We start from the raw sequence: 72,089 nt of genomic DNA on the forward strand, positions 1-72,089 counted from the left end.
TATTGAGTCATTAGCGAAGTAAATTTTTTTTTATTAAGCATGATAGCAATTCTTTAGTATTTGCAATAAGAATATTGCATTTAAAAATATTAATTATAAAATAGAAGACGAGCTACAAGAATAAAAAAAAAGCGTTAGTTAGGAGTTATTGCGAGAAACAATAAAAAAAAATCACTAAAGTCATTTCCGACAAAGCACATTATTATCTTCAGTAACTACAGGATAATCAGAAAAATTGTTAAGGCAAGTAATAAAGTAGCCAAATTTTTTATTTAAAATGAGATATCGTTTATAATTGAAAACTTTTATAAAGAATTTATGTTGGCGGTAATGAAAAACTTTTGTTTATTTCTTCAATGACAACATGAAGTCGTGTTTAGGAAATGCATTAAGGTTATAAAGTCGCATAAATCAAATTAGGACTTTAATCAAACTGTTAACATGAGAGCAGTGATAGGAAAACTATTGCTCATCTGAGAATTTTTATTAGAGATGTTTTTACTAATTTTGACATTTTAGTAGAATTTCTTGGTTTAGTTCCAACGCAAAGCACAACAATCGGTGAAATTTTTTAAGTAAAGGTGCATTGTACCAATACAGAGTTTTTGGAAGTACGATTCCTTCTTTTATTTTTAGTATACAGTTTAATTAAAGTTTAAGAAAATGTCTCAAAACATTTATCAATATTAAAAAATACTGTTAAGCTACTACAGTATATTTTTTAATAAAAAAACATTTTTTGGTAATTTTTTTTTGAGTCAAATCGAAATTTGATTACTTTAAATGTAAAAATTGTTTGAATATACAGGTTTTTTCAAAAACTTTCAAATTCAAGTTTTTTTCTAGAATTTTTAATCGCAAATTCACAAATTAAAAGCTTTACCGGGATTCAACTTTTTTGGCAACACTGATTTTTCATTGTTTAATGTACACGATAATATAAATAATATTTTGAATTATATCAGCTGCAAGACTAAAAATTTTACATATATTAAAACTCAAACTAGCACTGTGGATTGAGCAAAACATATATCATAAGTTTAATTTGCCACTCTTTTAAGCAAAAAAGCCAGCCTGAGTCAACAAAAACATTCCTGATATTTTTGTATACAAAAAGAAATTCTAGCCAAAAACTTAAAAAATGGCTTAGTTGGTCTGAGATTTGAAGTCTTCAAATAGTGATAGTCAGAGTGTGTGGCAATGTTTAGTTGTTTATTTGCTTGAATTTGAACTATTTTGATTAACAATGTACAAACTTTATAAATTTACCATACCTATATCTAGTTTATATTAAATAGGTAGCTCCAAAAAACAGCAATTGTGTGTATTGATATACAAGGCATAAAATTAACTTAGCTTGAAAAAATGAATGTTTGAAAAATGGAATGTATAACTAACAAAAACTATATTAACTTATGTCTATATTAACTTATATATTGTTTTAAATGTGTCTGTACAAATTTAGATATGACATGTATAAATAACAATGTTAGAAAAGTATGCATAAACTAAACTTAAACAAACTAAAGTATTAAATAAAAAGTGGTTTAAAATATGAGCATTTTTTTAAGTTGGTATGCATAGAATACTTATAAAAAATTAAAATGTTTCGAAACAAAAATCAAATGAACCTTATTTCTTATTATTATGTTATTTTAAATGTTTTCAAACTAAAATATAACATTTACAAAAAAAATTATAAAAGAAACTGAGGTATAAAAAATATTGAAAAAGAATATCTAAGCTATATAAAGAAATGACACTTTAGTTAATTACTGTGCATTACTTTTGTACAAAATGAAAAATATTTGCATTTAGTTTATTTAATAAATAGGTTCTATATAACCAACTTATTAAATCCAAGCACTCTTGACACTCTTTTTTCAGATAATTACTTACTGTTGTAAATAAGAAGTAATTATGAAACTGAGAAACATATCCTGTAAGAACGCTAATCTGTCTTTTTCACATTTTTAAACTAAAGCAGTAATTTCTTGAAATTATTTTAAAATGTTATAGAGAGACTTAAAATCAAACTAATCAAACTAAGTCGAATTACCGAAAAAATTTAACTAGAAATATAATTTTGCTCAGCGGGCCACATTTACATGCTCGCGGGCCACAAAATTTTCTTTCGCGGGCCGCATTCCATTCAAAAAAATAACGTGCTCGCGGGCCGCAGATTTACCCTTTGCGGGCCGCAATTGGCCCGCGGGCCGCAGTTTGCCGACCCCTGATTTAGAAAATAACATTTAAAGTCAGATTTTTTTTTTCGAAAAGTTAGTTATGTTAACTCCATAAAAACATTTTTGTAAAACTTTATAATCAATTTAAAGTTGAATCCAAGCTAATTAATAAATATTTTGATGTTTTAGTACACGATTGCATAAAAAATATGTGTGAATTTTTAATACTCGTACCAACTTGTTAGATGTTATTAACTAAAAAAATATTAAGCCGATCTAAATTTTTTAAGTACTAAAGTATTTGTACCTAAAATAATTAAATGAACTTTATTTATATAGTAACTTAACTTTTCAACTTTTAAAGTGTGTAATAAAAGAAAAATAACAATCAGTTTTGTAAAATGCTTACTGAAATATTTTTAATTCAAGTGTTGCTTGTTGTTTTAGTACTTTTAATAATATTTTTTTTTATTTAAAAAATGGTTAATTCTATGTGTTATATTTAAAGTTTTATAACGCTTTTTAAAAGTATCTATTTTCGCGCATAAAACTATGCAATTTTTATTTTTATAAATCTATCAATTTAATCATAAACTAATGTTACCAAAACTGTTTTTATACAGCCTTATACTTTACTTAAAAACAATTCTTAACTGATTCAATTTTAGAAATTATAGTCAAAATTTTTCTAGATTATCAAACTCAATAGTTTTTCAAAGCGTTATTATTTGTTATTCTTTATTTAGCGTGTTTATTTCTTTTTTTTGAGTTTTTTTACTTATTGACAATTTAGATTGTACGATTATTTGCAATTATTAAAGTTTCAATTACGATTTACCAGTTTAACTAAACTGTGTAGTTATTTTTTTGCAATGAATCATGAGTCACTACAATGTTTCAAAAGATTAAGTTTTTTTAGTCCTTTACAGAATATAAAAAGTTAACAAAGTAGTTAACCTGATTATTAAGAAAATATCTTTTCTAACTAGAAAATTAGTTACAAATGATAGTTGTTAGTTTTGTGAATTTTTTATAAGAAGAACTAACGATATGAATTAGATCAACACTTATTTTAATCCCACTGAACTTATTTTACAAAAACTACTTTTATTTTAAAGTTGTGCGAAAGATTGTCTAAAAAGTATACAAGTATTTTCAAATACTTGTAATTCTTTTTTGTTAAGTTAAATTTTGGTTTGAAAATACAACAGTTTTAAGTAAATTACAAGCAGTATACTTAGCTAAGTTGTAAATTTAGTTTTCTTTTTAATATAGTTCGTTGTTACTTAAGCTAGCCTTATTTAAGTAAGTTCTAAACACTTTTCTAGCCATATATCAAAATTTATTTTAAATTTAAGTAAAAATAAAAATTCTAATGCAAGTCTTAGTTTTAAGATCTAACGAAAGAATCATCATTTATAATAATAACAATCTAAAAAAGACAGTTATCAAGCTATACACCAACTCATTTATTCTAACTTTTTTAAGGTAGAGAAAGTTTATTTAAATTAAAAAAACTGCTTACATTAAAAGGAAAAAATATAAATCAAGAAAACGATATTAACTCATTAATAGTTTCTACATAAAAAGATGTATATAAAAATCTGCTTTAAGTTATAAATCAGGCGTGTTAACTTATAATAATCCAAAAAGCATAGCTAGAAAAGCTCAACTCAAACTACTTGCTTCGATTCTTTTAATCAGGTTTTACAACTGTTTATATTTCTAAACCTGATAATATTGCATTAACGAAATGAACATCAACAAAAAAAAAAACGCATAACCTCAATTAAGAAATTTCTTAACAAAGAAAAATAAACTAGCAATAGTTTCAAAAGTTTCATAGCTTCGTTAGTATTAACTTACGAAAAAACGTTGGCCTTCGAATCGAAGATTTTTATAACACTTCTTGATCGAAATAAACTTTTTCGTTTAGCGGTTACTTTTAAAAACTGCTGATTACTGCTACTATAGGATATTGGATAAACTATACGAAGTATAATTCATTTATAAGAAAACAGTTTGAATTTAAAAACACTAAAAAGCAGAACTATAATTTTTGTGGATATTTATAAAAAAGGGTAATTATTGTATTATAAGTACCTATTAATGTATATTTCTAAGTGGTAGTAGGTTAAATAGAGCATAGATTTTTTTCCAGTGACTTTTTTTTCAATATTGTGTGAACTTTTTTTTATTAAACTTAAGTGCTTAATTTCGGTCTTTTGCTTTCATTACTGGCTTTTTGCGAAAAAAACTTCAATGGGTGCCAAAATGGAGTTTTCATCGAGACTTAAGCTAATGCCAGCATTTAAACTATTACTTGGTGCAGCAAACTCATGGTAGTAGTCTGCACTAAGCCTGCGCAATGTTAACCTTTTATTATTGTGTAAGGTCTCTCATAATTTAGATATTTTTTTTAATTAAGGAAATGTTTAACCTGATGACTACTTTGAAAACTCTCTTATTTGAACATTGCAAGATCAAAACCCATGTCTGATACATTTACAAAAAGAAATGAACGGTTATGTGGTGATTATATATTTGCTTAATTCTGTTCAAGAGCTTATAAACTATAATTTAAGATAAATCATTAAAAAATAATTAATTAATTGTTTTTTAAGCATTGTACCAACGTTAATAAACTAATTAGATTTTATGGATTGTGTTTTGACCCTCTGAAAATGATTCTTTAGTAATTTTCACATAATAGAAGTTAAATTAAACTATATTTCTTAGGTTCTTCTGTTTAGCCATTTGTTATTAAATGGTTATAAGTACAACATTAAAACTAATAATTTTTGTACATCCTTTAAAAAATTAACGATTTAACAGTTTAATTAATAAGTAATTAACTAAACAAAACAAAATGAAATGATTTGGTTGTGTGTAGTTTGGTAAACACTAGAAATTTTAAATTCTCATGCTTAATATTGTTTATTAAACATAAAAAAAAGCGCTCAAAAAATTGGTACAAGTACCTGGTGTACACAAAAACCAGGATACTGTTTAATTTCATGCCTAGGACAAAATTATAAGCAAGTTTTTATAAAATTTGTATAAGCTTTTTCTTTGAGTTTACTGTTGTAAGATTAAAACCCAATGGTTGTCAAAATAAAACAAAAAAATGTTTAGTTCTTGGGTTTGATGGTCTAGGGTTTTTTTTTATATAATAATGGCTATGAAAACTTGCTGAATTAATTTTGCAACATTAAAACCCAGATGCCGACTCACATTAAAGAATTCTTCACATTTTTTACCACAATATCTAGTTTTTGAAGTTTCATTGTTATATGTCAATATAAGCTGGTCATGTCAATTAGCAACGTTTTAAACAATTTTATGCCTATAAACAATAAATAAATAAAATGTTTTATCAATTACAACATTACTAAAGTGATATACCATTTTATTAACTTGTCATTAAGCCAAAAATTTTATGTTTAAAAAATATTACAGCAACCCCAGCCAGTTTCTTTAAATTAAACAGGGTTGCCACTTTACCTGGAAACCTAGAATTTGACAATTTAGGCTAAAATAACCTGGAAAAACCTGGAGTTTGAGAAGTTTCAAAAAAAAAACTGGAAAAACCTGGAATTTTGATCAAAAAGTGGAAAAACCTGAAATTTTTGATAATTTTAACATTTTCAGTTGTAAAATTTTGATTTGACACAAAATATTTATCATATAACAAAGATTTTTTGTCATCATCAAAATTTTTTTTATTAAAAAACACATTTAAAGTAACTTTACAGTATCTTTTCAATATTTTTATGCTATTTAACACAGTTTCTTAAATAGAAATTAACTTAAAACTAAAAATAGACCTAAAAAAGTGTACTTTTAAAAACCTTGAAGAAATTTCGAACACCTGGAAAAAAATTTGAAAAAACGAGTGGCAACCCTGATTAAACCAACAATTTACACTAAACACAAATAGTTAAGTAAAATAATATAGTAAACTTAAGGCCAAATGGTTAAGGGTCCTACTTTTTTGTAATAAGTTGGTTTATTTTGGATACTTTTATCTCAGTTACTAAAATGTTTTACATTTACTAAAAATCTAAGAATAAGGTTAAGAAATCAAAACTGGAATTCAAATAAGTTACAGTTGAAGGTACAAGTTTCATTGAAAATCTAATTTGAAAAATACTACTGCACGTACATCTGGAGTATAAGCTGTTTCCTAACATAAAAGTATTTCTTAATTTTTCCTACATGTCACTGTGAGTACACAACTAGATACAACAATTTCATAAGTTTTATTCTAGAAATAGTATACATCTGTTAAATAAAATGCAGTAAAGTTTACTTTTTTGCTTGCTATACTTCAACTGTATAATCAGACTTATTTTTGTTCAAAAACTTGAATAAAATCAACTTGATTATTTAGAAGCGTTTTTACTGTTTCAACTTAGTTTTACTTTTTGACAAGTATTTCAGTGTAGTATTTTTATAAATAAAGTATCTCTAAATCACTCTGAAACAACTTTTTTTGCAGCATTATTTTAAAATTAAATGACTGGTTATAAAACACATTGTTTTTGATTTTTTTTAACCTGCAATTAGATAATTTTTTATAAACAAATGTTTTATAAATACATGTTTGACAAAAACTGCAAGTATGACAAAAAAAAACACAAATTAAGGTCAACTATTAAAAAAAAAAAAGTTTATCTCTCTTATCCCCTTATTAAGTCATAATTGGTTAAACAGATAATTCCAGAAGCATTGTTTTACATTTAAGCTGCCCTTTTTTCTTTGTGTAGCATCAAATTACACACTGATGAAATGTCGATACTTTTCACACTTGAACTAACAGCAACGATGCACTCAGTTCATTTTACTTGCCAGTTAGTTCATCACAACTTCTGTTGTGTGGCAAGGTAGGATTTTAATAAAAAAATATGGACATGGTTTGCTGCTTCTTTTATTACGAAAATATGTAAAGCATTGTGCTTTAAGTAGTATTTTTACTTCATTAAGTGTCTAATATAAAATTATATATGTCTAGTGTCTGTTTACACACTACAGTTTCATTATTTCAGGTGAAATAATTTTTGAAGCCTAGGGAGAGGGTATGGAATTTTTTTTTACCAAATTCAACATCAGTTTTTGTGTCAGGGCTGTGGCACACTTAGGCTACTAAGGATAACTTAATTTTTTTTATTTGCAGGTATCAGACTAACTAAGTATTTTACTTTGGCTAGTTTTTTAGTTTAAAACCTGTATTTTTTTTTCAAAAGTTGTGCTTTTATTGTATACAATAAAATAACTCTTTTTTTCAAATTTAGTCTATGTTTTTACAAAATTAGATAAGCTACTTGTTCCTTTTTACTGCTTTTTAAAGTTCAAAGTAACTTTTGAGATATAAACGATCAAAGTTAGAGCCTTTAAGGGCATAAGGGGGGGTAAACACCCTTTTTTGGTTTTTGATCTTATTTTATATAGTTTTTACTAAGCTACAAGATGCTTTTTACAGATTTAAAAAATTCAAAATAATTTTTGAGATATAGCCGGTAAAAGTCGGAGCCAACAATAGGTTCCTTATGGGAATTAATTTGCTTCCTACCAGTTGTTTGTAATATTAAAAAGTATTTTTCCTGAAAATTTTAATAAAATTTCTTATGAAAGAGGAGGAGATAGATTTTTAGTGAGTTTTTCAAAGTATTGAGAAAATTAGCCTAAAAAATTTTTGATTCTGTACGGTTGTATCAGAATCTTTTTACAAAACTTGTTATATCTCAAATGTTTCAGACAAAGGCTTATCTGTTTTCTTAATCTCAAATGTTATTTGATTATTTTTGTTGTATAAAAAGTATGTGATAGTTTATCAGGGTTGCCACTTTACTTGGAATTTGACAATTTAGGCAATAAAAACTGGAAAAACCTGAAGTTTGAGAATTTTTGAAACCTGGAATTTTGAACAAAAATTACTAAAAAACCTGGAATTTTATACAATTTTCTCATTTTAAGTAGAAAAATTTTGATCTGACACAAAAAATGTAGATAAAAAAATTGTCATTATCAAAAATTCTTTTATTAAAAAACACATTTAAAGTAGCTTTGCAGTATCTTTTCAATTTTTAATACTATTTAACACAGTTTTTTACCTTAAACTTTTAACTGAAAATAGACCAAAAATGTGTACTTTTAGAAACCTGGAAGAAATTTTGAAAACCTGGAGAAAATTTGCCAAAAACCAGTGGCAACCCTGGTATATACTATAATCTTTGAAATAAAAGCCAATGTTAATTTTTGTAAAAAAAAATGTCCTTTAAAATTGCCCTTTAAAAATGAAAGATAAGATAGGTTGTTAGTATAATGTTTTTTTTTTGCGTTTTTGGTTTGTACCTTCTATAAGTAACCTTTTAAAGTCATCAACTTAAATTGCACTTATCTTGAAAGTTACTTTGAAAATGTCTGATAGCTTAGTATAAACTTTAGAACAACTTGTAAAAATCTAAGTGGACGTCCCTATGCCTTTGACAAATAAAATCTATGTTAGTGTTATAGATAGGTTTGTCTTGAATTTATATTATATAAGTTAAAAATATTTATGGTTTAATAGATGGCCAACCTGATATACATAGTTTTAAAACTGTTAGTAGTTTTGACCTTTTGTGTTTCAGTTTCTATGTTAAAGTTTATAAATTGTTTAAAAATAATTATAACAACGACTTGAACTTGTTTAATTACTTTTAACTAAACTATATTTTTGCAATAATTAACCTTCCTCTTATTGTTGTATTTTACTAATTTTATACTCTCTCTAGTTAGTTTGTGTTTGCTGATGACTTGTCTCATGTATATTATATAATTAGTTTAAGTACACGCTGTATAAAGCTGAAGGTTTCTTAAATTTTAAATTTTTTTTATCTTAAAAGAAAGATGCAACCAATGTTATAATTATAGTCTACCAAATTTTTGTCTTGTATCTACGTATAAATAATTGACTAATTAACTTATAATTTTGTTGTTTCTTTTTTTGGTTTAATTATTAAACAAAATTTTTCTACTAGTGGTTAGCTTTACTTATATGCAACAAAAGTTTTTTCAGAACCTTTTGTAAATATAAAGTGTAAAATAATGTATTTACTGCACACTAAAATATGTTACATATACATTTGTTTAAATATAATTGCACCATAAAGAAAAAAAAGATATTTTTAAACTAACTCAGGCTAGTTTTTTGTCTCAAGCTAAGACAACCTTGTTTATAAATTCAATACTTTTTGTTAAAAAAATTTTACTAGCTATTTACAGGCTATTTACAGGGTTTCCTATAAAATAAAACCTGGAAAAATCTGGAATTTGACAATTTAGGAAAAAAAAACTGGAAAAATTTGGAACTTGAGAAATTAAAAAAAAAAAAAGCTGGAATTTTGAACAAAAATCACTTAAAAACCCCGAATTTTAACATTCTCATATTTAGTAGTAAAATTTCATTTTGACTCAAAAAATCTATCATATAAACATAAAAATTTTGTCATCATCAAAAAAATTTTTATCTAAAAACATATTCAAAGTAACTTAACATTATCTTTTTAATATTTTTATACTCTTTAACACAGTTTCTTACCTTAAACTTAACTTTAAACTAAGAATAGACACAAAAGTGTGTACTTTTAAAAAACCTGGAAGAAATTTGGAAAACCTTGAAAAAACTTTGAAAAAACGAGTGGCAACCCTGATATATTTATCAAAACATATTTACTGTATGTTGTTTTATTATTGTGCAAAAAATTTAAATATTTTAGTAAATAGATAAGTTGTACATTACTTCAAAAATTAAGTTTGATTTTTCATACAATATAAAATTATCCCTGTTTTATAAGTTTTGATGCACTGAAAAATTAATAAAACTTTTACAGTTTGAAATTGTGTCAAAAGTTATCTAACTGCTTCTTATCATATTTTGCTTAATTTTTTTAATTTTAATTTTAAGTTGATCTATATGTATAAATTAATCAAAGTACTGCCTATAACAACAAATCATAAATAAACATACAAGTCAAGTGTTTAGTAACACAATTTAAATTAAAATTATTTTAAGCAAAGTTTATTTGCTTCAGATGTTTTTCATGAAATAAGCTAATTTTTTATTACAGTTTTCCTATATTGGAACATTTTTGCCTGATTTTTTTCTTAATTTAATGTAATTTAAAGTACTTGTGTATTTAATAAAACATATAGTGAAACATGGCATTTAATCTAAAATAATTTTAAAAAGATAAACTTTGACAATAATAAATATTAAGTTTAAAAACGTTGTTTTTAAAACAGACTTTAATAAAAATAAATATGAAGTACATTCTCGTTTGTGGAGGAGTCATCAGTGGAATTGGAAAAGGTAAAAAATTGTTTGTTTATTAAAAAAGTATAAAACAAAAATAGTTATACACTATCATTTTGTTTTAATCATTAAGTTTTATTCATATAAAAGTATGGCAAAAGTCTTATAAAAATTACAAACAAATATTTTATTTTACTACTTTTTTTAAATGTTAAACTAAGTTATGTATAAGTAAAAATAAGTTGGCATTGTTTTAAAATTTATAATGAAAAAAAAAGGTGTTAATAAAAGCTGATTAAGTTTTTTTCACTAATTTCAAAATGCTTTGGTCCATTTTTTAATGCAAATTTATTAGCTATACATAAAAAAGATCACACACTAATTATGTGTTATTTATTTAATTAAAATGTGATTCATAAGTCATATACTTCTTGGGTTATTTTTATAATAATGAAATTCACGGTTTAGACAACCTTGGTTACTAAATTAAAACTAAATAAGTAAAACTTCAGTGTAATAGTTTAATTTTACCCACCAGAGTTACATTACCTTTACACATGATGAAATAAAATTTGGTGGGAATATTTCCATTTACATTTAAAATAGTGACCATTAATAGTGACCACTTAATGATTGTAAGTTTCAGACTGCATAGATGTTTAAAATGTTAGGTTTTCTTAATTTCCTTTTTAACTAAAAAAATTCAAAAAACTCTCATGTTTAGTTCCAAAAAAAGTTATTATTGAAAATAAATACATTAAAGTGGTGTTTAATTTTCCACATTAGTTTACAATTTGAATTTTCCTTAAAAACAATAAATTTGTTTTTTTGTTTTAAGCAGTATATTATGTTTAGATTAATTTAAAATACTATTAAATAAATTAAAATAAATAATGGAATAAACCAGACATACAATAAATCAAAAATTTGACACAAGAACTGAGTTTATAATTTTTAAAAATGTTAAAAAAATTTCCATTTAATTTATTTAAAGGCAGTGTTTTTATTTATACCATAGAAACTTAATAACAATGGCCCCCATTTATTAGATATTGCCAATTTACTTATTAATTGTTGTTGATGGGTAAAACTCAATATTTATAATTATAATTAACTTCTTGACAGCCAAAATTGTCATTAATGGAGCGATATTGCCGTGTTTCTTAAAACCCTGATTTGAAGCATCAATCCCTCACTAGTTTTATTTGATTTCAAATAGTTACTTAAATATTCACAGGAGTAATATCCAGCAGCATCGGCACGCTTCTCAAATCTTACGGAGTCGAAGTTACAGCCATCAAAATTGACCCATACCTCAACATTGACGCTGGTACCTTCTCCCCATTCGAGCATGGTTTGTTTCTGATTTGTTATTGGAATGGTTTATTCTTGATTTAGTTATTAAACTAATTATTTTATGCTTTTTTTCCATACTTTAAAAAATGTATAAAACTGTTTTGTTTATTTGTTTTTATATTAGTTACTGTAAGCCTGCTATGATGTATTAGTATAGTATAAACCTGTATTTTGTACTGCCAAATAAAATCAATTTTACTTTAGTTGGTCTTAGAGTTTGAATTTTAGTATAACCAATTATACAGGTGAACTATTTTTGCTAGTTGTTACCAATTTTACAGGTATCTACTGTTACAAATTTTTTTTAATAATTTTCACCAATCAAAACAGGTGAGGTTTTTGTGTTGGACGATGGTGGTGAGGTTGACTTGGACTTGGGAAACTACGAGAGATTTCTGCAGGTCAGACTGCACAGAGACAACAACATCACCACCGGTTTGTTAAACTTATAATAAAATAAAAAGTTTGTGAATAAAATAAACATTTTTTCTTGCTGTCTGTAGAAATATTTTACTACTGGTTTGTTAATGCGAAATATAACATATTTTAAATGTCAACTTAACCTTTAGTTCTTTTAAAAGAAATCTTGTAAAAACAATTGTGTGTACTGTTTGACAAGTCTTTTTTTTTTTGCTTAACAAGCTCTAATCAAGAAAATTATAAATAAATCATTTAAATTTTGTTACAACTGGTTACTTTTTTATTTGCTAATAAAGTCAGGTAAACAAAATTATTTTTCCATATTTCTGTACTTAATAACAATATAAATTTATCTATTTTTTCTTCAAAAAATAAATATTTTTTTTGTTGCGTTTTAGTTTCTATTTATCTGAACTACATTTATTTATTCCAGGTAAAATCTACCAGCATGTTATTTCAAAGGAAAGAAAAGGTGACTACCTTGGAAAAACTGTGCAAGGTAATAAATATTTTTATTGACCACTAAAAAATTACATATGAAATAATAATAAGTATTAGTTCTGTATATTACTAAAGCATGTATAATAATAAAATATATTCATAACTAAAGTTGTTGAGCATGTAACCAAGCAGGAAAGCACTACTGGAGGGTTTACGAATAACACAGATTAGCTAAAAGTATAAATACTGTATAAAACCTAAATTAAATATTTTTTCACGTAAAATAAAGTAAGTTAAACTTCAGTTGTCCAACATATTACTAAAGTTGTAAAATAATACTGGGTTTTATGAGTCATTAAAACAGGGTTGCCACTCGGTCAGGAAAAATTAAGAAAAATGACAAAAGTCAGGAAAAGTCAGGAAAAAATGGGGGGTTTTGAAAAAAAGTCAGGAAAAGTCAGGAAATTTGGTAAAATTAAAAAAAAAAAGATTTTTTCAGTTTAAATTTTTAAAATTCCTTTTTTTCCAAAGCCTTCAAATGGTAGAAATTAATTAAAACTCCTTTAAGGTCAAAAAAAATTCCAAAATTTTCCTTAAAATTAAAAAAAATATTTAATTTTATTTCCAATGCCTTCATCTGGTATAAATTAGTAAAATATCCTTTATAAAACTGCAGTCTCCACATTGCTCATAGAGCTTTTGAGCTTGGAGCTGACGCTACCAACTGGAAGCTGGATGACATTTTAAAAAGTATTTATAAACTTTTGAAAAAAGCTTAAGGACGGAAAATGGACTACAAGTCAATAACTGGTAGCAAACTTTTTCTTTATCTGTTTTGTAAAATTCTTTGGCTTGACAATAAGATAGTGGCTGATTGTGCCATCAAAATTTGGCCAAACATTAAAAAAATTTCAAGTTTGGAAGTTAGGTCCAAAGAGTAAATGCCCTGACAGCAGATGTTACCGAGTCTAAGGGATGCAGTGGCTGATTATCTTGTGTTAGTGAAGATGCATTTCTTTAGTTATGTAGCATCTCTCATGCAACCTTTTTTGACACTATACCAGAGTATCCAGCCTACTGTTGCCTTTATGCATGAGGACATTTCGTGCTTGGTAATTAAATTGCTGTGTATTTTTATGAAAGACAGGATAGTTTCGAACCTCAGCCTTCCCAAGTAATTCAAGATTGAATTGAATGATCAAGCTTTCCTGAATCCTGCTCTTGATCTTGGTTGTGCAGTAACCAATTTACTTTCAAACTTGAGGAAAAAAGACCTAGTTAAGGAACAAATGATCTTAAATTTTGATAAAGAATGTAGAGTATTTGTTATAAAAGCTGTTGAAAGTCTCCGGAGCAGAATGTCTATTGGAACTACATTTGTTAGTAATATGTCATGCCTAAATCCTCATAACCTAGACAAATTAGGAGTCACAGTTCTGGTTAAGCGTTTTGTCAATATTGTGCACTCCTTAATGAAACAAAAAATGTGCTCCAACACTGAAGGTGATGAGAGCATAGATCAATTTGAACTTTGATAAATTGACCAATGAATGTACTAAAGTTTAAAAGCTTCAAGCGAAGTCAAGATCGTTTGGACCAGTTTTAATTTGAAACATTGGGAGTTTGTACCAAGTCTTCTCTTCGAAAACTGTTGCAATTATTGTTTGTTTTGCACAATGGAAAGGCGGAGGTGGAACGAGGGTTTAGTATTAACAAGGCTCTGCTTAAAGATAACATGAAAGAAGAAAGTATTAAATCCAGAAAAAGAGTTAAAGATTACATGTATGATTACAAACTAGAACCATATCAAGTAAACGTCACGAAAGATATGCAGATGTCGGTAGCCACGGCAAGATCAATGTATGTTGTATTTTATAGAGTGTTACGTTTTAGTGTTAGAGTAATATTTTATAATTAAAATTCGTTTAAGTATACTTTCAATATAGATTTTTTTAAATTCGATATCAAGCATTTTTAAAAGATCAAAGGCAGGAAAAGATGGATGATGAGGAGGCATCAAATTTGGAGGTAAAAATAAATGAGTGCCAAAAGAAAAGAAATGAAGCCCACAAGTTGTGGATTGATTTAGAGAAAATATTCTCTTTAACAAGTGTAGGGGCAGCAGATGAGAGCGATTTAAATAAAATGAGGCAAATGATTTTAACTGCCATAAAATTGAAGCGGATTGCAGACCACAAAAAGGAAACCATATCTTCATTAGATGAAGAGGTTGAAGTGCTAAAAAATAACGGAGAAAATAAATTTTAGTACATACATTAAAAAAAACAGTATTTGATTAAGTTCTTTATTGTTTTAAGGTTTCAACTGTAAAAATTTGTTATTCTTTTAAGATTTTAATTGTAAAAGTTCCTTATATGTCGTTTGTTTATCTAGATACAATTATGCTAGGAAATGCTAAAAATTGTGTCTTTTTTCAGACAAGCTGTGCTTATAAGGTAATAATAGAAGTATTTTGCTGATAGAGCTGTTTATTACAAACATCAATCATACACAGATGGTTCAAGTGATGTACTGGAAGTTTGATGATAGAATTCAGCAAAAAACTGTCGTTTTTAACCTGTATTAAAATTAGATTGAGAGCTTTGTATAGTTTGAAATGTTGGATTATGTATTTTAGAATAAGTTTAATTTAAGAGTTTGATTTAGAAAAGTCAGGAAAATTTTGGTAAAAAGTCAGTAAAAAGTCAGGAAAAGTCAGGAAATTTTTCTCAGCTTGATCAGTGGCAACCATGTTAAAAGTATATAAAATACTAATCAATTTTTTTTCTCAGTTGTACCACACATCACCGACGCTGTAATGCATTGGGTCGAGAGAGTGGCTCAGATCCCAGTTGGTGAAAACACAGAAAAAACTCCTGATGTTTGCATTATTGAGGTATTTGAAATTGTGAAAAACTATTTTTTTATTAGTAAACTAACTAAAAATGTTATTTGCATAAGTAATTTATTGATAATTTATTATTAAAACACCTGATATAGCATTATCGAAGTATTTGGTAGTATATGTATATATTTTTAATTTATGATAGTTATTTATGATAACTACTAAATTAGTAATTTATTAGCATAATTTAGTTTTTAATTTTTGTTATTGTTTGACTGTTATTAATCTTTTAAATTTAACACAAATGTTTGCATCATAAAGGTATGATCTGTGTGTTTTGAATTTTAAGCATATTTTAGTTCCATATTCAATGTTTGAGTATTTAATACTAATTACAAAGGACTTTTTATTGTTAAAATAAAGATTAGTTGAGAGCTAATAAATATTTACATAACATTTACATTACAATTTACATAAATAAATCGAAGTACTTGAAAAATAATTTTTGTTTGTCCAGGGTTTAGGAATTTGTCATATTTGTAAAACTAGCATTTTCTTCATGGTTGCCAGATTATCAGTAAAATCAGAATTCATTATAAATAGCCCATAAATAACTTGCCTTAAACAGTGGACACCCCGAATTAAGCTATAACCTTTCACCTACAATAAAAATTAAAGTTTATGTTATGAAACCAGCTTTTCTTTTCGGGTTTACAAAAACTACAAATTATAAATAAAATTGCCATAGTCTTACTTGATCATTACATCATGATACATAAAAAGTAATTTTAATGCCTATGAACATATAAAGTTTAATCTAAGATATAAACTGTAAGACATGTATAAAAAGGCGTTTACTAAAATTTTAACAAAAGGATAATATGAGTTTTTAGGGGTCAAATAATTTTTTGGGTTGCAAAGCTTTTTTTTTTCCCAAAATATATCCAATTCTAACCAGTACATGCAAATTTGACAACATGACCGAAAAATATGCTAGCATTCCTTAAGTCAGGGCTTCCTAAACTCTTTTATAACCTCCGCTTAACTAGTTATTTCACCCCGACATACTAAAATCGCCCAAAAAGTGACAATACTACCCTTATTTTGGGCAACCACGATTTACGTGCTAGCTCAATGTATATCAACTTATTATTTAATTATCATCTAAGGTTTTTTACAGTCAGTAATAGTTAATTTACTATATTTTTTACATTTGAGAGGTATGAATATAATAAACGTTTGTTTATATTTCACAGTTGGGAGGAACCATCGGAGACATCGAAGGAATGCCGTTCGTGGAAGCGTTCAGGCAGTTTCAGTTCAGAGTGGGTAAGGAGAACCTTCTCAACATACTGGTCAGCCTAGTGCCCGAGGTTTGTTTGTTGAATTAGTTGTTGATATTATTGTATTAATAAAGTATTAATGTTATTATACTAATAAAAGGTTTGTTTCGTAAATAGTTGTTAAATATTTTGTACAAATTTTATTGGCACAACGCTCTAAAACAAAACACATTAATACTAGTATTGTTTTAATAGTTTTATTTATGTTTTAATACTACAATTAATAATTTACCAAGTGAAAACTGAGAAAATTTTGAAATATTCATCTCCTGAAAAAGTTTATTACAAAATACTAATTATTTTTTGAGTTAAAACTTTGAAACCATTCTTTTTCCAAATTATCAATGAATGCTTTCATGTATTGATTTTTTTTTAATGGTCATAATTAACCAACGAACTGTTAGGCTGAAAATTATCATTTAAAACGATTAATACTATTATTTGTTTAATTTCCTATCTAAATTCGTATATTTTACTTTATTCAATAAGTTAGGCTGTAGCTTTTTTTTGATTTCAACCAAATATAATATTGTTTTTTTTTTAACTGAACAAATTTAATTGATATTTTAAAGCCTAAATTTTCGGTTAATAGTTTATTGAATGAAAAAATGTTAATAACGTTTTAATATAATTGATTGGACTCAATTTAAAATCTTTAAATTTAAAGGTTTATAATACGAAAAGTAAAAAAAATTGAATATTTTAGATTGTTTTTTTTTCCAAGGTTAATAATATTTAATAAAGACGAATTCTAACAATCAGAACAAAACATTTACACTACAAATTGAAAAAATTGTTGAAAAATCACCAAACTATTTTGATTCTCAGCTCTCAGCAAAAGTGGTTTAAATATGTCACTTAAATTCTTCTTTTATTTCAAACCATCTTTGTAATTTAAGATATGTTATTAACATATGCAAATCTGATTCATGCAAACACCTTCATGCATATTTTGATTAGTTTAAAAATGTTCAAATAACCCTTATCAACTTAAAAAAATGTTTTTGTTGAAAAAAAATAAATTTAAACCTAAAAATCTCTACACAGCCGTCGACTGGCGAGCAGAAAACGAAGCCAACCCAGCACACCGTTCAAGTTCTTCTGGGAAAAGGGCTTTCCCCTGACTTGATAATGTGCAGGAATATGAGCAGGGACGCGCTGACGGAAGAGAACAAGCAGAAGATATCCATGTTCTGCCATGTTCCTCCAAAGCAGGTTGGGATTATTATTAGATTTTTTTTGATATAACAAAACTATGATGGATGTAGTTGCCATAAAAATTGATATTATAATTAGCATTATATTATAGTTTTAAAGGTAACTGAAAATTTTATATTTTTGATGTTATTTGTTTCAATTTTTAATAAAATTTATTATTAATGCTTAATCAGTTGGTTGAATTGTAATTAGTAAGATTTTCTTCAGTTTAATAAAACTATTGGTATGTATGTGTACATAAGAATTAGGTATAACATTCTAAACTTGTGTTTATAATAGTAGTCTAACGGTACCTGTAAATTTATTATCTACTGTAAATTCAACCATCTACAGACATACTTGTTGAATTAACTTAATTTTTTATATAAACAAATGACTTTGAACCAACTTTTAATAACTATAGTTTTCAAGAATGAATAAACTAATGGCAAACAACACCCGCACAGGTTATATCGGTGCCGACCGTCAACTCGATATACAGGGTGCCGTTGTTGTTGGAACAGCAGGAAGTGCCCAAGATGATTATGGAGCGGTTCGGCATCAAACCCCAGTACAACAACGACTTGTTGAGAAAGTGGAGGAGGCTCGCTGATAAGTTTGTTGTTGTAAGACTACTTTTTTCCTTGGTTATACAAAAAGTTTCGATTGCATGTAGCTCTTTCATTAGTTCTGATAAGGTCCAGAACAGGGTTTCCCAAAGTAGGTCACGTGGCCCCCTCGGAGGCCATGTGCAGTTAACGAGCCACAAGGGGACCACGCGGTCATAGTTTGAAATTTACACTAAATATTCTGGGATTGTTGATGAAAAGCAAAAAAAAGGTCTTAGGTGTTTTTAGTGGTAGTTTTTGAGTAATCTTGTTCAAGGGGTCATAGCTTTTTAATTTCTTTAAAGGGGACCATTTAAAAAAAGCTTGGGAGACCCCTGATACATACCACTAGAACCACTGACATAGTCGTTTTCTTAGTGTATTTTTAAATGCTGGTAATTAAAACTAAGCAAGGTTTGTAAGTCAAAAAAAAAACAAATAAATAAATTGCATATACCAACCGCAAGTTTGTAAATTACTTAATTTATTAAAACTAGCGACGTTTTTCTTTGCTGCATGTAAGACAGTTCGACAGTTTTTTATGCAAAGGTAAAACTTACTTTGTATTTTTCCTCAATTTTGATAATTTTGAATAATACTTCTAGGCACGATAGACTGCAGTCCACGTGCAAGATCGCCATGATCGGAAAATACGTGAAGTTGAAAGACGCGTACGCATCCGTCATAAAAGCTCTCGAGCACGCTGCGTTGTTCGTTGATAGAAAGCTACAGCTTGTTGTGAGTTTATTTTTTATTAAGATGTTTAAAATATGAACTAGAATGAATGAAACTTCAACTTGAATAGTCAAAACTGTATAAGTTTAGTAATTTTAAGAGTTCTGTTTTTGTAAAAGTTTAATTTAACTTTGACAATATAATTAAAAATATAAGTAACTAATTATTTTTGAAGAGTTTTTATTTCCAAAAAATATTTTGTTTTTGTGTGCTTTCAAAGTTTAATTTTCTTTTAGTTAAGTTTATAGATCTATTATATCATTGTTAATATACACCTCAATAAGTTAAAACAAAAAGTTAATATTTTTGAACTGTGTAAATAATATCCTTTTATAAGAACAAACCAATGCTTTGTATTCAAAATTATTGTTTTTAAGGGTTAGGAAGTTTAAACAAACAACAAGTTGATTAAACATAAACTTTAAATAATGAAAATAATAAACTTTACACAATTTTTTTTCATGAGTCAGCAATAAAATACTTCTATTCCAATTTAAAACAACTTCGTTACCGCTTTTTAATTGAAATAAAAAATTTAAATTGTTGGTTGTAATAAACATTTTGAGCAATAAATCTTTAACATTTTTTTTTTCTTCATTGTTTCATTTAATAGTATTTTCTGAAGCACAAAAGCTTTAAACTTCTAGCTAGTTCTCAAATGTTTCAGTTTGTAAAAAAGATTGATTTTTAAAATTAGCCATAAGTATTTATTTGTTTATTAATTTCATGTATTTATAGTTTGTGGAAGCCCAACATCTTCAAGAAGATCACAGAACAAGCAACCCTGTGGAATACCACCAAGCCTGGAAGCAATTAGTTCAAGCTGAGTTAGTACTATTACATTAGTAAAATGAATATTATCATAATAATTAGCTCAAGCTCAAATTGTATTATTTAATTAAGTTACGCAGAAAATATCATGCATAGATGCAACTAGTTCAGACCGAGTTAAATAACTGTTTAAAAAAATTTAATTGTTCAGAAAACAAACTAAGCTGAAATGCTAAATGAAAATTTAGTTAAAACCATTGTAAAAATTGCTGTTCAGTGTGTACAGTTCACACGTTTTTATTTCTAATAGTAAAGTTCAAACCAGGTGTTGCTTTCTGTCGTTAAATATGCTAATAAAAAAAAACAAATTGATACTTTGATTGTTTTTCACAAAACGCTAATTAAACATCTGGCCAAAGTTTATTTAAGAGTTGTCTTTTATAAACAAAAATATTTGTTTAATAGTTTATTATATTTTTTATTAACAGGCAGTTGAAAAACATTTTTTGAATAGTTATGTAAAACAGATAAACTAAGAACACTTATATGAGAACATTATTAAAAAACTTTTTTTCAGAAAGTTAACTTGTTACATGTATAACGTTTTGCTAATAGATTCCTTCTTGTTTAGAAAAAATAAAAAGTTCATATTTTTGACAAAATAGTTTGAGTTCAAGCAATTATTTTTAGTCTTATCATCATCTATTGTAATTCAAAAAATAATGGTCGGTTTAATTATTAGTGAACTTTTAGGTTTATTAATTTATTCTTTTAATTTCTATAAAATTATATAATAGTTTAGATTAGTAGCACATTTTGTTATCACGAGTATTAAATAAATCGAAATAATTTATTTACACTAGGTATTAGTTCAAACTTCACTAAAGTATTTAAAATGTTTTATTGACATACTATTTTCAAGTGTTTGATAAACTCAAGTTACGTAACAAATAAATTATCAGTTATCACAACTTTATCTACTAACTAACTCCCTATTTTAATGATTAAATTATATTTTTAATACACAAATTACATAACACATAACATTATGTGTTCATTTATATGACTAGTATCTAAATAATACTTTTGAATTTTTTATAGACAATTGTATAGTAGAAATAAAGTTACTCACAGTATTTTTAATTAAAACTTTCAATACTTGCATTTTTTCTGTATTTAATTTTTCATTTAATTTGTAAACTTAGTTCTTGAATATAATTTATTCAACAATTGTCAATTCAAGCTTACGCTGTTTCACCTAGAAGGTTCTTCAGAGCATTTTTAAAATTGACAATGTAAACTTAATTCTAAATATGTCTATCAATGTTTATTTATGAAAAAAAATTGTCTTTTATTTTTATGGCCAAAAGTACCTGAATTTTGTCAGTGAGTAAGAAAAGCTATAACAATTCGATAGTTTTAAAAGTATGTTCTAACAACTTGAAACTAATTTCGTACTTAATATAATTAATAATGTAACACTTCATGAAAGTCACTACATAAGAGGGCCAGATTGAATTTATAAAATCAAAATTTCTCAGCAGAATTCCAACCCCTATGCACTACATTTTAACTTAAATGCGAAAAATACCTAATGTTTCCCAAACCAAATACCATCAACCAGAAAGTTTATCTCTCAAGTTATTACAATTAATTTATAACTTCTATACACTTTATGTTTTTCGACACGCCTTTATGCATACAAAATGAACATCAAACAAAAGACAACAAACATATAATTTTATTATTAGTTACCTTATACACAGCAGAGTGCTGGTACCAGGAGGGTTTCCAAATATAAGAATATATACATTATATTGCTATGATTCACCCTAAGCATCATTGAACATTTCCTTAATTTTGTACAAATATTAAGATAAATATTAAAAATCGATTCACTCAAATAGCGGAGTGCTACAAAATTGAGTAAATTATTCCTAGGCATTCATATTAAAGATTAGTAAGTCAAGTAGTTATTTATTAATTTCTTAACAAACCACCTCACGCAGCGGAGTGCTGGTACCGGGAGGGTTCGGAGTGAGGGGTGTGGAGGGCAAGATCCTGGCTTGCGAGTGGGCTCGGCTGAACAACAAGCCGTTCCTGGGCGTCTGCCTCGGACTGCAGGTGGTCGTCATCGAGTTTGCCAGGAACGTGCTCGGTTTCAAGGGTGAGTTTGTTTTGTTTGTATTTTTTATAAAGGTTCAGTTGTAGTATGTATTCATAAATTGTTGAGTGTGGGTTTAAAGGGTGAGTGAATTTTATTTAGATGATTATGTGTTATAATGATGTTTTTATGGGTACTCGGTTCATGGTGGGAATAACGTTGTAATTTGTATCATAAAAAATAAAAAGATAAATAGTTGATTATTAGTTACAAAATATGTTAAAGTCTTCAAAGGTGGGAATACTGTTTGATTATATTTAGTTTTTTATTAAGTTTAGTGGTTAAAGATAAAAATACCTAATCACAGGGTAGCCAAAAAAACCTGGAGTCCTTGAAAAACCTGGAATTTGACAATTACGGCTTAAAAAAATTTGAATTTGAAAATAAAAAAAAAAACCTGGAGTTTTGAACAAAAATTACTAAAAAACCTGGAATTTTTAAGAATTTTTACATGTTAAGTAGTAAAACTTTGATTTAACACAAAAAAAATATCATATAGATAAATTATTTTGCCATCATCAAAATTTTGTTAATTTAAAAACTAATTTAAAGAAGCTTTAAAATATCTTTTCAGTGTCGTTGTACTTTTTAACACAGTTTTTATAACTGAATTGTAATATTAAACTAAAAATGGACCCTAAAACGTGTAATTTTAATATCCTGAAGAAAATTTGCCAAAAACATTTGGCAATCCTGTAATCATTATGTACAAAGTACTAGGTTTCAAGAGAGAGGTGTAATGTTTTTTGTTAATTATAAAGTTAATGTTTTTTGCCATGTATTTAGAATGGTAAATTAAAAAATTCGTAAAGGTTTGTTAGGTTTTAAGAAATGTGATAATAGTAACTAATCATTTTTTACAACTTAAATTCGAGACAATTTTTTCTTAAGCTTTGGACAAAAAAACTAATAGTTTTACCTAAATAGTTATACAGCAAAGTTTTGAAAAAATTAGCCATCGTCTTTAATTTATGTCGAATAATAATTAAACTTAGATAATATAATTCACGTAATGTTATTACGTTTAGTAATGTATTTATAATTATGTTAGAGTCAAGTTCTCAACTGAATGAGTCATATATTCAAAAATATGACTTGTACAGAGTATTACGGTATTAAGTTATTTTAAAATTAAAATGTATTAGTTGTTTTTAGCAGTATTAAGTTTTTTTTTTTAATTTCTGGAAAACCGAAATCATGTTTTTGTAAGTCTTTTTTTTTATAAAAACAAACTGTAGAAAGATTTAAATTTTTCTTGAAATCATAATAAGTTCAAAATGCAACACAAGTTTAAAAGTTTTATTTATTTTTATAGGTTTTGATATTTTTTATTAAATAAATATTTTTTAGTTTTTTTATTATTTGTAGCAGTAAGTTTTATTTTCTTTTTATACTTCCAGTAAATTTTTTTATAATAGTAAATATTTTGTATAAACAATTAAATAGATATTTACTGAAAGTCTCTTATCTAGAAAAAATATAATTAAATATTTAAACGATCAACATGCAAAAAATATGCTAATAAAATCAAGTCATGTTTTTAAGGTCACGAATTTCAAAACTTTTGTCATCTGGTTGTTTTATAAATAGAATATTTACTAATCATATAAACAAAGTACTGATAAAGCACATGCATTTAGATTATCTCTTTCCTAAATAATAAAAAAACCTTAAATACAAAAACAAACCCAACTCAATTGTAACAAATTATTATTTGCTAACTGTCAATAAAATTCAATCTTAAAAAACTTTTTTTTTGCAAGAAAAATTATACAAAAAACAATAATTTCGTGTCTCCCAAACTGTTATCAATAATTTAACCTATCGTTCAATTTTTTTTTAGCTTAAAAAAAGTTTTATGGAAAAGGTATGAACAAAACATTACAAATTCCACCAAACCAACAGACGCCAACTCTAGTGAGATGAACCCACAAACCCCGCACCCGGTCGTCATAGAAATGCCCGAGCACAACCAGGGACAGATGGGAGGCACCATGAGGCTGGGCAAGAGGAGGACCTGTTTCAAACAGGGGGATTCCTCCGTTCTGAAGAAGTTGTACGGAAGCAAGGACTTTGTTGACGAGAGGCACCGACACCGGTATAAACTTACATTATAGTATAAATATAGTTATTGTTTTAAATACTATAATTATATTTTACACTGTTATATTTTTTTTATGTCTATTTTTATCAGTGCTATAACATTTACTACAAAATTTTTTTGTTCATATTGTTTTGTTATTTTTTACTCAAATCAAAAATTTTATATCTAAAGTTTTTTTTAAGTCTATTTAAAAGGGGTTATTTTACACTATTCGTAGTAAACCTACTAATAAGTATATGTTTTTTCTTGGAATTTAATTAAAGATTTATTATTATACTCTATAAATAAAGGTAACGATTTTTTAGTTACATAGTAGTAAAACCTTCATACGAAATAAATTTTTATAACAACATAATTAAAACTTAACTTAAATATTTCTCAAACTATATATTATACAGATACGAAGTGAACCCATCTTACATTGACAAATTTGAACAAGAAGGACTCATGTTTGTTGGCAGGGATGAAAACAATGAGAGAATGGAAGTTGCCGAGTTGGAAGGTATATTGTTTGTTGTATAATTTCATTGTTTCACTTTACAACAAAAAATATTTTTTGTTTGTTAGAAAAGTATCTCAATAATAATTTGTCATTTTTTGACACCGAAAGACAAGTTAGTTATAAATAATCAGTAATATAAACTAGATGTAAAAGTTTCAGTTTATTTTTTATAGAATTTTTAAGTCAATGGATTTCTATTTTAGTATTTAAAAGGAATATTTGAATGATGAAAGTATCCTATAGAAAATAAATTTGTTTTTATATACCTTTTAATTTCATTAACTTTCTAACCTATAACTTTTACAAGCGAAACTTAAATTCTTTCTAACAAGTTTTTATTTTTTAATCACTCTCACAGGTCACTTATATCAATATTTTCACAGGTCACCAATTCTACGTGTCGGTGCAGTTCCACCCCGAGTTCATATCCACCCCGTTGAAACCCTCCCCACCATATCTCGGGTTGCTGCTGGCTGCCAGCGGTAAATTGGAATCTTACCTGGAGAAGGACTGCAGGTTCTCGTCCGCTTCCAAGTTTGTTTTTAATTGAATTTTTCAAATAAATAATATTTATCTTTTTTAATAAAATTTTTTTAGGAAAATTTCAAAATTGCATGATTGAGAGTGTTTTATATGACCCAAGTTTTTAAGCTCTTTTTAAATATTTTTTGTTTAGTGGTCTGTTGAATGTTATAACCTAGATAATAAATTTAGGTCATTGGTTTGCAATTAGATTTAAAATTATGAAGTTAAGGGATTTTTAAATAATTAAATTTATTACTTTCGAAACTGTTGTTTTTGTTAATTTGGTTAGTTTATTTTTCTTTTCTTCAATAAAAAAGTTAAAACTAAGCTATCTATGAATTTATTTTCAAACCCAAACAGAGTGAAACGTAATTTAAAAAAAAAGTTTACAGATCTTTTCGCCATATAACGCTAGTTATCTTTCTTAAATATGTGATTGTATGGCCTAATGAAATCAAAATGGCCTCGAAATTGTTAGTACCCGGGTTCAAGTCTCGGTAGTGCCACATTTAGAACGCAGTATGTATTAATTTGCTCGCAGTGTTACTTGCTGTAAAATCAATTTACTGTTGAGTGTCAAGTCGAGCATACAGAAAATACCAGGTGAAATTTCACTTTGCAAGAAAATATTAGAATAAAATGATATTTTCACGATGTGAGATATCCCACAATATATTTACGTATGACCAAAATGTAATCCTGTTTTTGTTAGTCAATAATCTTTCAAAGTTCCTAGCATTGAAATTAACAACAGCTCTTTGAAACAATCATTGTTTACTTAATAGATATTATGACTTATATATTGAAGACAGGTGTATATTAAAATTTAACTGATGTCTAATCCCCGCAAAGGTCATTGAAAGAATTAATTGGAAAATTTAAGACTTTTATTAAGGAAAAGCAAGAAATAAAATAAACTTAACTAACTTATAACCTGCGTTGCAAATACTATACTTAACTTGTGTTTTGGTTTACTTTAAAAACTTTTTTTTTAATTTAACTTTTTTTTTTTGCAGCTGCTCTTCCGAAAGTGACAGTTAGAAAAGTCGTTCTCGTTTTAGGTGAATTCCCCTTCTCTTCACAGCCCCTAGAAAATTTTATAGAAAAATTAAAACGCTACCTATGTTTCTGTTCGCCTGGTGAAATAACATTTCTTCTTTACTAGTTGAACACTTTTTTAAAAGTGTTTTTTTATCTTCTTTTTTATACTGATTATAATTTTTTTAGATTTTTATAATAGTTGTACTTGAACATAACATTTTACAAGGTTTTACTGAATTTTATCACCAGATTAAGATTTCTACAATCGTTTTTATCCATATTGTTACACGAATTATGTTGAGTTGATTTCTGTTACTTAGTTTTAAAAGTTAATATTTATATTTCAGGTAGTATATTCAAATTGTGGTAATTAAATTCGTCATTTCACTACACTAATATTTTATTGGCATTTTGTCATTTACTCAGGAGTTGTTAATTCGAATAAATTTATCAATTATATTGGGTAGTCTTTTTATAGATCTATAAAATAAGTATAATTTAATTAACAAGTTGATAGAAATAATTTGATGTTATTTACAAGGTTAGCCATTATACCTGAAAAATCATGGAGTTTAATAGATTTTTAAAAAGCTAAAATTTTTGTGTAAGTTTTTTACTATATATAAAATGTCGATTAAACTAACACTCATAATTGTTAAGTACTTCCATAATCTTATGTGTAAAAAAAGTGATATTTTTCAATAAAAATTTTCTAAGTGCTTATGTTGTATTATCTACAAGTAAAACCCGAACTAATATGTTTTTAAGTAAAGAAGTATTACATTAAAAATATTCTAAAAACCAAGTGCAATATCATCAAACAAAAGTGAATGTTAAAATGCTGGTGTAAAATAATAATGAGTTGCAACTCTTATATAAAATCTAATCACTGTAAAATACATTTAAAAATTCAGTAGTGATTTCTTTTTTGAAGTCCATTTTGATTGAGATTAGTATAAGTTTAAAGAATATTATAAAAAGTAACAAAAATATCCGGATCCGTTAATGTTTTCAAAATAGGATCCGGATATTTTTTAATTTAATATCCGGCCGAGTCTAAAACGGCATTGTCCGGCCAGTTCCAAAACTAGTATCCGGAAAATCACTAATTTGTAGAGCTTTAACAAAAAACACAGTTTTCAGTGAATAAATCCTATTTAAAGTAGGAATATAGTGGTTTTAAAACACATTATTTATCTTAAATTTAGTACTTTCACGAAAAAAAAAATATCTTATGCTTAGTTTTCTAATAAAATTGAACGAGAGATTTCAAAAAAACAAGTGGCCACCCTTCATTTATATAAGCATTTTTGACATAACAGACCAGTAAGTTTTTCAAAAGTTTACCTTTATGAATAAATAATCTGTACAAGTTATTTTCAAAGCAACTTTTAGGTTTTCATGTGGTCTGAAAAAATACGAGACTTAACTGCATCAAAATTAGTCCTTTAGTATTAATCCACTAAGTCGTTTGTTTTACTTTTTCGATAAATAAGTATTTTTTCATACAAATTTTAAAAACTTTCTCTTTTTTCGTTATAGTCCTTTGCATATATTAATTGATTTGAAACACCAGTTCAAGTACTATCAGAATCAGCTTCGTTATGTTTCTTATTTAATAATATGCAAACAAAACAACACAAAATACAGAAAAACAGCACTCTAAAATTAAAATCCAGTAATGTGTTGTTTATTATCGTATATCTAAATTACTGTAAAGGTTGAAAAAAAAAAGAAGCAGCTGCAATTTTCTTATTAACATTTTTTTTAGTTATTAAGAACTGAAGGCGTTTTAAACTAATTGTTATAGGCTATCATTGTTTATTTGGTGAATGCTAAACTGAATATGACTTTAAAAAATAAGCCGTGAGCCTAAAAGTAAATATTTCAGAATATTTGAACTAGTACTAAAAAATTAATTATACAAAAAAATTAAATAAATTTAATTAAAAAAAATAAATTAAATAAATGAAGCATTTGAACGTTCAACATTTTGAATTAAAAACAATACGTTTTCAATTAATAACAATAAAAAATTGCACTAATCAAAAGTATATCAGTATTTTAAAGTCCAAGTATTCTGTTTTTTTGTTTACTTGAAATTTGTAGGCTTTAAAATGTACTTAACTCTAATAAAAGAATACAGATGTTAAATTAATAAAAACATCCTAAAGTTAGACCTTTTTTTTATTAGTTTGTTAAACAGTTACTTTCATCATTATTATCACACAAAAAAAATCAAAATACTGATAACCATTTATTTAATTACATATATCTCAACTACGTGCAACAAGTTAATGTAACTTATTTAATTGATTAAAAGGTTTTTTCTGAAAGATGTAGTTTAAAAACAATGTTTGGCTTAATGATATCGTCAGTTTGAAAAAATAAACCTAAAAAACATTAAGTCATATATAATATGTATTAGCTATTGGCTGAAAATAAAAACTTTTAAACAATACATTGATAAAAACTTAATAGCTTTAAACGTTTATTTTTACTTATACTTATAACAACTTTTTTTTTGAATTCATTAAATAGTTCACTTTGTTGAAATAGTTTGGTGTACACTTTCTAATATACTTTTCTTAACTGAAAAAACGTGAAGAAAAAACAAAAAATATGATTGAGTGAACAGAAGTCGTAACTCCAAAGAATTATTTCTTCTAGAATAAAAACTTCAGAACTCTTCTAATTGCCTACTGAAGAAGAAAATTTGAAAGTACTTTAGGCAATATAACGAAAACATATAAATTTGTAGATTTTTTTGTAAAATAAAAAAGATTTTTTTATTTAAAACGATTGATAAAGACAAAAAAATCACGAAGAACAACACACAACCAAGGGAAGATTTGAGATACTAAAACTTAATATTCTTACTGTTATTTGAATTATTAAACTAATTTGATTACAATAGCATGATACTTCATTATTAACTTATGAAATTAGCAGTAATTTTTTAAAATTTAGACAAATTTTAAAATTTGGTAAACTATTTTATTCTTAATATCTTCTAAAGCAATACAAATTTGCAACTTAAATAGTTTGAGAAATAAACGTACTTGTATGATACTAATATTTGTTACAAAAAAGTTAATTTTAGGTTGAAGTTGACTTAAAATTTGAGAACTATTAAAACTAAAAGAGACATAAGTGATAAAAAATATCCTTTTTTTTATTTAAAGACTAACACCTTTTGAAAAAGAGTTAAATACTATAAGTATATTTTGTCCTTCACATGTTAAAAAATATTTAACTTGGTGTTTTATCTTCATACAAAGTGAATATAAAAGCTACTAAAATGAAATTAAAAATTTCAAACTATCGAATTATGTAGCTCTAAATAAAAAGTTGTCAAACCTTTAAAAAACGCTCACACTACTATCTTTTTCAAGTATTTATTTCAATAAAAGCTACCCTTACTATAGTTAGATTTTCTTAATTTGTTTTATAAGTGCCTACATTTTTATACTTATAGTTATAGGTGAAACAATTACAATTTCTAACCTGGGTTCAAGGAGATAAATTTAAATACAACTTTTCATTTATAACTGTATAAAGAATTCTTAAAAAAAATTTACTCTATACCGAAGTCTTCAGTTAAAATTATAACAAATTAAGAATTTAATTATATCTAGAGATACTTTAAAATATTCTAAAATATTTTAGAGCAGAACATTTTAAAACAACATTATGTTTGTTTACTAAATCTTTAGTACCAAAATATTAAATTCTTTGTCGAACCAATATTCGAACAAAGTATATACCTGTTTCAAATATATTTTGTTTTCTACAATGTTTGCTGCACATATTTTAATACAATCTGTTCTCACTTTGAGATAAGCTGACTAAGAATGTTATAAAGCAAGTTATTAAAAAATTTATTAAATATTAGTTGCTATAGTTTTTGAAAGGATTATTTAATTCATTGTTTTAGAACTATCTCAGAGCATATGGATGCTAACGACGGCATTAAATGTTTTTGGAGGTTGCAAGATTGAAACTTGTTATTCAACACATAAATGAAAAAATCAATGAAAATATTATATGCTAGTGACATATTTTTAAATATACCACTCTAACTAAAAACTTCACAAGGTAAAGTAGATATGTAAAGTTTTAACAAATGTATATGATAAAGGATCAAAAATATAAAGGATCAAACATAAAGCATTGAGTAAGAGTCAAGTTTGTTCAAGGAACTGTAGTTCTTAAAAAATAATAATCTCGAAAAGTAAAATAATTTATATAGTTTTAAATTTATGTTTGAACTTTAAATAAAACTCATAAAATATATTAGAGTTTTAATTGCAATGTGCTATTATTAGTTTTTAAAACTTTATCATTATTTTTTTTTAAGTTAAATCTGTAAGATCTAGGGAAACTCGTTACACTAACTTTCGTATTAAGGTCTTACCTAAGTTTACTGGTGTAAAACAAATTTTACCAAGTATATCAGTAGTTTAGTTTAATTTAATTTAATCTGATCAAAACATGTCAAAATAGATTATTTAATTGTTAACTATGCAGAGTTAAAACACTAGATTGCATTTAAAACATTTTCATTTAGTTATTTTAATCTATAATTAGCTTTAAGTACTTTTTGGTTTAGTTTCTGCCTTTAGTTCTACAACAAGGGTTAACAGACCACAACATTCGTAAATAAATATCGTTTTACGTCAGATAAAAACGTTTTGAAGTTGTTAAAGAAGTTTGTATCTTTGTTGAAAAAATATTTGAAGCCGTGGACAGCAATAAATAAGTTTCAAGAAAAGAAAACTTTTAGAAATATAGATTGCATTTTTTAATTTAACTTGATTGATAACAAACTCTAAATAAAAATTATTTTGACATCTAAAAACATATAGGTTTTATGTTTTTTGATTTTTTAATGGTTCTAAATGTAAACAGGTGTAACTAAGTAAGCTGTTAAATCCTACCAATTATATTTTCTGGAGAATTAATTGGATAATAATTTCCTGTAACTATAGAATAATCGTTATAAATGTAGGATGCAAAACTAAGAAATATTCATTTCTTTTTTTAAATTATATTAAAATTTCATCAGTACAAGGAAGTATTATAGATGTATCTTTCTTTTTGCATGTGTAAGTTTAAAACTAGATTTAGTAGCTGAAGCAGCACTAGTTTAAACTTTTATCTTTCGATAGATCGCTTAGCTAATGTATTTACATGACCGCGATTTTAACTGAAAATAAAGCAACAAAATATCCAAGCAATAGAAATTACGTCGCTAATACTAAACAACGACTATAAAGCATAAACGCCAGATGAGCCCACATATTTTTGACTTAATTAGATAACCAGCTGTTCCTCGAAAAAATTATTGACATGCCCAAGTTTGCAAAGTATTCTTATTTTCCTGGGAACGCGTGTAGGTTAACATATACGTGAGATATTTTTAATCTTTAAAACAGTTTTTTACAGAAGCGTATTCTAAACAACATGTGCAGTTCAACAACGTAAGTTAATTTATTCTGTTTCCTGCGATATCAGTGACTAGTAATTACATTTGTGCTATTAGACGAGGACTAATGTTTATTTTCTGCTTGGTTCATGCAAAATAAGTTGAAGTATTTGATGAGTAAAATATGGAAGAACCCCTAAAGATATTTCCATGAACTGCTGCTATCGCTTAAAGGATCTGATTGTTGACACGAATAGCTGAGAAGAACTCACCAGGCTCTAATTAAATATTTTTTAAAAACATTTAATAAAAAAAGGTTGTTGCTTTAGAAAATAAAACTAAGCTGCAAAAAAATAAAAAGAACAACCGACTTTATATTATTTGAAAATTTAAAAATACTTTTAATAAGTATATTTGTATACATACTTGTTCAAACATAAGACGAAGACTAACTTGAATTTAAATTTTAGAAGTAGATTTTGTTAAAAACTGCAGAAGATCTCGCAATTACATAGTCGGAAAAAACATTCTCAAAAACAAACCTATCTATGTTAGTTCAGAATAAGTTATTCTGACCCCTAAGTATATTTATTCGGTTTAAATATCAAATCTATTTTTGTCAAAAGCGTACTAATTTAGTCTCTTTTATGCTTCAATTTTTCTTTAATGGTTAAAATAATACTAAAAATTCCAACTCATTGAAATTTAGATTTTTTTACTGGACGCTTTGAAAATGAAAGACTTAATTATTGTTTTAAGAATAGGCTAGTGTGTTATAATAGTAAAGTATCTTAAGAAGACCTACTTAACTTGCTTTAAAAAGGCTTTTCAGTTATACTAATTGATCCAGATATTAACTAACACTCTTTAAAAACCTAATTTGAAAACTTTTATTAACTTGTATACTTATTTTGTTTAAAATCAACCGTAAATCTAGGTAATTGGATCGGCTAGTAATTGTTTTAATATGTAAGTAATAAATAAATAAGTTTAAATAAGACAGATAAGAATAAGATTTTTTGAAGTACTACTGTGGTGTTGCTCTAAAAACTTTTTTTTTTACTTAAAAACAAAACCATTTTGTTTGATAAACTTTTTTCACTTATTTACAGGGTTTCAAATTTAGTCTGACGTTTCTCAATTTAGACTGACATTTTTCAAAAATAGACACTATTGCCTTTTAGGGGTTATTTTGGCTATAAAGTTGTCAGTGTTAATAATTAGAGAGACGATAAAAAGTAAATTGTTAATCAATTAGTAATGAAGAAATTTTTAAATTTTTGCCTAGGGGGAGTTTATGAAAATAGTTATGGGAAACCCTGCCCTAATCTATGTTGGTCGGTGCCTAATTAGCATTACAACAAGATTAAAAGACATAACCTGTTGCTGTAGCTGGGTAGTGTATTTCATTTTAATACATCTATAACTTTGAAATTTTCTTGAAAAAAATATTTTAAGTTTTTAGAACTTGAGTTGTTGATTAAGTGCTGTATGTAAGCATATTAATTGACATTGTTCTACAGAAAGTATTACTACAAAAGCAAAATAGCTATTTAGAAATAACTTCACATTCAAACAATTCAAAAAATATTTTTTTATCCATAAATTTTCAAGCATTTGTATTGACAAATACTGACATTTTGCATTCGAAAACCAAATGATTGTTTAGATAAAAGTTCACATTTCAATGATCTACTCAACGAGTTCTAAAAATTTCAGGCTTTTGAACTGAAAAATGTTTACATTTAGAAGTTTTCTAGAATTTGAACTAACAAAAATTAAAATATTGCCACTTTTTCAATAAAAAAAAGATTTAGCCTGACACGCACAAACCTTCTGTTTAAAAAAGTTTTTTACATTTACTTAAATTTTAAGATACTTATGTTTCCTAAAGAAGTCTTTTACCATACTCGTAAAATAATACAAGACATTTTTATCTGTTATTTAAATCTGAAACTACACTGTAAATTAGGCTTTCATTTTCTTAATCGGCCCATTTTCAGAGAAACTCGTCTCCCTTCGTTAAAAACCCCAGAAGATTTAGTATGCATTTCAAACTTCTATAAGATATTAAACCCTTTAGAACGACCCTGGAGTATATAGTGAAGGTTGGTTTTCACTGTTTTTGTTAGTTATCGTACTGAAGGATAACCGACTTTAGATTGCACAAGTACACAAAAAACGAGGACGATACAAATACTAAATCCATGGTTGCCACTGATCAAGCTCAGAAAAATTTCCTGACTTTTCCTGACTTTTTCCTGACTTTTTATCAAAATTTTACTGACTTTTCTAAATCTTACTCTTAAATTAAACTTATTCTAAAATACATAATCTAACACTTGAAACTATATAAAGCTTTCAATCTAATTTTAATACAGGTTAAAAACAACAGTTTTTTGCTGAATTCTATAAAACTTCCAGTACATCACTTAAACCATCTGTGTATGATTCATGTTTGAAATAAACAGCTCTATCAGCAAAATACTTGTATTATCACCTTTTAAACACAAGTTATCTGAAAAAAGATACAATTTTTTAGCATTTCCTAGCATAAATGTATCTAGATAAACAAATAACATATAAGGAACTTTTACAATTTTTGTGTATATATCACAGTTTCACTATGGAAGTGTCCTTGCTACAGACATCAATACTAAAAAGCTTACAAAATCTGCTTGTTCAATATGTTAAAAGAAAATTTTGGCAGTTTTATAAAGGATATTTTACTAATGTATACCAGGTGAAGGTATTAGAAATAAAATTAAATATTTTGGTAAATTTCCAGGAAAATTTTGGATTTTTTTTCTGACTTTAAAGGACTTTTAATGAATTTTTACCATTTGAAGGCTTTGAAAAAAAAGGAATTTTGTAAATTTAAACTGAAAAAATCTGAATCTTTTTTAAATGTTATAAAATTTCCTGACTTTTCCTGACTTTTTTTCAAAACCCCCTATTTTTACCTGACTTTTCCTGACTTTTGTCATTTTTTAAAATTTTTCCTGACTTTTCCTGATTTCCTGACCGAGTGGCAACCCTGTAAATCTAGCAAGGTGGTGAAAACAAACTTACACTATATTATTTCGGGTTTGTATTACAGGGTTAAAAATTAAAATCTTAAATCGGAAACTTATACTGATTGCTCCCTGAAATGTGTCAAAAAAAAAAGGTTATTGCTACAAATCATTTAAGTTACACATTTTCAAAACTTTCCATTAGAAACAATACAACGGTGAGGTATCAATGCAGAATTGTTTTATGCCATGAATATACATCAACTAATTTGTTATTAACTGAATCGGATTTGTGTACTTCATAGATTCTTGTTAAAGGATGTTGCTTAAGACAGCAAACTCCTGCCAGCCAATAAAGGGTATAAGTTGGTATATTCGCAAGAATGTTTTAGTTGGGACGCCGAAAGTTATATTTAGTTAAAACATGGAAATTTCAAGATAGCAATTATACTGTAACTCACAATCAGCTAACGCAAATTAAAAAAAAGGGACGTATAGTTTACGAGAGATCTGGAAAGGTGACATGGTAAGTTTTTATCTACAAAATGTATGTATTTAAGCCTGCGAGCACCATTCGAGGATTGTAAGTAATGGTCAGTGTATTTCAGTTTAAGTCCAACATGGAAAAGTTTTATTCATTCTTTTTATTTAAATTGTTATTGAATAAGAAAACTTTGATTCTATTTCAACAGGTTTCAAATATTTCAATAAGTATGAACCAGTAATACTCAGGCTTTCAATTAGATTCATTAGAAAACAGAATCCATTGCTTAAATTACACAACTTCATAAGAAAAGCTAGTTGGGAAAGATTTATGTATACTACTTTGATTTTCATTATACTAGTTACATTTTATTAATCTCATTCTTTTTAAATTTTTTAATTACAACTCAACTAATCAAAAGCATTTTTTCATTGGTACTAATTAATTGCGAACGAAACTTCTTTAGCTCTTACCTCATAAAAGAAACGGATGCAAAAATATTTTCTCCCATCCTAAATGTGAGTTTATTTTTTATTATCACCTTCAATTGATTCAAATGTTTTTTTGTTACTTATTAATCTTATTTGAGAACATATGTGCGTTTAAAATTATCCCTATAAAATTAGCTACTAAACTTACTTACACAATATTTTCCTACATAAATTATTTTGTCGTAATTAAAATAAATATATTTAAAATTTAATCTTAATTAGACTAAGTAATGCTAACAATTTAGATACGGTTACAAAGAATCAATGAGTTGATAGAAAATTTTTATTCAAGCTAGATCAGATTCACTAAACAAATTGACACTCTTAAACAATTCATAACAAATTTATTAAGCGGTCAACACGCACACTCCTCCCACGGCCTTGATCTTCTCTTCGGCGCGACGGCTGAAGAACCTGGCCTTGACGATGACCGGCTGCTCGGGAAGCTTGCCCTTTCCGAGAACTTTGTAGTATCCCTGTTTAAATTTATTTAAGTTAGTCTTAATCTAAAGTCGTTATACATATAAAAACAATTTTGAAGAAAAAACTAGCATTATGGCACACATTTGGAAAAGTTTGAAGGTTTATTAATATACATATTTATACAAGACAATTGTATCACATTTAAAAATTTTTATACTTATAGAATACTGTATTTAGTTACCAAGCAATTAATATAAGTTATAAAGTTAAAACTTATATAATTTAAATGAAAATTTTTGTATGTTAATAAATATATTGTGGGATATCTCACATCATGAAAATACCATTTTATTCTAATATTTTCTAGCGAAGTGAAATTTCACCTGGTATTTTCTGTATGCTCGACTTGACACTCAACAGTAAATTGATTTTACAGCAAGTAACACTGCGAGCAAATAAATACATTTAAAAAAGACAATTTTTGGTTAAATTTTAACTTTTCATGTTTATTAGTGAATTTGATGTTGTTTAAGCATTATAATGCAAATTGTGCAAACAATTGCAATTTAATAAAAACATTATTTTTGCAAAAACAATGTTTTTTCATTGTCCTTAAAAATAATTCAAAAAGATTTAAATTTATGAATTTGTATCTAAACTTGACTTTTAGAGATTTTAAATACAAAACATAATCCTAAAAAACATTTTGAAAATTTTTGCAAAACACAGCTTGGAACCTAAGAATAAGTGATAAAAAATAATTGAAAGTTAAGCAGATATATGAATATATATTAAGAATATGCACATTACAAAAATTCTCAGTAAATTTTATATTATTTTCAGAAATAAATCAGTAATTATTTTAAAAACTGAATCATGTAACTATAAAATAAAAAGTCAGAATCAATTGCTTGTAGTTAACAGAAAGTATTACTTAATACTCATATATGGTTAAATACTCATTTTGATTATTCTTTTGATATTGGATAAGAAAAACTGATTTAAGTGTAAATTATTCAAAAAAAATATGCCATTACTTAACTTAAATGACTAATTTAGATTCCATTATATGCTCCTCAATAAAATCTAAGAATTTTGAGCTTACAATATCAGAACAACTATAAATATTGATGGCCAAAAAGTTTTAAGCTTGAGTCAAACAAATTTGCTACTTACAGCTTGGACGCAGTCAATTACTGGGGCCTTGTCGGTCTTGGTGGCGTAGTGGGTCCTCATCTGTTCACTGACCAGAGACCACACTTTGTCAATGTTGATGGTGGGGCAAGCATCCTGGTTCCTCTTCATGTGGAAATGACGCATACCGACCTTTCCGAAGTATCCAGGATGGTATTTGTCGAAGTTGATCCTGTGGTGATGTTGACCACCAGCGTTACCGCGACCTCCAGGATGCTTGCGGTGCTTACCTGAAAAAGTGTTGCTGGTTAAAATTTTGCAAAATAGATATTTGTTCGATTGTTAACAAACAAAAACTACATCTACTGCATAGTCAATTTTGAACTTAATTAGAAATAATTAGAAGTCAATGTTTGCTTATAAAATAAATATTTATTTTAGTACCACTAATGTTCTACTAAAATTAGTAAAACTGAGCTTTAACAAGGTAAATATAAGTGATAAAAAGTATGTTTTCTAATGATACAGCTAAAAAACAATTTATTTCAAGGGACTATTTGTTATTCTATATAAGTACAAGATGTTAATGAGGAAAATGCTCAAAAAATTGTAGTTAATTGTTAACTGTGATAGGTCAATAAAATATTATGTGTTTTTGTTTTAAAAAAATGTAAGATGTATCATAGAGACATGACTTGGTATATAGTACTATAGTAACTACAAGGTGCTGTTTGTTCCAAACAAAGAAAAAATATAATTATTAGGTTAATTTATTTTATCTGGTATAATTATTATGTTAAGATAAGATACTAATATATTAATTATGTTGTAAAAAAATGTTTGATGTATTGTAAAGACATGACCTCTACATGAAAAAGGCACACCCTGTTTATACATCACTTTGATTTCAGCTCCCATATTCTCAACATATTGATAAACAGCAATATATAGAAACGCATGGTGCTTTGATATTTAAAAACTTACTAAATTAATACCATAATTTATCTCTTTTATAGAACTTTCCTACTTGCTTTTATTGAAGTACTTTTTATGTAAAAAAAATCCATTTAACATTAAGACTTGTAGCTCCAGATGTTTACTAATTTTTTGTGTATCTTAAGAAACTCCATAAAAAAAACTTTTTCTCATCTAATTTTTTATCCATATGTAATAAAACTTCAATTCTTGATTAGATGTTTGGGCATGGTGGGTTAAGGATAAAGGTATGAAAAATTTTTAAATCGGTTTATGCAAACTAATTGCAAGTTTCTCAACCTACTTAAAAAACTAGTGGGAATCTATAGCTACTCCTTAAAAACTTCTAAATAAGTAAGATGGGTATAAACAAAATACAATTGTAATTTTAGATTTAATTTTATACTTCATCAGTAAAATTATATACCATTTATGTTAAAAATTATTAAACCTGTTTTAATCAGTTTACTTCAGCTTAGAAATAATAAACAAAGCTATTTTACTGTGCTGCTATGGCTCAAAAAATATTAATGCAAAAAATATCTAGTTAAATACTGTTTTTAGATTGTTTGTGGTTTTTCAATATTAAAATTTTAAAATTATTTCTGTTCATCCTAATGTTTATACATTAAGACAGAATTTTTTTAACTGTATTAAAATAATTGCTGTTCAACTTTTACTAAGTTTAACTAAATCTTGCATTTTTGACCAGATCACTAAACATTTTAAAATAACAAACACATGTATTTACTTAAGTCTAATTTATATAGATAGTTCTTGAAAAATCTTGTGCTAATATACTTTGGTAACTGATAATCAACAGTGATACTTGATTTTAACTAAATATTAAATAACTTTATTTAGCAGTTTGGTTCACTTCTAATATGTTCTCACAAGTCACTTTGATATTTCAAACTATATTAATTTCTATTTAATGATTTTAGTACTAGATAGTTGTTTATTCATTAATTAGTTTAATATGGTTGAATTTCTAAAACACATCTTTAACAATATATAACATGAATAGAAAACCGCATAATAATTTACAACTTTGATTTTAGCCAAGTTACAATTTGCATCATATTAAAAAATTGGAAGGGAAAATCATTTAGTAAATTCTGAATATGACAAAAAATTTGGTTTGTCTTCTCAAAAAAATCTATAAAAAATTACTATAAATACTTGGGACAACCCATTGACAATTTTATTATCAAAATATACTAACAGCTAATAAAAAAATTGTAAATCATTTTTTTAATGTAGATTTAATTATTATAACTAAATAGCAAAGAATGATTAACTTGCTATCTTAAATTTTGATTAAATCATTAAAAAAACTGTTGTTGATTTTTCTAATAAGTGTTAAATATACAAAGGTATATATTCTTAAAAACAATAACTCTGTATACTAACCTACACGTCCATTACCATGGGAGACGTGTCCTCTATGCTTCCTGGTCTTTTTCTTTGAAGCGGTCTAAAACATACATGAGTTTAAAAAAAAAATAATATGTATGTCATAGTTTACAATGTCAAATTAAGCTCTCAGAGGATTAAGTTGAGGTATAGGGATATAATCATTTAGTTAAACTGCAAATAACTTGCAGTTTTACTTGATCATTCCAAATGCCTGGTGTCATCAATGAGCTTTAAGATTTGTGATTAACATTTTGATTTACCTAGCTATAGCCTCTTTACTCAATTAACAAATATTTCATATTAATTCTAAAAGCTATGTATTAGAAAACTTATAATTGTAAAATTGTGTTACAAGCCAACCTATCAGTAAACAATGGTAGTGATTGAATAAAACTAGAATGGATTATTATTTAAAATTAGTGTGTAAATCAGTGGCAAAAATGTAACTACTTAAAATTTTGCATATTTACCATACAATTTATATACATTCAACCTGCAACATTCAAGCATAAATAAAATTTTGCTGTTTAAACTTGCTTACAACTAGTGAAAATGAAATTTTATTAAAAAAGTGCCACTATGATAAACCATCAAATAATTAGCTTTTGAACTAAATTTTGAATTAGAGAAAATTTTATACCCAAAACCTTGTTCAATGTGTCAATTAATGCTTCAGAATATTTATTTTTAATATGCAAGCTTCATTTGTTATAAAACCTATTCTAAATTGCTAAGGTGATGTAGATTGGTAGGGTCAAACTAATAAAAATTACCCATAAGACTGATGAAAACTGTTATTAGATTAAGACCACTTGGACAAACTTTATTTTTGGCTTATGAAAACAACTCAAATAATTACCATGAGAAATAAGTAACCTCAGCAAATATTAACCTATGGACTTTTCATTAACTAAAATACTAAAATTTGGAATAATTGAACAGTAGTTGATTTGCTATCATTTAACAGTTAACTTAATAGTTTTAAGAAAAAACTCAAAAATTTTCATAATAAAATTTAAAAGTTTAAGTTATTTATTTAACAACTTGATTGATATAAGCAACCTTTAAGTCATAGAAAAAACTAATAAAAATTTCTTACTCATGAAAAATTAAACTAACTATAAAAACTTGATATTAAGTTATTCATAAATTTAACATAGCATACATTAAATTATTTAAATACATGTTATTTACTCACCATGTTGATTCCTCAACTTAAGAAAAGAAGAATATAAGTTAGTTGTGTTCACCAGTTCAGTAGAAAATGGCTAAAATCCAATAATTGAAAAAGAACTTTTGCCAAAATTACCAGGGCAGAAATTTAGAAGCAAACATAATAAAAGCTATTAAACAGTCCTGTTGTCACTGTTTTTTCAATTTACCAACTTTAGTATAAAAAACTTCTACATAAAGAAAAACACTGAAAATAAATTAAAAGCCTAGTACTTTTTTTATATTTTTTTCTGATTATGTATAATCTAAAAAAAAACGTTATTTTATTAAAATATAAATTGTAGTTTAACAGCATTTTAAAGTATTTTTGTAGTTTCGACTTTTAAAGTATTGTTTTTTTTAAACCAATTTTTTTTTAAATATGTTGTTTAAAAAAATAAAAATTTGAAAAAGTTTAGTTTTTTAGTAGAATCTAAAATACATTAGATCTGTTTTAATTTGTTAAAAAGTTTTAGACAAATCTTTTTTAATAAAAAGGTTAGACTTTGTTTATTGATATGCAAGCATTGCTAAATTTTTTAAAATTTCTTTTTTTTTACAATTACTTGTAATTTTAACCATAATTACCATATTTTCATACGATAATTGCCACACAATTACTCGAGCATATCATTTTATAACAATACAAAGATTTATTCAGTACTATGAACTCTTTATCTCTGTATTTTTCGAAACTCTGCTATTGAATCAAACAAACTAGAATAAAAATTAAATAAAACTTAATAATTTGTTTAGTTTTATTCAAAACTATAAAATATTGCAAAATAGTAAACTACATATATAACATCTTAAATTAAAAATAGTATACTTAGAATTTTGTTTGACTTATTTCGATTTAGTTGAAAGTTTAATCATTTGTTTTAATGTTGTATTTATTTATGTGAGATATCTTTAAAATACAAGCTAAAAATGATAGTTTACCGCATAAGTTTAAATTAAATTTCGGTATTTGTAAACAAAAATTAATAAAATTAAACTGTAATTTATCTTTTAAAATACAATTAAATTCTTATTACTGTGAAGTAAATAGAATAACAATTAAAGAATTGAGCGAAGAAAGTTATACACTTTAATTAATAGATAAACCTCTTAAATCAACGTATTAGTACATTGTTTTTAATCAAAAATATAATAAATTTTTATTAATTATATTAGAAGTGCTTTTGAACTTAAAAAAAAAGGAGTTCTAAATACTGAAATCTAATAAACGTTAATATGCTTGAACTTTAATTATGAAAAACTATCTAAAACTACACTTTAAATATTTCAAATGCTTAACTTTAATGACAACTAAAAGTCTTTATTTAAAAAAAAAGTATTTTTTTAGTTCTCAACTTCATTTATAAAAGCAAATAACTTAGAAATCGCTAAATAAATATTGTTTACATAATAAATTAAAGTAAATGTTTAGGTTACAACTATTTATGTAACAAAAGATTTATATAAAGTTTTTTTAAGTTAAGTTAAACTACTATAAGTTTAAAACTTTAAACATTTTTTTAACACTCATTTAACGTTTTTTACATAAAAACTATAACGAATTAATAATCAGTTTAAAATAATGTACATAAAATATGCACACTACATACTCTTTAAACTTCTGTATTGAAAAAAAACTAAATCGGTAAAACTGTTTTAAATAAAGCTAAATACAATCCATGTAAGATTGTATGAGTATTAAAGTAAAGTATTATGGGTTATTACAAAATAGTTTTAGTCTTATACATTATCCAAATGATAAATTAATTTCAAGTTTGAATATTTTTTCGTTGGTTGTATTTTTATTTAAACAAATATATATAGGAATACTCATAGTTTATTGTTTTATTATCTTTAAATTATTGTCGAAATATCAAACGAAACATTTTAGTTGAACAATATTTTTAGATTAAAACGCTTTAATAGTTTAAACATGAAAGTTTTGTTTCAAGTACTGTTTTATCAAAACCATTAAGCAAATCCATATAAAATTTTATAAAATTTACAAACTTAAGTTTTCAATAGCACAACAAATCAATTTCATTATACAAACTTATTTTTAATTAAGAGTTTAAAATATATTTTTGTGTTGCTACTCCAGACGTGCCTTTAAGATTTAACAGCTTTCAAATATTAAAAATATCAGCCTAACTGCTTTGTTTGTTTTATACAATCTAACATACATTTGTAGTACATCGTGCAGTGTAGTCTAATGCAGTTTAGCACTTGAATTTCATTTTTATATACTTTCTAACTCATTTATAGCATTTTTTATTTTGAAAACATCAAATGCATCATGTCAAAACCCGTTTATAAATTTTAGTTGGTAAATACAAGCACGTTCAAATATGTTTCAACCGGTATTAGTATATTAAGGTTAGTATATTTTAAAAATTTCTTTCTTTTTTGTATTGTTAATTTTAAAGGTTTTTAATACTTTTTGTTTTATAATATGTGTTTTATAATATTAATATGTGTGAAAGAACTATATTAAATTTATACCTTTATATTTCAAAGCTATATTGTCAGACATTTAATTAGTAGTTATAAAGAAATATGCAGTTGAATAATGAATTGAATAAGTATTGTAAAATAAAAAGTAGTCTGTAACATTTACAAAGATTCTATTCAAACAAATTAATGAAACTTCTTCTTTTGTAGTTAAATACAAATAAGTAACAAACTTGTTTTTAAAGTTTAATATAAATTGTTTAACTTTTTAAGTTTTTGTATGAATACATAGTTTAGTTGAAGTAATATAAAGTAAAGTCGACGCGGCTATTCTTTTAACTAATGGTAACGTTGTTATTGTAAACACATTTTTACTTGAAAAAAATGTATACCTTAAATAAAAGTCGTATTGGCTGGTATAAAATTAAAATTAAGTAAATAATGCATAAAAATATTCATATATTTTAAAAAATAAAGGTTCTTAATATTATTATGTTAACAAAGTTATTTGTGTAAAAATTCCACATTTTATATTATAATAACTTGTAGTATTTAGAAACTTGATGAGTTATTTGTCATTTTAAAAGAAGCAATACGTTTTTTGTTAGTTCTTATTCTCTACCTCAAAATTAAGTTGTTTATTTAATTTTTCATCATGTTAAAAAAACAGTTCCATTAAATTAATAATTTTGTTATAAAACGAAGACTTATTTTTTCACCCACGAAATAAAATTAATATAATAAAAAAGATTGCAACAGCAAAAGTAATATACTGTCAATTAAAAATATTTATTCATCTAAGTTTATTGTTTTGCTATAAATTGTGCGGTTTGATTATATATTTTATAAGTGTTTTTTATTGAGTTAACCTAACTAAGTAGACAAACACTTTACTTTTACAATAACTTAATTAATTCAATTCAATTAACAAATTTTTTTTAAATGGTCCTTAATATAAAAAAAAAAAAACATGAACTCTTTAACTTCAAAACAACACTAACAAGTATATTTCATACTATTTGAGTCGTGTCGCATGCCTCATTTACTATTTCTTTATAAACGATTGTCTTATTTAAGACGAACAAACTTTATTTTTATTTCTGCATTCTAAACTACCTAAAGTGATATGTGAAAATTTGCTTTGAATAATGTTTTTAGTATTACAGACATAATTGCGAGTTCTAATTTTTCGCTTTTCACCAAAGTAGTCCAGGGGTGACTACTAGTTGAACTACATATTGACTGGTTTAAGGGCATTTCTGGTTGGCAGAGTGCGGATCAGATTAAGTTTAGTGTGAAAAATTCTCGCCAAAAGGATTGAAGTTAAGTAAAATAATAACTTGAATCCCACTGCCGGGGAAGTTTTAACACTAAACACAGTGCTATTTACCAAGTCTGGTGCGGACATCCCCAGGAAAAAAAAATAATCGAATTACGGTTTTTAATTATCTGCTAACATGCTTCACCGTCTACTTATTGATAAGTAACCTCACGTAGAACACATTCTAGAAAAAAAAATTTCATTATATGTACAAGCTCAGACCTAAATTTTCTTCTTAAATTAAAAAGTATTTAAGTTTCTTTATTCTATATATTAAGTATCTTAGTTATTAACTGACTTGTATACGTCAACCGAGTAAATTAATTTCGTGGAATTCGTCGATTTGATGAGTCTTTCCCAGAAAAAAAAAAGAAAGATTTCACCGCAATGTTCTCGCACAAAATTGAGTGATATTACCGGGATACTTTCGCACAAAGGCAAGTATTGCTTACGGACGAACTCATCCGTTTCAGTTTAATTTAGCTCCACGGCACAACCCAAAGTACGAAGCATTTTCAAATGAATACTTCCTTCTAAATGATGCTAGTTGTATATCGAAACAAAAAAAAAGTATATAGTCAAAAAAATTCCAATTATCAATCTTGTTAAATGAAAAAAAGTTTGTTTTTGAAGTATATAGGAAAAGAAATAAAACGTCATACCAATCGATATTGCAGGTGCTTCCACCTTGTCAATTTTGTTTAGTTTAAAAATAATATTGTTTTAGTTTGAATTATAATACATTTCAATAAACTGAACTTCAGTTTCAAACGCAAAGTTTTATAAATTTAACTTAAATAAATCTCGTTCTTAACAATTGTCTGACCACTTAAATGATAACTTAAATGAAAATTCAAGTTATAAACGATTGGTTACAAGTTACGCAGCAAAGTTTAATATACAGTATTTAATGAAAAGTTTTATTTATAAAACCATACTAAATCAAGTGAAATTGTACAAAAAGTTAATAAAGCTAAAAGAATAATTTAATAAGCAACGCAGATTTAAACAGTCTATTATTTGGTACTTTCTTTTAGAGCAACACAGTTTAATAACAGTTCAAACGCTTAACTGAATTCCACTCAAAAATTCAATTCAAGGTAGGAGGATGTTGATGTGTCATCCACAAGAGTTCATCTGTAATAACTGCCGCTGCTACAACAAAACTGCATTTGTATTAAAAATTGGTCGTTAAGCAAACGTCATAGTGCTTATCCCAAATTTAAACTTCGCAGTGTTACTAAATAATTAATTTGTAAATAATTGTACTCTTATTTACAAAGCAGGGACAATTAGCGATTTGAGCACACATGAACTAAAAAACACAAAGATACATTAAAACTACATCACACTATACTAAAACTACAGTTGTTTATAAATGATCAAAGAAATACTAATAAGTATTTTAGAAATTAAGTAAAAGGAGCATTCATTTATTAAATATAACGTGTTTATAGCACAACATAATAGCAAACCAATCACTGCCGAATGCCCAAAAACTTTCAAAACGTTGTCTTTTTATATCAAAAGCAAAGAAAATTCTTCTTTTCTTACGTAACCATTAGATAGAAAATAACTCTTTCGAATAAACAATGCAATGTAGTTTTGGAAATTGGGAAAATTGTTTAGATAAAGCTTAGAGAATGTTTACAAAAATTCCCATATTTATTACACGCCTTAAATTATAAAACCAAATATTGATTTCATTACAATGTTTTATAGATTAATCATCTTACTTGAAAATATATTTAATAATTTACAAGCGTATATTAAAATATATAAAGTTTACCAAATAATTATGTCAGTTTCTCCAATTTTTTTTTTTAATTAGTATTACTGAATTTAACCAACATTGTTGAACGATTTTTAAAGTACAAAGAAGTTGGAGACATTTGAAATTATTTAAATTCAAACAGTTCTAGTTTAACAAATCTAAATAACAGAAATAAACTTTATAATCAACCATCGGGTTTTAATCGAAGTTTAAGAAAATTTAATGAGTTATTTGTTTTTTTATTTTTTGTTACAATTACAACTATTAGAAAATAACTGTTCATTAAAAAAAAGTTTTAAAATATACTTTAAATAGGAACTCATCATTGACTTTTGTTGTAAGAGATTAATTAAAAAACTAATTCATAAGACATGTAAAACTGTCGAATTTTAAAGCAATACTTTTAACATTTTTTGTAAATAACTTTCATTAAATATATCAATTTAAAAACTGTTTGTTATAAGAAATTGTTGAAGGTATTTTAATTAAACGATTCCAGAGATGCATGTCGTTTGAATTTTATTGTTTCTTAAAGTAAGAGATTAAAAAAAAGCAATAGTTTTTTGAATTCATTTTCTCACAATAAATTTTACGACATATCTATTTACAAAAAATATTTTAAATTTCTAAAACCAAATTTGGAGTATACTACAATATTAATACAAAAATGTTTTTTTAATAAATGTTGGCTTAAAAAAGTTGAAGCTTTTTTAAAGTTGTAGTTTTAAACTTTTTATTTCTTATTTGTACTTGTAGATTCTCACAGAAAGTTTGTTAGAATCTAGCTAATGTAGTACAATAGACTGAGTAGGTTACAAATGGTTACCAGAACATATTTCTTACTAAATACACACAAAAATTAGATGTTAATTTACAAGATCCAGAAGCAGACATCCAGTTTAATGATCAGGTTTCAGTTAGACAGTATTACGAGGATAACTCCAATCAATTTGCAAACGTTAGTTTGTTTATATACATCATAAAAAATGTTTTGAAGTTTGAGTAGAGTTTAATTTAAAGTAAATTACTGTGGCCTAGTATAGTAACTTTTGAATATGTTGAATACCACTGTTATACATACTATAATTATTTACTAAAAAAACATTCCTAACTGTGGATGTAACTTTTAAAATAGCTTTTAGTACTTTTTATCTTAATTTACATAATCAGTTTTCACTATAAAACTATAGACATAGATATCATGATTTGTTCGTTTTATAAATTTTTGAACTGTACAGTAATGTCTGTATATGCTTGGATAATAGCTGTTTTGAGAAGGTGAAAAGTATTTGTCATTAGATTTATTTTTAAAAACACTTAAGTACAAACTGTTTAAAGTCAAACTAAAAACTATACTAAACAATTTTTTCTAGCTTAAGTACTATAGATGGTTTTACAACGCTTGGTTCTAAATTAAATAAACTTTTTTATTTTTCTCGATTGACTGAGCTGTAGTTGTTTTGTAAGGATAGGACAAAAAATAACTTTGAAATAAAATTATTTGCACTAAGGTACATTTAAAGTTTTTAGATTTATTAACTACTATTCATTAAATTTGTTTGAAAAAACGTTGAGCAGTAAGATTTTTTATAAAGTTGTAAATACCAATAAAAATAGTTAAAAATAATTTTAAGAGTTGAACAACATACAAAATAAGTTTAAGTAATTAAAAAAAAACTTATTAAAATTGATGATTTGTTTGATTTGTAAAGAATTGTTTGTTCCAGTTAAGAGTTTATGTTTGTCTTTATTTAATGAGCTTGTAAATATATTTTGAAAAATAACTCGTCAGTCACCGGTCTTCGTGGCGCAATCGGTTAGCGCGTTCGACTGTTAATCGAAAGGTTGGTGGTTCGAGCCCACCCGAGGACGTTTTTGTGTAAAACAGCGCTATTGTGACGTCATAATGCTCATATTCACATATTTGAACGGATATTAGTTGATATTGACGTGTGGCCGGTTAGCTCAGTTGGTTAGAGCGTCGTGCTAATAACGCGAATGTCGCGGGTTCGATCCCCGTACTGGCCACATTTCCTTCCTTTTTAGTATAGTGGTGAGTATTCCCGCCTGTCACGCGGGCGACCGGGATTCGATTCCCCGACGAGAATTGTATATAAATTGTTACTGAGCGTTTAAAAATTTTATGTCTTTTGAAGAATGATAAAATTGAAACTTTTGTTATAGAACGGAATAATTTAGTGTATTATTATGAAGTTAGTAATTAAACTATTATATTACAGTATCAGTTTGAATTATAATTTAATTATCAATAAAGCAAAATAAAATGTAAGCACTCTTTTAGTATTAATTAAAGTTGACAAAAATTTAATAAAATTTCTTTTAGGATTTTGATTATATTCCAGTTTTAATAAATTTGTTCCACAATGTTTTATGTTCAAAGTACAAGTTTTTTGACCATTTTAACTATAAATAATAACTTGAGATTTTAAAGGTGGTTTAATAATTTACATTTACTAGAAATACATTTAAAAGCAACTAAAAATATTTCTTTTTCCTAAAAAACTACAACTAAAAACAAATGCCAATAAAGTTTAATTGAAATCTACCGTTGTGTTTTTCATTAAGTATTTTTGTAACTTCGATAGCAACAAGAAAAAATTATATTAGTTTTAAAACCTACAATATACATCATTTAAATGTTTTTAAAATACTAATACTGCGAATTTATATATGCTAGATGATTTATTTGTGTCTTTTCCAGGGACATTCTTGTTATAAATTAATTTAATTTTTAATTAAATTGGAATTTTTTTCATAAAAATGACTATTGCTTTTCTTTAGTAATTGGGTCCAGAACCGGTCAGATTTTATCTTTGGTCAGAATCTATATTTTAATTTTAAACCCGCCGGATCCGGATCCAAGACATTTTAATATGACGTTGTCCTGGGCATGACGTTAAACTGTTCTGGTGTATGGCTCGATAACCGAAAGTTTTTTTGTACAACAGGTCCTTGGACCAAACCTTTTGAGCGTACTTTTTGTCGTTCAATAAACAATAATAATGCTGTTAGTATAGCTTTATCATTTTTCATGTTTCGTCTAGTCAAAATAAACTTAAATTTTAACTAGCAAATAAGACTATATATGTTACATCTTTAAAAAACTCTTATGAAAAGGTCTTGAAAAAACTTAATGAAAAAAATATTTTTCTCTGGAAATAAAATACATGCTAAGTTTCTTTAAAGTACATTAGTAAGTTTTAATTAAAAAATACTTTTTTAATATCAAGTTTAAATTTTAGGTTGCCACAGATAGTGCTGAAAAACATTCTGATTTCTCTATGTAATTTTCCTTATTTTTCATTTCAAGTAATTTTTATTACTTTTAGTAATTTTTTTTGTTCAATAAATTAAGAAAATCCATTGTAAAACTTTCTTTAAATTGTGCTCAATGTGTTTTTGTGATAATTGGAACATTTAAAAACCTTCCAGCTAATCCTCAGAAAATTGAATTCTACCAAGTTCAAAGTTTCTCAAAAATTTCAAATTTCCTTAAAATCTTGCACAGGGAGTTTTTGTGGTATTTGTGCCTAAACAAATTTAGCAAATTAGTTTGAATAATAAAGTCTTAAAAGAATAAAGTATGATGTATTTGGCAAATGTAATTTTTTTAGCTCAAAACTCTAATATTACCGTAACTATAGTTCTGCCCTAATGAACATCAATTGCATCAAATATACTTTTTATCGTCATCGTTAATGAGCCATTCCGGTTTTTTTAGAAAGCCAAGAATTTTTGAAATATATTTGTTTTAACATTGAAATAATTTAAATATTATATATACGTATAACAAATTTACTTAAGTATTCTAAACTAATCTGGAAAGAAAAATAAGAATGATTAGTCTGAGTTTGAAAACCCTATACTCAAATGATAAACTTTCTTAAAAGAGCATGTTTATAATAATTTTCCTCACTTTTTTTTTTTCAAAAATCCCGTTTTTTGCCTAACTTTTGTCTCTTTGATTCTTGTTTTTTCCTGACTTTTGTGAGTTTAAAATATTCTGGAATAGATTTATAAAAACTGGAATTAGATCAAAAAACCTACAGCAATTTTTCTAAAAATTTTGTCTACGTTAATTAATACTAAAAAAATTCTTACATTTTATTTTGCTCAAACAGCAATTAAGTTATAAATTAATACAATAATCTAACTATCAACTTAATAGTAAAATACTAAATTATATTGTTCGATAAAAAAATTAATTTTATTATCCTACAAAAAACATAAAAATTATATATGCACTAACTAGATTCAAAAAATTATTAATAAAAACCACAACGGTAGATTTTTAATTGAACTTTATTGGCATATGTTTTTCTTAAAAAATGTAGTTTTTTAGAAATAATAAATATTTTTAGTTGCTTTAAAATGTATTTCTAGTAAATGTAAATTATTAAACTACCTTTAAAATCTCAAGATATTATTTACAGTTAAAATGGTCATAAAAACTTGTACTTTGAACATAAAATATTGTGGAACAAATTTATCAAAACTGGAAAATAATCAAAATTCTAAAAAAATTTATTAAATTTTTGTCAACTTTAATGTATGCTAAAAGAGTGCTTACATTTTATTTTGCTTTATTGATAATTAAAATATAGTTCAAAGTGATAATTTAATATAATAGTTTGATTACTAACTTCATAATAATACACTAAATTATTCCGTTCTATAACAAAAAGTTCAATTTTAATCATTCTTCAAAAGACATAAAATTTATATATGCAGACAGTAACAAAAACCTCCCCGTCGGGGAATCAAGCCCCGGTCGCCCGCGTGACAGGCGGGAATACTCACCACTATACTAAAAAGGAAGGAAATGTGGCCAGTACGGGGATCGAACCCGCGACATTCGCGTTATTAGCACGACGCTCTAAACAACTGAGCTAACCGGCCACACGTCAATTTCAACTAATATCCGTTCAAATACGTGAATATGAGCATTATGACGTCAAAATAGCGCTGTTTTATAAAAAAACGTCCTCGGGTGGGCTCGAACCATCAACCTTTCGATTAACAGTCGAACGCGCTAACCGATTGCGCCACGAAGACCAGTGACCGTCGAGTTATTTTTCAAAATATATTTACAAGCTCATTAAATAAAGACAAACATAAACTCTTTACTGGAACAAACAATTCTTTACAAATCAAACACATCATGAATTTTAATAAGTTTTTTTTTAAATTACTCTAACATACTTTGTATGTTACTTAACTCATAAAACTATTTCTAACTGTTTTGTTGTTATTAGTAATAAACTATATAAATTTTTGAATTGCTAAAAAAAATCTCTTGTAAAAAAAAAAAATTAATAAGTACTTTTTTGTTACCAAAAAACATATAAATTTTATTAGAAAACAATTAATGTTAAAGTTATTGTTGAGCGAAAACTTACAAAAGCGACAATAGTTCAGTCGAGTAATAGGAAAAAGTTGAATCATTTTAACAAAACTAAAATAAAAGGTTTTTACAAAAACATTTAAAGCTATAAGTAAATTGGTTAGAATAGTCTTACATTTTAAAACAATTATTGTTTTTATAAGCTCATAATAAAATTTATCATAACTAATTTTCACCTTCTTAAAAGACAGGGTTGCCACTTTACTTTGAAACCTGGAAAAACCTGGAAATTTAAACAATTTTTACATGTTAGGTAGAAAAATTTTGATTTGACACAAAAAATATACCATACAGATATAAAAAAAATTGTCACCATCAAACATTTCTTTATTAAAAAACACATTTGAAGTAGCATTACAGTATATTTTCAATGTTTTTATACTATTTAACACTGTTGTTTACCTTAAACTTAAGTTTAAACTAGAAATAGACCCACAAACAAGTACTTTAAAGAAATCTGGAAAACCTTGAGAAAATTTGCCAAAAGTCAGTGGCAACTCTGAAAAGAGCTATGTCATGTATATCCAATCCGTATTGAAAACTTAATAAAACAAAAAAAGAGCTAATTTTGTTTCTGTATTTATACAGGGATGCCAAAAAATCTTGAATCCGTAAAAACCTAGAATTTACAAATTAGGCAAAATAAACCTAGAAAAACCTAGAAGTTTTAACAAATTTTACATATAAAGTAATGAAATTTTGAATATGTATGAAAATCTATCAAATACAATATTTCGTTAATTGTTTCAAAATTTTTAAGCCATTTTTTTTACCTTTTATTTAATTTTGTTCTGAATTTAGATCAATACCCTTGTACTTTTAAAAAGCTGGAAGAAATTTAGAAACATGGAAAAAAAAAACTTAAGGAACCTTTGACAACCCTGACTTATAAAACTGAAGATTTAAACAAACATTATTTTAAGATATTGTAGATTAGCCATCTCTTGAAATGTTTTATTAATATTTTGTTAAAAATTTATATAGAATATCTAATATATAAAAGGCTGTAAATGTACCTTATCGTATGTAAATTATTTTAAGATATATTTATGAGTTAAACCGTTCTAAAACATGAAAAAACTTAAATGACATCATTTAAAACTATTCTTAATAAAATTGAAACGAAAGTAAAAATACTTCTTAGATTTAAACTATAGCATTTAAAGTGAAAGAGTTGAATAGTTACAGATTTGGTATATAGTTAAAGAGATATTTTTCTTACCAAAAAAACTTAAGATATAAACTAAAACTTAAAAAATACATTGAAAGTCCAGCGTTCTAGGCACTTTTAGTTTTAATTTTTAGCTTAGCCTAAATTAACCTGTATTTTTTAAACTAGCCGGTTTTAACTTATGCATTCTAACCTGATGCTTTTTTTTAATTTTTATATTTAAAAATTGATTTAGCTTCAATTTAAAACGTTTAGCTAACTAATTTGCTTACATGGGAACGGGTCAAAGTTGCACGAGGGAACAAAGTTGCACGAGGGGACTAAACTGCACGAAGACAATTTTGCACAAGTTAAATTTTTGCACGAGATTAAAAAAAAAACAGAAAAAATTGTATAAAAAAAAACAGAAAAAGAAAAACTAAAAGATAAACTAATAAAAAAATAAAATAAAAGTTACTGACCGAGGATAAGGGTTAGGTGTAACAGTGATAGTTAAAATCATAAAAAAAAAGTATATATATAACCATTAAAAAAAAAGTAAGGGTCAGGGGTGACAGTGATAGTAAAAAAAAAAAACAATTCAACCTGTGCAAAAATGTTTCCGCGTAAAATTGTCTGCTCGTGCAAAAGCGTCTTCGTGCAAATTTGACATCTACCTTGCTTCATATCAAATTTACCAAACGTGTTATTTTTACAAAGATAACAATTGTCTTTGAATGCAATTACTTCTAATATATATATTTTAAACCCCAACCTTTGAATTAAGAAGTAAAATTAAAGCACCATATCCTCTCTAAGTTATACGAATAACTTAAAGTCTCTAACCGTACTTCTATAACTTGTATGTGTCTATAATTACTGTATGCAACTAAAAGTCGTGTGTGGTTGATTTGTAACTAAATTAAAAAATCAAAAGTAAAAAACGTACTTAGTAAGAAATACAGATATAACATTACTAACTAAAACTTCTTAAATTAAAATTTAATAGATTTATTTTTAAAACTAGGAAACATTAATTTAATTTCCTATCTATTTAGTATTTACTTTTCATGTAGTAAACAGCTTGAGCATAAAAAAATTATACTTTTATCTGTAAGTTTTAGCTTTTAATCAATTATAAATAATTTAGGCTTAAAATATTTATATTCTTAGTTCTAATTTCAGTAACGTTTACTTTAAGTGTCATTCTTTTTGAAAATATTACTATATATATTGTGCTTCAAAAAAATCAACAAAGTTTTTATGTTGAATTCATTATTATTGCTTGAAGCATTGTGTATTATACCAAAAGTACGACTTAAAACTTTAACTTATTTCTGTTGTTGTGAAATGATAATATTTCTCAGGCTAGTAGAGAGTACGAACTGAGTGATTCGATCAGCAGAAATGTTTCAAACGAGCTAAAGTTTCATTCATCCATATCCGCGTCACGTGACTTAAAACCAGCCAATCAAACTGCTCCAAATCGAGACCCTCGGTTGAATAGAAGTTTGTTTATTTTAATAAAGTCATTTCTTACTTGAACAAAATTATTATGGTCTTTTTAAAAACTAAGCTCTACAGTATTTCAGCTGCGTAGAAAAACTTTTTTGTATTTAGAAATAAGTTAGTTTTAATAATATTCAGCGTTCACAAAACTTGGAATCCTGGAATTTGAGAAATTTTGAAAAAATATCTGAAAAATTGTGGAATTTTGAACAAAAATCCTGAAAAAACCTGGAATTTCAAACAATTTTTACATGTTAAGTTGTAAAATTTTTATTTGTCACAAAAGTTCTTTCACATATAAAAAATTTTTCTGTCATCATCAAAAAGTTTTTGAATAAAAAGAAATTATTTAAAATAGCTTCACAAAATATTTGCAATGTTGTTATACCAATAAACACAATTTCATACCATAAACATAACTTTAAACTAAAAATAGACCAAATAGTGTGTACTTTCAAAAACCAGTGGTAACCCTGATTCTTCCATAAAATTTAATTTCTAGGTCTTTATTTGATAAATTATCTAAATTTTATAATATACAAACTATAAGTTTATAATGAATATAGGTTTTAGTAAAACAACTACATGTCACTAAAAGCATAATATTCATTCATATTTTGTTGTAAAGTTTAAATTAAAAGAAACTAAACGCATACAAAGAGTTTTATTTATACCCTTGTTAAACTGGTGTTATTATGCTTTAACTTTAATTACATTTTCTATTAAAGATTTAGAGTTTATATAATTAAACTTTCTTACTTGATAAATTTTTACCTAATACCTTTACAAATTACAACGCAACGAAAAATTCCATAAACTTGATTTTGCTAGCCACAACTACATTACAGTAAAATCAGAATTCAATACGACGTGTTAAAGTTAAAACTAATTAAATCAAAAGCACAATTGTTTAAATAAACTAATCACTCTGAAAAGGTTAATTCAACAGGGCGGTGTTCAGGAGCTGTTCAGACCTGAACGTTGCCAGGAAACGCAACAATTTGGTAATTGCGTCATCGTCCAGCAAGAGGAAGAAGCTGCTCACCTACCAAAAAGTAGACGGGTCCAAGAACTGAAATACTAAACTCGTTTTTTATTAATAGTTTTTTTGTTTTATTCTTTAAATAAAATTTGTTTGATTATTTAGTTTTTTATTGTTTTAGTTGATTTTTCTTTTGTAGTCATTACATTTCCGCTTAATGGTTTTGAAGTTTATAAGTTATTAAAGTTTTTTTTTATCATTTTGTAATTGTAATTTTGTAACCGCTGTGATTTTATTTTAAATTTTGATCACGATAAGCTGTTTTTGTTTAAAAATTGTCTATACACTTAATGTTGAGTTTTTCTAAATTTTAAAAAGTTTGACCGACAAAATCAAATGGTTTTTGAAATGTTTGACCAAAAAAGTTGATTGAAATTAAGTAAAAATTTTTATCATTATAAATAGTTCTTAACAGCTAGTAGAATAAGCTTATTTTTTTTATTTTTTGTCTAAATTAGTTCGTTGGTACTTATTAAGCTGTATTTGACATTAATAACTGATGAAAAAGTTCCTTTAACCTAATGCTAATAAAGATAAAATAAAAGCTGTTTTATCATTGTATTCTTAAGACAGAATTATATTTTAACTTATAGTAAAATGTAATTACAAGCAGAACCCGCGAGGCGTACTTTGCTGAACTTCTTTAAATACATTACAGTCTATAATTCTTGCATCTTTTATACAGGTAATTACAAAAATGGTACGTTCAAGTTGGCAATATCTGCTACCACGACACATTTTCAAACTTTCAGAAGCTGCGCACACTAATTACTAGAAAACGTCTGTGCACACTAGACTGTCAAAGCGTTTACTTCTACTATAAAACACTCAATTTATTTTTGAGCGTCTGTATTTACTGAGAAACTATATAAAAGGTGGTGCACTGCTCAATAAACGAGAGATTATGTGGTTAAATAAAAAAAACTGTTTTTAGTGTCTTTCTTTTGTTTATGTGTTTAAAACTTTGGATTTTTATTTTAACTAAAATTTTATAATACATAAAAACAATCAAATCATATTTTTTTCTTTACGAAACGTTCTGTGCACAGCAAAATTACTTTAATGCACAAGTGAATAACGTAAAGACCACTGCTTGAAATGAGTAAAAGAAAACTTAAGCGCAAGTTATTAGCTTGAGCACTCTTTTGCAGACTCGAATTATTAAGCTCTTTTATAAAGGTAGCTTTGAAGAATCTCAATCAGAAATATTTTTTAATCTCAAAATAAAATTTAAAAAAGTACTAAAACTTTATTTTGTAATTTTATCACTGCAAAAATAACAGTAGTTTATTTAAATGATCATTAAAAATATGCTTTAAAAAAAGTTGACATACTAAAGCTTACATTTTTTTTTTTGGTTTTAGTTTATAATCATATTAAAATATTTTTTTATTGCTTATTGTTAAGTTATAAATGCAAAATTGTGATTTTTAGGACTGCATTCGTTGTAAAACTAAAGTTACAAAAATATAAATGACATTGGGGTCATTATTTTTACTTGATCCATTTTTTACAGTGTAAAGTAAGTAATGAAAACAATTCAAATAGGTCTGTTTGTATCCAATTCTTTTTAAAGTTTGTTCGTTTTCTATAGGCTTCTTTCTAAACTATATGTAATCGAATGAAACTTAATAAAGTTGAATTAGCTGTTTTTATACGTGCATAGTAACCTAATGCGCACATAATTCTCTTTAGTGACTTTTTTTACTCACATTTATACTTTTCGAAGTCACTGATTTGAAAAATCGGCTTTATTAACTATTACAAAAGTATATTAACTTTTATATAAAGTAAATAATCTACAGTTGTTCTTCGCTTATCCGGTTTGTTTTTAATCCGTTAATTGAAGTTAACTTAATTTATAATTAAAATCACTTTAAAACCAATACAAATTCAATAGTTTACGGTGTGATTTATTTTCATTAAATAGATTTTAAACTTTACAAAAAATCTTTTTTTGGTTTTAATTGTTTGGTTCGTTAAAAACAATTAAAGTAGATAAAAACTAGCATAAAATCTCGTGTTCAAATGTTTATATGTATTGTATGATGTGAAATGGGTATGTATTTTAAAGAATAACGACGTTTTGTACTTATCTAGTCATAATAACAAAAACGCTTGTTCGATATGGCCGGATTAGCGAGAGGTTACTGTACTTACTTTTATTAGTATAGTTTAAATCTATTTAAAAAAAAGCACTTTTTAGACAAGTGTATTCTTCAGTAGTACACAAAATTCGCACTTAAAAATTCTTTATAAATATTTTATAAATTTTATTTTAAATACTTAAAACGAGCTTTTAATACACCAAGCTATTCGTATAAAAGACTTATATTGTTTCTTTTTTCGAGCTATACGAGGCTAGTTTAATAAATAAAATTCTTTACATCTAAGTTACATGAAAAAATAACTATTTTATAAAAATAGTGCCAAAATATTTTTTAAATACAACTTGTTAAAAGTTAGTGTTATGTAAGTCTTTTCTTCTTACTTATAACAATTATATGATAAGTTTAATATTACATTAAAAAGTAAAATATCAAACTTTTGAGTTTAATGTTTTTAATTTTGTACAAGATGTTTTTAACTGTACATGTACATTTGTGATTATTTAAATTAAACTATCGTTAATTTTAAAAGTTTTACTAGTTCTTAAAGTATTATTCTAATAAAACCTTCCGTTGTATTTGAAAAAGAATGATTCAGAGTTAATGCTCGGCAAACTAAATAAAAAAAACGAACAAAATGTATACACTTAAGATGAATAAGTTTATAAGAACCTGATGATTTTTTTATTCCTTACTAATCTACAAACACAAAGTAATAACATATTAAAATCAATAAGCTACCGTTACATGCTATATTCATTGGCTCAAAGTATGGCATAACCAGGAGAACCTTGTACAAGTACGTTCAGACATAGTTTTGTACAGATTAAACTAAAGAAACTAAAAATAAAACTAATAACAAGTAAAATCGTTTTTTAGAAGCTGTAAATTGTACTTTATTAATGTTTTGCAAAGTTTTAAAAAGAATTGTCTTTCAAAAAGTTCTATTCTTTACTTTAATATGCCAAACTTAGTTTTTTTTTTGTCTACAATATATTTTTAATAGCCGTTTATAAATTTGACAAACTCTTTTAAAGTCGTAATTAATTATCTACTGAATATACAAAATAAAACATGGCCTGATGCGGATTTGTGTAATTAAAACTTTAATGCTTGTTTTTGCTTAATTAAACTTCGAATATAGTTTTTTGATCATTTAGAGAGGTTGAAATTTTTTTAGTTTTTGGTCCAGATTTAAAACATACTGGGTATTTTTGAAATTTCTAAAAGCAAAAATTTTTTGAAAAAGTCATTTTATGAAGTTAGTATTCAAATTTAATTAAAATCACATTTGTAAACATTTGAAATAAAAAAACTTCGAGTTCATTTGTTTGGCAGAGTTTGTTTACTAAAAATAATTCTTGAGCCAGATGTTTCTGTCTAACAGGTCAAATTTCTCGTTACTTTTAGTTACTTTACACTCTTTTTACGTTTCTTTTCATACATTGTTAGTTGTTTCAAGTGCTAATTTATTACATTTTCTTATGAAATGATAAGACGAAATACCTAATGTTACTTTTTACTTCTTAACAAATGTTACAAGCCAATTAGAAACACTTTTGTATTACGGTATTTATTTCAACTATATCCTATGAATAATCCGAAAAAAAATTAAGTACACTACTTTATAAATAGAGAAGTATAAAGTATAGAAGTCATGAAAATTTGTATAACTAATTTAAATAACTTTAAATTTGTTTTAAACTGTTATGTAGGATACACTTTAAAGATTATTTTTTATTTCTACTTTTGGTTTCAAATTAAAACTTTATACGCTTATTCATTTCAATATTGTGTTTACTCAGTATTATATTACTCAGTTATGAAATTTTAACTTAAGTTACAACTTATTGTATATATTTAGTTAGTTTGAAAATTAATTTTTGTTTTTTTATAAAATTTTGGCTTCAAACTAAATTCAAACTTTCTTTTAAGTATTAAGTATGATATATCAATGAGTTGTTTGCTACATTAAAAGCATGTATTAGTTTGTTTTTATCGTCACTATTATTACACATTTTTCAACATCGATGTATTAGTATAAGTTTTATTCAACTTAATAAAGATTATTAATTGTTGTGCACAAAATAAACATGTATTTTTTACAACTTTAATATTTTACAATATTCTCAGTATCACGATAAGTCTTAGAATAGGGGTGGGCAACGTACGGTCTGCGGGCCGGATCCGGCCCGCGAAGTAAAAATGACCGGCCCCCAAAACTTTTTTAAATTTAAATTGAATCCAGCACGCGAGTAGATGATCCGGCCCGCTAAGCATTTTCAAAATTTATATGAAATCCGGCCAACCAATGTAAATGTTACAAATTTGTACAAAACCATTTTAGAATTATTTTAATAAAACAAAAATGTAAGACTTTGACCCTGAAAACGTTTGTAAAATTGGCTTTTTATTTTGTAGTGATTTTTATTTTTGTGGTGATTAAAACACTCTTTTGTAAAAGTATCTTTTTCTGTTTCGAGTCAGTTGAAGTAATCCTTTCTCAAATTATCCAAAAAAATTTTTTACTGAACTAACTTTGATGATCTTACCTACCATAATGACTTTCATAAAAAATGGACGTGTTAAAAATTGCTCTCTTTCCCAGATGTGTAGTTAGTTGTTTTATACTTGTTTAGAAAAGTAGAAAATAATCTTTTTAAACATTTACAGTTATTTTAATTCAAACTGCTCAACATTAAATTTTAGTAAAGTCTTTCAAGTTAAGACTACAATTTGCACTCTTTTCTGCTATTGATTTTGGTATTAATTTCTTTTTGATTAATTATATGGTTAAGTTTAGTAGTAACCAATTGATGACAATAGTTTCACTTGATAATCAGTTTGGTCGTCGTTTTGCAGACTTTAAACAACTAATAAAATAATTTGATATTTCATCATCATAGTTGACGTTTGACACCGAAAATGCACCTAGTAATATACAGTTAGAACTGCTAAACTTCAATGTGACAGTAAACTAAAAAAAAATTCAATCCTTAAAAGTTTGACAGATTTTACGCCCTACTTAACAAGTCAAAGTTTGAATTTAAAAAAGATGGCAATGAAGTTACTTGTTCTGTTTTGGTCTTCATATATTTGCGAACAAACATTCTCAACCATGTATATAAACAAAAGTTAGCTAGCTGCGTTCAAACCTTACTGATAACAATCTGCAGTCATTACTGAGAATATCTCATTCAAACATTCTTCCAGATTTTAAACAACTTGTTAAAAACTTTGATGATCCACAAATGTCTCATTGACTTCTTTTTAAAGTAATTGTTCTCGCTAAACTCTTTAACCTTACATTTAAAATATAATATGACAGTTTTATATTTAGTTTTTTCGTTTAGTAATATTTTCATTAATGACACTGATCTTAATCTAAAAGTCTATTAAGTTAATATGGTTATCATGTTTTATTATTAATTATTTTTATTTTATTTTAGTATTTCGTTATTTTATGTTAGTACTTTTATAAAATTGTTTTAGATGAATTTTTTGATAACACTATTTTTAGAGTACAGAACTTAGTTAAGTTTCATAAGTTAATCATTACTTTTTGATATTTTGAAAGTAAAAGTACTAGAATTTTAAGCCAAGGTAGTTTTTATCTAGGTTTAACTGTTTTTTAAATATGTTGATATGAAAATTTAAATCAAAAATATACTTTTTGTTGCTTTCAGCAGATTTTTAGATAGATTTTTATTTACTATTGAACGAGCCAAAGTTTGTCAACTTCAAAATATGACCATGAGACTAGTGGTTTTGTTCGAGACTTCATACATTTGAAAACAAACATTTCCTACCATAAACATTAACAAGGATAAGCTAATTTCAAACCTAATCGGTATTTTAGTGCACTAGCAGATTTTCCCAAACCGTCATGCAACTAGACTTAAACAACTGTAATATATGATTAACCTTAAGTGTTTCATCGAGATCTTTTAATTATATTTTTCGCTTTTTATGGTAAAACTGTTTATTATATCAGAATTATTTGTTGTTTAGTTTCTTTTATACGTTCAGAAATATGTAATAAATCTTTATTAGTTTGTTCAAATTAAAAGGTAGTAGTTTAATTTTGTAATGTTAGTTAACTTTTAATAATATTATTAATGAAAACTCCAGCCAAGGATTGCCAAAATTAGATAATTTCGGATAGTTAATAATTTTTTAATGTTTTAGCTTGAAATATTAGGCTCGAGTACTTTTTAGTATGTAATTATTGTTTTTATAAGACTGACTTAAGAAACTACTTTGATGTCACATGACCAAAATATTAAATTTAATTTTTCAAAAAGCTCGTAACTTTCACGTTACATTATGTTTTTTGGTCATATAAACGTTTTATACAACCTACTTTTCAAACTGCAATAGTTCAAAAAAAACAAGCTCTGAATTTTGAATACATATCTTGTAGTTATTAATAAAAAAACATTATTCTAAAAAAATAGCTATTAACTAGCATTTTAGCTCTATATAATGTTTCAATAAAACAAGCAAGTTCAATTAAAAAATCGTTTTAAAATTTTGCAACAGTTAGTTCAAATTAACCAGTAAGTTTTCATCTTTTACTATTTTCCTTACAAAATCCAACAACTCAGAATTTGAAATATTTAAAAATGCGTGGTAGTAAGTAACGTAAAAACAATATAGATTAACAAATACGATATTTGGTAAATAATTTCGCTTTTTTTTTGTAAATATATAAAGACTTATTTGAATCTCAAAACAATAAAACTTTAAGTTTTAGCTATGGAATTGTTTAAGGTAAGCTATAGTTTAGTAAGTACTTAAAAATTTTATTAACTTTTTTCTATCTTTTATAATTTTCTCTTTTGTTGAAAGGAAAAATACTACTAATAAATGTTGTAAATTAATAGGAAAGCATGAAAAGTGCAATAAATGTTTTTATAAAAACTTTGCAAAGTAAAGTAAGTAAAGTTATATATATTTAAAAAAAAATATTTTTAATTTAAATCATGTCTTGTATCTTCAAGTTTAATATTTTTCAAGTTATAAACTACAACTTATTTTGTTTTGTTTTAAAAGTTTTGCTTTGATGAACTGTAGTTAAGGTTACTAATTATAATTAAAACAGTTCCATCAAAACCCCAAGAGATAAAAACACATATGAAATATACATCTTGGTATTTATTATAACACTTCTGCTAAGTAGATAAATAGAGAAAATACAGTGCTTTCTCGCTCATCCTGCCATGTTGGGCAAGTTTTTTATGTAAATAAGGCTGGAAAAAAACAAAAAATATATATTTTTTTTTAATCTACCTCATCAGTAGTAATCCGTGCATATAATAAAACGTACACTTAATTATTTGTTAATTTAATTTGTTTTAACTTTCTTCAAGAAACCAAAGAATTAACCCATACTAAAAAAAAAAAACGAAACAAAACTTTGGAAAGTTAAAACTAATTTAGCTAAAACAAATTACATTGTATACAGTTCAATTAAATCAGAAATTTATCTGAATAAGGAAGAATGGAGGTTTCTCTGACATAACATTCTTGTTTCTTAGCTCATGGAATCGGACAAGTTGTGAAAAACTTTCTAGTGTGGTTTCCGGCCGGTTGTGTACTAATGCTAAGGTATGTCCTGGCAACCTTTTCAAATACAACACTGATCGTAAAAAATCAGATTAAAAACTTGTCACCAAATAACAATACAGAGCTTAACTGAATAACTAAAACTTTATTAATATTTAAATATTCTATGGAAAAATAATTTTACCGCTATTTAAAAATACAAAAATATTTCAATTAGTACAAAATACCAATTCTTTAGAATATCGAGTCGTAGTTTTCTATAATTTAGTTCTATAATCAAATTAGATGTAAAAAATGAAAATTGAAATGTGAAACAATCAAATTATATAAGCATCATAAAAATATGCATCACACACGCTTTAAAGCATAAAAAGAAAACAGAAGTTGTTGAAATGAGCGTACAGCGAATAAATTATTTTAGAGAGTAATAACAAACGCATAAGTTTCATTGGTAACAAAAAATCTAGTTTTTTCCTCAAAATAAAACACTATTCTGTATATTGGAGGTGGATTTGTTAATAAAGAGATAAAACATGAAAAAAGGTAAAGAAAATTAAAGAGTAATATAAACACATACGTTTCATTCGTAACAAAAATTTAACACTAGTCAAATTTGAAGTTCTCACATGATTTTGCAAAATAAAATAAAATAACTTATGGTTTGTTTACTTTAGAAAGATGATTATTAATGTTTGATAAAGAGTGAAAGCTTTGTAATACTCTTTATATGATTATTTGTGTTGACTATTAAGAGTTTATCAACTCACAAGTATAGAGCTAATTTAAGTAAAACCGAAAATGCAAACTAACAATTCTATTTTTTATCAGGTTGCAGTGGGAAAAGTTCCGACCTTATAAAATACTAATTGAATATTAAATTGAAACATTGTCTAGCGCATTTACAATACAAAACATCGTAAACCCAGGGTTCGTTTTGAAAGGTTTATTTTTGCTAGCCTAAAGTAAATATTAAAAAATAAAATAAACAAACAAAAATTTATATATTAATATAAAAGCGTTTTTAACTTAAAACAAAAGTGGTAGTATTATAAAACAAAGTAGACTTAACTTTTTAAATGTAAAGTAAACGCTACTTATTAAAGGGCTTATATACTAGGTTTTTTATTTTATTTGTTTATTTACTTTATGAAAACTTCAGTTGGAAATGAAAAATTTATCAAATTATTGTTTTTTAACTACTTGTTTTAAAGGTCAATGTATTAGAATTTTTAGCAAAACTTTTCAATCAAAGCTTTTAACTAAAGCTTGTACTAATAACTGGAAAAAACTTTGTTTATGGTCTTTTTAAAAATAAAACTTTAGTAAGTGTATTTTATATGTCTAAGAGCAAAAGTATAAAATTGTAAAAGTTTATTAACCATTTTGGAAGGCTTCTCATTTATCTACAATCAATTACGCTGCAACAGTAGTAAATGTTTAAATAAACATATGTTTTAAGTGAATTGTTTTTCCTTTTTCAACCAACACTAAAAAAGGGTTAACTTTTGAATTTGTACTCTGACGGAAACTGTTGTTAGCCGATCAATTTTCTTTCTAATTTATAGTTCAGTGTGCACACAATCTAATATACAGTAATTTACTCTGAACAGCTTTTCAAAAAGTTAAGGACCTTTTGTTTCAAGCAATAACCACTGCTGTGTGATAAAAAACAAACTAAGTGCACTTCTTAAAATACTTATCATAAAAAATGTTAGTTTATTTGCATTGCACAAGTTATAAAAAATACGTCGCGATTGCAACTTCCTTTCGAGATTTTTTTTGGCTCATTTCTAACTTAAATAATAAGTCTAATTTACACTTTATTATATAATGTTATAAAGATTTATGTTGTTTTTACAGAACATTTCTTAATTTTTTTAAGCATTATCTTAAGGTTTCCAAACCAACTTTATATAAAAACATGTGTTTTTTAAATACTAATCGTCTACTATTTTTTAATCTTACTTGTTAAAATTAACTTTACAAACAATAAGCTTTCATAAAAAAACGTTAAACAAAAAAAAAAAACCTACTATAACTATATCAGATTATTGTAATGTCACAATAGAATTAACACATAATGGCAGCGTCGAAAATCGGTACAAACACGAAAAATATTATTTTAAGCATATAGAAACCTAAAAACAGTTTTTCTGTATTTGATTCCTAAAAAGTTATAACAAACCCAAAGGTGCTTAATACATAAGTTTAGTACGTATTTTTGTTTTTATTTCGTATTTTATTATTAGCAGAAAGACTAATTTTTAGTTATTTTGCGGCGCCAAATGTTTTTGATTATAAAAAGGCAAATTTGGAAACAAGCAATTATAACTTTTTTGTTATGTGCTGTCACCAAAAACTAGATAAAACAAACGTTTTTAACAAAATCAGTCTTTGAAATAATAAAACAATCGAAATTAATTACGAATACCGTAAAATATTCTTCTTAGTTGTATTGTTTCTAGTTTAAGGTTTTACTTAAAGCCGCGCTTTGCAGTCATGTCTAACATTATCTAAATTTAATTTTTACGAAAATGTTTGCGTCTTTCAGCTCAGGGGAGTACTTAAGCTTTTAGGTTATAAATAAAAAAACTAACACCTTATATATTATTAATACTTATTCAAGTTAACTTGATTATATTACAAAATTCTGATCGCATAATACCTTCTACGAACTATGACGTAAAATATTTTTATGACGTAGAAATGTCACTAACAATGTTGTTTTTCTACGACGTCGTAAAACTTATGTAAACATATTAGAAAATAAAATATTTTTTTACTAAACAAATTGATAACATACATTACTGTTATCCGATAAAATAAGAACTAATATATATATAATTATATAAGTTTGTCAAGTTATAATTTTTTAAAGTATACTGAAAAAAAGCATTTAACTATGACCAAAGCAAAACTTTGTTAATCTAAGTTATCCTGGTAAAGCAGTCTTGTTAAAATGCTTGGCAAACTACAAATCGTAAAAAAGCTTTTTATTTATAGGTTAATTTCATTGATCTACTTTAATTACTTTAAGCCGCATAGCACTGGTTGTGTTCAATGAGCTGCGAACACTAATTGAGTTTACAAAACAGAATATTCGGTTTTAGTAGTTAATCAGCTGTTTGAACTCTAAATAATTAAATGTTACAAATTTCGCAAGTCTTGCTAAATTTAAAGAAAATTGTTTAGTTAATACTTGTTTTTCTATAACCTGGATTGAAATATCTTTAAAAAATAAAGTCATTAGGTTTAGTTCTCAAAAATAGTATATTGAGTTAAAGTTACTTATTATTATTGTTTAACTTTTATGTGATGAACTTTTATAGCATTATGATTTTCTTAAAACTGTTCAACTGAGTTTGACTGGTACTTTGTGAACCTTAAAAAAACAGTTGTTATAAACTACAAGCTTAGGTAATATGAGTGCTTTAAAGAAACAAAACAGGGAAAATAGTAGATAACTTAAAAATATCATTTTTTAGTATGAAATTTTAATTTAACTTACAAAACTTAAATAAAAGAATTAGTTAGCAAACTAATTCTAAGTTGCCTATTTGTAAATATATAAAAGAAAAGCTAAAGTAATGTTTGTTGGTATAATTTTACTATTATTCAAATAAAAAACTTTTTTTGACAATATTGATAAAAACACTTGATAAGAATTAAGAAACAAAATATATTGCTTAAGAATTTAAAAAGTAAATTGATAATTAAAAATTATATACTTTTTTTAAATTCAAATAGTGTTAAAAGTTTGCTAAAAATCAAATTAAAAACTTTTATAAAATAATCTAAAATCTATCAGTGTTTGAAGCCTTAGAAAAAATCTTTTAAACTTAACCTTTTAAAGTCACTAAAAGAGTATCTACTAAAAAAGTCATGCGTAAGGTAAAAGTTTGCGAATGTAACAACAACAAGCGAAACCAAAATAGCTACGAACAAATAAAAACGTTTTTCATCACGCTTCTTGCTTTCTTTTCTGTTCTTACCTTTTTTTTCCTCGGCCGATTGATCATTGTCTTTATCAGATTTTCTGTCTCCGCTGTTCATCGACTCTTCTTGCGTTGAGACTGGCTCTTCTTCTGCTAAAGTTTGTCCTATTGCTAGAAAAAAAAAGATCTCTGTTTATCTTCTTTCATGTTTGTAGTTGTCAGTTGCTTTCAAGTTAATTAACTTGCGGGCAATCGCAAAGCACGATGCGTTTGTTGTTTGTGCTTTAATTTTGATTAGAGGACTTTGCAAAGTTTTAAATTGCTGAAGCTTGGTTGCTTAAAATGATTTTCAAAATGTTTTAAAATGTGTATATCATTTAGTGCAGGCCAAAAAATCTTTTAAGTTGTTTGTTTTATATAATTTATGAAGAAGAAACATACTTTTAAGCAAGAGAACATTTTAAATGTGCTTCATGTGAGCTACACTTGGTTTAAAATTTATTATAATAATAAAACTAAAGGCATCTTTAAAACAAATCATAACAAACCAAAGCTCTTACTTAATGTATAAGTCAGTAGATCTGAATTACGTAAAATTTACAAATTTTTCATGAAAGTCAATAAATAAAAACTAAAATAACCAAACAAACTTAAACTTTAAGTTTTATATAATTCAATTTTGGTTTAATTTTAATGTTGTGAAAAACAAAAGCTAATTATTCTACTGATAGTAAATCAAATATAACAATAAATATTATTTAAAAATTATATATATTTTTCATTATAAAAAGTTGTTACCAGTTTCGGTGTCAGCTGTACCTTCGTCGCTGCCTTTCATCAAACTTTCATAGTAGCTTACATCAACGCAAGTGTAAACTGTTTTTTCGTACTGCTCCTCATCAACCAGGTCGACTTTGAACATTTTCTGGCTGGCCTGGACGCAGTACTTACCATGACAACCGTTCCTAAACACGCCATTCGTTCTACAGTTCTCGTCTTCTGTTTTTGTATAAGTTATGGTTGTTTTCAGTTGTGTAGTTAGTTTTACGGTTTTTGCTGTTTATAATTGCAACAATTTGAAACATGTTTGATGGTTTTTGTTTGCGTTACTTTTTAGTGTACTATAAAACAAAAAAGGTATTAAAATATCATGTGTTCAAAGTTCATTGTAAATAGTTTACAAAACACGAATAGATAGATAACAAAGATAAAATGTGATTTTAAAATTACTTGTTTAATGTTAAATTTTTGATGACAAGCAATTTATTAGAAAAGACAATGAAAATCCCCAATTTTAAATAAAAAAAATAGATGAACTTTATTAAATAAAAAAAAAAAATTTCTTGTGTTTAATTGTAATGAGATATCAAATTGTATTTAATAAACTGTTTTGTAATCCCAGAAAAAGAAACAAAAAAGAGAAAATCCCAAAATGAGAATTGTGATTGGACTGATGTAACTTAGCTAGAGTTTGATAAAAAGAGAACAAAAATCAAGAGAAATAAAAAGCAAGAGAAATTAAGAGCAGCAGCCCAAAACTGTCTAATGAGGGTTTTCCAAACTTCTTTTGAAATGGTCACTTTTAAAGAAATTAAAAAAGCTATGGCCCCTTCAAAAATATTACTCAAAAACTACAATTAAAAAAAGCCTAAGAATTTAATTTTTTGGCTCTTCATCAACAACTCTAGAATATCTAGTATAAGTTTCAAATTGTAACACAGTGGCTCCTTTACTGCTCATGCCCCTCTGAATATCTTTCATAGCCTTTAAGGGGCCCACTTAGCCCACTTTTGGAAACCCTGCTATAGGCTATGTACATCTGTATATAAACATCAGTTTTTGTCGAACTCAGACTTCAGTCTCATTCTTAGTTTTTCCCTTGTACAGAAAACCGTTTATCAAATACAACTTGGCATCCATTACAATAATAACGAGTAAATTTACATCAGGTTTTAGTTACAACCACTTTATAACATTTTATAAACAGTTGATTAAAATTATTTTTGATTCCTAGTTTTGACTAGGATAAAGTATCTTAAATCTTATAAGATGTAATTACCATGGTTCATAGTACAATGTTGAAAAAAATATTGAATAATTTAATTTAAATAAGAATAAAAAATTTACAATATTTACATTTGACTTATACTGCATTAAAAATTGTATAAAAAAAGTGATATTAAAAATTCGGATAATTTTAATTTAAAACAATTAAAAAACTTGTCTTTTTTAAACCTAAATCTTAACTGATGCTTACACATATATATTATATTTTTTATTACTTGTAACCTACTGATTTTACCATAAACTTAAGTGAACTTGAAATAAAGTAACTAAAACTAACTAAATCGATTTTTGTTTTGGTGAAGTAATATGATTTTTTGGAAGATAAAGAACTTTAAGTTTTGCAATTCAATACTAAATTGTAAAATTTTTTAGGTAGCAATTAAAAAAAACTTTAAATTTGATAAACTAAAAACAAGTTGCAAAGATAAAATTTATTTCGAAATTTAGTACTAATAGTAACTAATTAGTTCTATTTTCATATTGTCAGAGACTTGTTTAATTATATGCATCCATTTTAAGCAACAAATTAATCATAAACTATATCTAAAAACATTTAAAGCAAAAAAAAAACACTTATTCACTGAAGAAAAGCAATTTAACTTGCACTTATAAACTTTAGATTTAAAATTAAACTTTATTAACTGAAAATTGTCATACTTAATCAAGGGTTGGAAAACTGCATAACAAAATATCTGCAGCCCTTGCTGTAACTTTCGTTGTTTAGAAAATTAAAAAAAAAATTATAGGAAAAACTTTCATTTAGGTTTCAAATAAATAACTAGTAATTAAATTACATACTAGTGCTTTCTTTATCGAAAATTAGGCTTAAAAAAGCTTTTGATTGATTATTACAACTATTTCAAACATTTTTAGAACGCAAAATTTTTTTTTTCCTATGCAGTGCGGCCCGCGAGCAACTTTTTATAGAAGAAGTATCCCTTTACACTCAAAAGACAACCAACCACTGTTCTAAAAAAGTATCCATATTGCTTTTAAGGTTCACTAACTGGTTATACAATCTATTCTAAATGGTTATAGTTTTCTTTTTTAAATATATACAGATGAGTATGTATTAACCGTCGTATTTTTGCAGAACGATACGATTCTGAACCATCACTCCAACCTTGTGGAGGTTCACGAATTGCAGGAGGCACATTTGGTTCGGCTCTATCCCGGCACAATCGGCTGTTTTAGTTTTATTGATTCAAGGTTTGTGCATGAATTTACAACATTAAATTTATGAGCAAGAAGTGTTCGTACGCTAAAAGACACAATAAATTATTATGTTTTTCTATAAAGTGTTTAAATCTAATTTGTGAAAAATAAGACAAAAAGTAAGCAATTGAGAAATTTGAACTTTTATGAACAACAAGGTTCAGTATATAAAAATTACTTGCTTTGAATGTCATTTAGAAAGTTTAAAACTTAAAATTGCTGTTTAATGAAATTAACGTAAATTTTGAAAACAAAAAAGAAGTTTTCGTTTATTTACTAAATGTCAAATGTAGTCACGGTAAATTTACTTTACTGGTATTAGTTAAATTTTTTGAAAGAAAGATAAAATATTAAAAAATACAAATATATTTAATAAAAAAATAATGTATATTTAGTTTATTTAATTAATTTTGTGTAATCAATTTACTCGTTGGGTTTGGACTTTCCTGTAATCTCAGACAGTTTTCTTCGATTTTTCCTTCATCTGTTTTAACTTTCAAACAGTCTCCTTTGCATCCATTGCTCAAAAAGTTGTTGCATATTTTTCCTGAAAACGTTTAATGCACAAGTAGTTTAATACAATACAGTAACCTCTCGCTTATTTACGCACATTGTGTCCACATAAAATGCGCTTAAAGATACGAGAGATCGTAAGGATATGAGAGGTATCAAATATACTTTTACTATAATGACTGTTTTCTGATATTGCTTCTAGTTAAAAGAAGACTGGGGACTTTCCCACTTTATTTTACTTTATTTATAAGTATGAAAACAAAATATAAAACCTTACATCTATAAAAATACAAAATAAAGATACTTGTAGAAAAATTTTACTAATTCTAATAGCAAGTAGATTTTATCTTTATTTATACGTAACTTATTTTATACTTAACATATTTATTCTATTCTACTTAGCAAATTCAATTTATAGTTAAGCATTTGTTTACAATTAAGAAATGGTGTGGTGTCTATATTAAATTTTTTTTCTATAGCCTTTTACAAAAATATGCATTTGGTGCTGTTATGGATTCCTTCTTTTGAACAAAAACATATAAAATATAAGAAAATGTTTAATAAAAATTGTTTATGTTACTTCAACTTTTTTTAATTTGACCTTTGCCCACATAAAGATAAACTTGTTTTGCAATGTTTTAAAGATATATTAATGGATTTTTTGAGTAGGAATGAAATTTCATGCCATAAGAATTTGAGAAAATGGATATTTTTATTTATTTAAAAGTATAAAAGGAGGGTTATTTAGACACCTAAGTTATAAAGGTCAAAGCCACAGAGTACAATGGGCTCCTTATTGAAGGCACAAAGTAAAAATTATTTATTCATATATAGGGCAAGAGTGCTTTATTATTGTATTTTAAACTCTCATTATTTCATTACACTTTGAATGTTTAA

The 72,089-nt window shown here is 25.9% G+C and overlaps 2 protein-coding genes and 3 non-coding genes across 5 annotated transcripts; 3 read left to right on the plus strand and 2 right to left on the minus strand.

Annotated features, from left to right (window-relative positions):
* Positions 1-10,476: 10,476 nt before the first annotated feature.
* LOC145829347 (CTP synthase 2-like) lies at positions 10,477-26,817 on the plus strand. The gene is made up of 15 exons (XM_082937111.1): positions 10,477-10,539; positions 11,720-11,836; positions 12,169-12,273; positions 12,692-12,757; positions 15,492-15,595; positions 16,801-16,917; positions 17,935-18,102; positions 18,552-18,700; positions 19,298-19,430; positions 20,166-20,254; positions 22,208-22,365; positions 24,268-24,460; positions 24,865-24,968; positions 25,352-25,502; positions 26,510-26,817. The coding sequence occupies exons 1-15, from the start codon at positions 10,491-10,493 to the stop codon at positions 26,532-26,534; spliced, it is 1,728 nt and encodes a 575-aa protein (XP_082793237.1). The 5' UTR covers positions 10,477-10,490; the 3' UTR covers positions 26,535-26,817.
* Positions 26,818-36,220: 9,403 nt separating this feature from the next.
* Positions 36,221-41,168, minus strand: LOC145830203 (large ribosomal subunit protein uL15-like). Its single transcript, XM_082938122.1, has 4 exons — positions 41,101-41,168; positions 39,897-39,960; positions 37,551-37,798; positions 36,221-36,427 (listed from the first exon to the last, which is right to left on the minus strand). Exons 1-4 carry the CDS (start codon positions 41,101-41,103, stop codon positions 36,299-36,301), a joined length of 444 nt encoding a protein of 147 aa, XP_082794248.1. The 5' UTR covers positions 41,104-41,168; the 3' UTR covers positions 36,221-36,298.
* Positions 41,169-48,458: 7,290 nt separating this feature from the next.
* On the plus strand, positions 48,459-48,532 carry Trnan-guu (transfer RNA asparagine (anticodon GUU)). The gene has a single exon. It is a non-coding gene; the product is annotated as a tRNA-Asn (tRNA).
* An 82-nt stretch (positions 48,533-48,614) lies between these two features.
* Trnai-aau (transfer RNA isoleucine (anticodon AAU)) lies at positions 48,615-48,688 on the plus strand. Its single transcript has one exon. It is a non-coding gene; the product is annotated as a tRNA-Ile (tRNA).
* Positions 48,689-51,662: 2,974 nt separating this feature from the next.
* Positions 51,663-51,736, minus strand: Trnan-guu (transfer RNA asparagine (anticodon GUU)). The gene has a single exon. It is a non-coding gene; the product is annotated as a tRNA-Asn (tRNA).
* Positions 51,737-72,089: the final 20,353 nt, after the last annotated feature.

This window comes from Thalia democratica, chromosome 2 (assembly GCF_965202585.1).
Source record: "Thalia democratica chromosome 2, ktThaDemo2.hap1.1, whole genome shotgun sequence".
In the NCBI taxonomy this organism is placed as follows: Eukaryota; Metazoa; Chordata; class Thaliacea; order Salpida; family Salpidae; genus Thalia; species Thalia democratica.

Excerpts from the sequence above, each read along its gene's own strand:
- LOC145829347 (XM_082937111.1), top strand. The coding sequence starts at position 10,491 with ATGAAGTACATTCTCGTTTGTGGAGGAGTCATCAGTGGAATTGGAAAA. Across the intron at positions 12,274-12,691 it reads AGACAACAACATCACCACCG|GTAAAATCTACCAGCATGTT; the intron begins GTTTGTTAAACT and ends TATTTATTCCAG. Across the intron at positions 24,461-24,864 it reads GACGAGAGGCACCGACACCG|ATACGAAGTGAACCCATCTT; the intron begins GTATAAACTTAC and ends TATATTATACAG.
- LOC145830203 (XM_082938122.1), bottom strand. Across the intron at positions 37,799-39,896 it reads CCATGGTAATGGACGTGTAG|GTAAGCACCGCAAGCATCCT; the intron begins GTTAGTATACAG and ends ACACTTTTTCAG. Across the intron at positions 36,428-37,550 it reads TAATTGACTGCGTCCAAGCT|GGATACTACAAAGTTCTCGG; the intron begins GTAAGTAGCAAA and ends AAATTTAAACAG.